The sequence below is a fragment of the Panthera onca genome, chromosome C1, assembly GCF_046562875.1.
Source record: "Panthera onca isolate mPanOnc1 chromosome C1, mPanOnc1 haplotype 2, whole genome shotgun sequence".
NCBI lineage: Eukaryota > Metazoa > Chordata > Mammalia > Carnivora > Felidae > Panthera > Panthera onca.
Genome location: NC_138346.1, coordinates 20,967,471 through 21,028,418, shown reverse-complemented (window position 1 = coordinate 21,028,418; position 60,948 = coordinate 20,967,471). Strand labels below are relative to the sequence as shown.

Below are 60,948 nucleotides of genomic sequence, written 5' to 3'. Positions count from 1 at the left end.
CAGAGGGAGCAAATGTCTGTTGGCTGGCGGGGATGTGGAAGGCCCTAGGCCTGTTTGGGGAACGGCAAGCGGCCTGTTTGGCCCGAGGATAGTGCGTTTTGTACAAGCGTCCTGTACAAGTGATGTCCCTATGACTTCAAGCAGGGGTGGGGAGAGATGGGGCCTGGTGACTGCATTAGACTCTCCTAAATAAGAACCTGCTTGCAACAAAAGAACACATTGTAAAACATCTGCCATGCAACGTATTCAACTCTTCAAACTTGTTTTTTCTTCCATAATTCCCCTCCCAACCTGCAGACATGACTTTCCTGGGGTGAAGACGAGGCCATAGGGTAGAGTGACTACAGGGCTGGCACGGATGCGGGTGTCGCAGCAGACGCCGCGTGACCCTGGGTTGGTCACATCCCTGTTCTTGCCTCAATCCCCTCAAACGTAAAATCAGGGGTCAGGTGATCTCTAGGTCCTGTCCAGGTCTAACCTTCCAAATTACGGCATACTATCCCTGCTGCAGTAAGAGAGGCATCCTGCACTGCGGGGTGAGTGTAGGCCAGGCTTCTGGGAGGCAACGTTCGATGACTGACAGCAGCGTCGTTCCTGGGCAGCTGGGGCCGGGATTAGAACTCCCGGCCCTCAAGCGGTCCGTGTGCTGCTTAGATCGCCTAACCCCTACTGATAACGCGTGTCGCCCCTTCTGCACTTCTGGTGATTTCCGTACCCGTGTTCTCCATCCATCCACCCATCCATCCATCCATCCATCTATCCAACAATATATCACCTTTTTTTTTTTTAATTTTTTTTTTTAACGTTTATTTATTTTTGAGACAGAGAGAGACAGAGCATGAACAGGGGAGGAGCAGAGAGAGAGGGAGACACAGAATCTGAAACAGGCTCCAGGCTCTGAGCTGTCAGCACAGAGCCCGACGTGGGGCTCGAACTCACGGACCGTGAGATCGTGACCTGAGCCGAAGTCGGACGCTTAACCGACCGAGCCACCCAGGCGCCCCACGATATATCAACTTTTTAATTAGTTCATTTATTTATTCACAGCTAGCCTCTGGAGCCAGAGTCAGAATCCCCGATCTACCAGCTCCCAGACCATGGGCTATTTACAGAACCTCCCTGTGCCTCAGTGTCCTCCTCTGTGAGGTGGAGACAATCAGGGAGTTTGCCATACAGGGCTGTGAGGGATTAGATTTGTCCTGTACGTGAAGGGCTTAAAATCATCCTGACATAAGTATTCACCGTTACGATTTTTTAAGTAAACTCTACGCCCAGCTTGGGGCTTGAACTCACAACCCTGAGATTAAGAGCGGCACGCTCTACCCGCCGAGCCAGCCGGCGCCCCCGCTGTTAGTTATCGTTGTTGAAAGCATTTCTTGAGTGGTTATTGTGTGCCAGGCACTGTGTTAGGAGCTCTTCCTGTGTAACACGTTCACCCTCCCCGCAGCCCTACAAGGCCGGCTTTTCATAGGAAGAAGAAACTAAGGTTTGGAAAGTACGCGCCCTGCCCCAGATGGGCTACTGCCCCCAAGGGCTGCAGAGGACACGTCAGCAGGCCCGAGAAGGAGCGGGCAGGGAAGGACGGGCAGGCCCCCTCCTGCCCGTGTCATTGAGCATCGCCTCACGTCGCCTCCCCGCTGCACTGTTCGCTTCTCTCTCAGACCGGGACTGGGGCCGCTGTCTTGTCTTGAACTGCAGAACCTGTCAACACATGAGAATCATTCGCAGCGACCGGGGAAAAATGTGATTTAGGAGAGGGTTAGAGAAGCTCTCGGGGAGCCTGCAGCTCCGTCGTTCATTTTGGAGCCGCCTGTCGGCCAGACCAAACGGGAAACATCCTGTTCGGGAATAATCAGGACGTCAGGACTTAGATAAGTGAAGACACACATGTCTCAGCTGATATCCCAGGCGTATCGGACCGATTAGGCTGCGTAGTGCAATTTCCTCTCCGGTCTGACTTCCTTGGCCCGACATCGTGCAGATGGCGTGCTCTGCTTACTGGAAGTAAGTGTGGAAATGATAAAATAGAAATATGAGACATTTGGACATCACTCAAGCTGAAACTTGACACTATAGGTCTGATTGAAAATCCAGCAGGCCCCTCTCCTGACCCTTCATCCCTGCTCCCCCTTCCCCGCGAAGGCGCCTGAGGAATCCCCCCAGCTCTCTCCAAATCTCGCCGGTGTTAGCTCTGGCTGCATTAGCCCTACTCCGCCCAGGAGATGTTTGACCAGGTAACCCCCCCCCCACCCCACGAAAGTGCCAGGACTCACGTGTACGTGCACACACACACACACACACCACGGGCTGCCCAGGGCTCCCCTCCTGGCATTCAACTCTTCACTGAGGGCTTCCTGCCTGCTGTCCACTGAACCTTCTAGAGTTTCTCTCTCACACTTGCCATGGGAAAAAGCATCTTCCTCTGTCCTCTGAGGTCCATTTCCTTCCTCCCTTGGAGCCCAGCTCCCAGAGTGCCTCCTCCAGAACGCCCTCCTCATCTCAGATCCCCATCTTTGGCTGGCCTTCTCTTTGTCCTAGTAGCCTGTACCTATTTCAAAGTCTGCCCTCAACCCAGAAATCCCACTTTCTTTACGCTTCAGGATGTCTCCCCTGCACCCCCTGTCTCCAGACCCCACAGTCCTATAACCTGGAGCCCTCAGCCCTCTGTACTTCTGGTGATTTCCATATTGACTGCAGATTCGAGGGTGACTTGGGTCACCCTACATAAGGGGCTGACTAGAACCCTCAAAACCCCCTTTCCCACCCCAGTCTCTAACTAGACCAATTCTGATTACCCAAACCTCAAGACCATATTTTTGCCTTTTTCTTTAAAGATTTTGTTTCTTTTAGGTAATTTCGTAAGTAATTTTAAGTAACTTCGTGGGGCTTGAACCCACGACCCCGAGGTCAAGAGCCACATGCTTTACTGACTGTGCCAGCCAGGCGCCCCGTTGCTTTTTTTCCTTAATGATGAACTTGCTTTGAGGAGTCCAAGAGCCCAGACAATAGTGACGACAGACCCAGTTACTGACCCGTCCTGATGACTTCTCTCACGAGTGTGTCCTCGGGGCTCTGGTGCATTTCATGTGAGAACACGACTTCCTTTTGGGCATCAGTTTTCCTTCTCAAACCAGGTAGAAATACCGATCTGCCCCCGTTGACCTCACGTCTCGTAGAGGTCCGTCCAAGAAAGCCTCTAGAGTGGAAAGATTATGATGGCTTTGCTTTGTTCTAGGCCTTGTGTTTTAAGCTCTTTAAACCCCAGTTTGTGATCCACTGACTTCCAGTCCTGACCTTGTGAAGGAAGAAACCACCGTCCCCCTCGGAACGGAGGATGCCGGAGCATCCTTGGGTTCCCCATGGCCAAGGACGAGGCGGAGGTGGTTAGCTCCTCTGTGTGGGCACCACATGCTCCTCACAGACTTGACGCTCCTGGTTTCTCTGAGGCCCTCCTGGGCCACCGACCCCTGAAGTAGTCCCTCCGGGCCACTGTGACAAATATGATACACCGAGGGGCTCAATCAACAGGCTGTACCCACCGGCTGTCAGCTCTGGAGGGCAGAAGTCTAAGATCAAAGTGTCGATAGGGTTGGTTTCTTGTGAGGACCCTTCGGGCTTCTCCCTGTGTCTTCATATGGTCCCCCCTCTGTACCCATGTGCACCCGAATTTTCTCTTATTAGGACCCAGTCACGTTGGATTAGGACCCACCCTAATGACCTCATTTTACCTTAATCACTTCCTGAAAGACTGTCTCCAAATACAGCCACATCCTGAGGTACCAGGGGTTAGGGAGTCGGCATACTAACTTGGGGGGACGTGATTCAGCCCCCAACACTTGCCACTTTTTAAATATACGCTGCCTGGCTGTAGGGCCCCCTGGACCTCTCATTTAGGCTCCCAAGAAGACATCTCCTCCTCTGTGACATGGGATCAGTAAGGATACCACTCTCTTGATGTTCTTGTGAAGGTTAAGTGCCGGTGAGGCTCCATGGGGCCTGGCTTACAGTAGGTGCTTAGTAAATGCTAGAACCATTTAAATAAATAAAGATGATGACGATGCTAATAACACACTGCTATTAGCAGATGTCTTGGTCCTAACAGATTCCTTTTTTTTTTTATAGCGCCTGATAATCATCTTTGCATGTGTCACTTTCGTTTTGCTCATTTCTTTCCCAAGGAGGCTGCCCCGTGGCTGGCCAGCACCCCAAGATTCAGGCCAAAGCCACTCTCCACCCCTACTGTGAGGACTCTGAGGTGCCCTGGCAGGAGGAGGCCCGGGGCCTGCCCGCCTCTCCCATCGCATCCTGGGAACCAGCAGGCTCTGGGGCTCCCGGAGTCATAACTCACTCACTCAGGCATCTGCTTTTGACCTTGGCACCTTCCCCTCAGCTGTGCCAGGTGCCTGGGGGCCTGCCAGCTCTCCCCACCTGCCAAGCTGACTCTCTTCCACCACTCGAGTGACCTGGGAAATCCCATCTCCCCTCCAGCAACCCAGCGAGACCCATCACAGGAAAGGTCCTCCCGTGCGCGTGCTCGCCCCCACCCCCCACCTCCCCTGCACACACGGGGCTCTGCTCACACTCAAAGCCCCTGCTGATAAAGGCTTTCTGCTCCAGACTTTCTGTTTATGTGCATCCAAGTGTCCATCTCTGTCAACAGTTTTTAAAATCTTACATCGTAGGGCTGGGTCTACTCCCACTCTCTGTCCTGTGTATTCCGTGTGCATCAACATGCCCGGGAGAGAAGCTGGGCCCCCACGGTTTACAAAGCAGTTACGCATGAGCACTTTATTCCTCTCTCCACCCTGCTTCTTGCTCCTGTGCTTTAGTATCCGCTGTTTCCCCTTTGCCTGGAAGCACGCCCTCTGCCTCGTCCCCTGGTGAATGCCCGTCCTCAGTCAGGCCCGGGGCCCGGCCTTTGGAGGTGCGCTGCTGACCCTCCCCAGTTGAACTGATGCCCCTCCTTGGTGGCTCCACTGGACCTCTGGTGGCACCTCGGCCATACTTACCGTCCTGTACCGTGATGGTCTGTTTGTACAGCCTCCCCGGCTGGACTGGGAGCTCCTGGAGGGCAGGCGTGACAGTGCATTTAACTCTGCATCCCCAGGGCCCAGCACAGGGCCTGGCTGCAGATGAATGAAGGCTGTGAGGAGGGTTCTGGGCCCTGGCCGTGCTGGGCAGTGCCTTCCATGGCATTTTCCGTTTGCCCTCACCTCTTCCTTTGTCCTGTTTTTAGCCTAATTCCTTTCAAGGAGCTGGCATGGGACTCTGAGCTCATTTTCATGATTGCTTTAAATATTTGGGGCTGTTGGCATGCCAACACGAGGACCCACGCTAAGGAGGAGAGGAATTCTCTAGCTCTCTGGGTCCTGCCCAAACACAAGGAATGTGCCAGAGACAGGGGAGGTTCTGAGAAAGTGCCAGATTGGGTCGAACTAAACCGCTTTTCTACCTGGCTTAGGGAGCCAGGAATTTGCGCAGCAGACAAAAAAGTGAGAGGACACGGAGGCCTGGAGTGGAGGGGGGTGTGGGGGGGGGGATCGCGGAGAGGGGCTGGAGTGGGGGCAGGGCAGGAAGAGCCCCGGATGGAAGTGAAAGGGTTAACCGCGCCCACCTGGAAGTGTTGTGTCCCTGCCCAGAAACGGGAGGGCCCCCCCCCCCCCCCCCCCCGGAGCAAACGCCCCGGACAGGACTGTCCCCCGAGCCAGTTTTGGAAACCAGATAGATGGGAGGAGACTCTGAAAGTCTTGTCACGGGAGAACTTGGAAGCCACGAAAAGAAGCCCGTGAGCATCTGCGCGAGGAGGGGCCTCAGATCACCCCACGCGGCCCCCATCACAGTGTAGATCAGGAAATTGAAGCTCGGAGAGGAAGGAGGTCACCAAGAGCAGTTTGTGGCCGTAGCGCCAGGACCGGATCTCCTTGTTCTCTTGCCAAGGCTCCTGGCTGCTCAAGGGCTGGAGAGGAGCTGGAATTGGGTTCTTCACGTTTTCCCCAATAATTGTTACAAATCAACGAGAAAGCCTAACTTCTGCCTGGTGAGCTCTTGTTCCCTGCCAGGCACAGTGCTAAGCGGTTCACATGTTTTATCAGAGCAGCCTTATAGGCATAGCCCCATAGTCCCGTTTTAAGGATGGGGAAACTGGATTCAGAGGCTAAAGGATTTGCTTAGATCAACCAGCTACTGAGCATTGAAGTCCAGATTCTAACCCGGAGACTGCCTGATTCTGGAGCTCGTGCTTTTATTTTATTTTTTAAATTTCTTTTTAACGTTCATTTATTTTTGAGACAGAGACAGAGCATGAACGGGGGAGGGTCAGAGAGAGAGGGAGACACAGAATCTGAAACAGGCTCCAGGCTCTGAGCTGTCAGCACAGAGCCCGATGCGGGGCTCGAACTCATGGACCGCGACATCGTGACCTGAGCCGAAGTCGGACACTTAACCGACTGAGCCACCCAGGTGCTCCTGGAGCTCATGCTTTTAACAACTACTTTCTAAAATGTTTCCTGTCTGACCTTGACAGATCTCAAGAGACTGGGTCAAAGGAAAGATAGCACAGAGCGCCTGGATGAAAAATGCAACATCTCAGCCCTCTTGGCAGTGAGATTTGCGGTCCATAGGCATAGGCATCCGAAAGAGTCTTTCCTAAAGATTCCCCAGTCCAAATGGAATATTCTGTAGACATAAAAAAAAGGATGGGATCTTGCCCTTTGGGACAACATGGATGGACCTAGAGAGTATTACACTAAGTGCAATGAGTCAGAGAAAGACAAGTACCATATGAGTTCACTTAAATGTGGAACTTACAAAAAAACAAAACGAATAAACAAAAAGCAGAATCATACTTTTCAATACAGAAGACAAACCTATGGTTGCCTGAGAGGAGGTGAGTGAGGGATGGGCAAAATGGATGAAGGGGAGTGGGAGATACAGGCTCCTAGTTACGGAATGAAAGAATCATGGGAATGCATTCATGGGAATAAAAGGTATAGCATAGGGAATACAGTGAACGGTATTATAATAGTGTGGTCTGGTGACAGACAAGCTGTACTTGTGAACATGGCGTAGCATACGGACCTGTTGAATCACTGTGTGGTGGTGCGCCTAAAACTACTGTAACGTTGTGTCAATGGTACTCAAATAAAAACTTGTTTTAAAAAAAGAAAGAAAACTAAAACAAGCAAACAAACCGGTCCGAAAGAGGTCTGGGGCCATGAGGGTAGAGATGGACAGACAACACCCGGTGGGGCTGCGGATCCAAGAGTGGGTTGTGAGATGAGGGAGCCCAAAAGAGCAGATGAGTGGAAGGAGACCGATTCTTGACTCACTTCCGGAGCTGGCTGCCGACTCTAGGGGCTCTCTTGCCCATGAGAGGGAGTTCGTAAAAGAGGACAACAGCCCTCCGGAGTTCACATACTTCACATTTATAGAGCATCTCCAAGCTCACGAGGGGCTCCTTCACACATTCTTGTTGGATTCTTACAAGAAGGCAGGGTGACTATTCCCACTTTCAAGATGAGCACACTGGCCCAGAGAATTTAAGTGACTGGCTGAGAATCACCAGCTAGCTAACAGCAGTGTGCAGATCAGAACCCAGGTCTTTTGAAGCCTACGTGGAAATACTTTATTTTGACATCACTGCCGGTGGACAAAGAGCCCGCAGAGGTGCTGCCGGAAAGTGCACTGTCGTCTTGGAGAATGATGACCTCACTCCCAGCGCTGTGCTTGCCCTGATGGGGCTACAGAAAATCCTATTTCCTTTGCCATCAGTTGGTTCAAGGAAGGCCATGCGACACAGTTCTAGCTAACGAGGCAGGAATGCCGGGCGGCGGATGGGAAAACTTGTCTTGCTCCTGCAGAGACACAGGAAGGGGCAGTCTCTCTACTCCTCTGGTTGCTGCTGGTTGCTGCCAGCGCGTGGAAGAGGGATGAGCAAGGAGACAAGAGAGTCTGGGTCCTTGATGACATTATTTGATCAACACTGAGGTCCGTCTGCCTCCGGCTGTACATCCCAGACAAAGACTTCAGACGTGGCACAGTCGAGAAAATGAGAGTCAAGAAATTTTGTGCCTCCTTCTTAAGAGTTAGAACAATCTCCCCAGGAGGCCCCTGGCAGACTTCCCTCATGACTTTTTCACAAGTGCCCTTGGAATGCCATGATTGTCTTATTAGGTGGGGTAAAAATAGCAAGCCCTCCATAATATAATTTTTATTATGGACCAGGCACTCTCCTAAGTGCTGTATCATAATGCTCTAGAAGAGATACTATTAATATTCTCATTTTATACAGGAGAAATGGAAATAAACAGTTTAAATGATTTACCCAGGGACCACACAGCTAGGAAGTAGCAGAACTACATTTTAAACTCAGACTCCAGCACCTGGGTCCTTAATCACCACTTACTCAAGTGAAGAATGAAGTCAGCCTCCCTGGAGCACATGGCTGTGTGAAGGGGACGTGGGGACTTGAACAACATTGAAGTTTTGTTGGGAAAGAGAGAGAGACAAATATTGGTTAGCAATAGTTGACCTCATTGGCTACTCTACCTATAGATTTCCTTTGACGGAAGCCAGCAAATATCCTTGTGGGTGAAACCAGTCCGAGTGTTTCTGAAACCATTACCTGTAGTGCTAACAGTCCTAACTAAAATGGTTGCAGGCCAGAATGGTCAGAAAAGCCTTCAGGGAAGAGAATGATTTGAGGATGGATAGAATTTAGAGCAAATGAACATTCCAGGCAAAGAGAGCTGCAATAGAAAGCGACACACCTGGAAATCTAGGGTAGAGTCAAGTCTTTGAAGTCCTTGAATGCCAAGTGGAGGAGTGTGGACTTTATTCAGGCAATGAGAGGATCCTTGAGCAGGGGGGTGACTGGGCATCCTGAGATCCGTTGTAAAGTCGAGCAAAGGAAGGCGTGTGCAGGAGGAGAGAGCTGGAAGACAAGAGGATCTGTCTTATGATTAAAGTTCGAATAAGGGAGAAAGTGTTGGAAATGGCAAGGGGGAGACACCCTACAAAGCTATTAAGAAAAAATTGTGGATTGGTCTGATGACCAAGGATGAGGAGGAAGAATCCAAGGTGTCTTTGACATTTCAAGCTTTGGTGACATGAAAATAGAAACAAGGAGCTTGCCTGGCAGAGGTGGAGGAGAGGAAGCAGGATATGGCAGATTTGGCATCAGGCTTGAAGATTTGAGATGATGGACACCCACATGGAGATGTGGGATTGGGACATTCATGACAAGTGAGAACTAGACATGTCAACTAGCAAACCAAGGGCATGGGTGGAAGGGGATGAGACCTCCAAGAAAGAGCATTTGGAAAAAATGGAGAGGAGACCACTGACGCCTGGACCTGAGGTAACATCCAGGATTGCCTGGTCCCAGGAGTGTGCACCCAACAAGAGACATGGAGGAAGATCGGAGACATTGATGGAGAACCCAGAGAACACGGGGACAGAACCCGGGGACTCGAGGGCTTCAGGAAAGAGAGGTCAGTAGTCCTAAATCCCACAGCTACAGAGAAGTCCAGGTTGGCGAAAGCAAACATCTTGGGTATTTTAAAAGAAGAGATTTGGAAGACTGTGGACAACCCAACATCTTTACAAGCTGCTTGTGGGTTTGGCATAATCCTTCAGAAGGGCAGTGGGCAATATGTTTCCAAGACCTGAAAATATATACAAAATTGCTGACCCAGAAAGTCTTCTTCAAGGAATATAACCCCAAAGACATAATAATTAAAGCTTGAATACTTTCTCAACCAACGACACAGTGTCAAGGATGACATTGTTTTAAGTACTTTATATTCAGAAATTATCAGGTCAACCTTGTAAGGTAAGTATTATTAATAATTTTCCCAAGCAAATCATCATTTTACAAATAAAGAAAATGAGGCCAAGAGAGGTTATGTCATTTGAGGTAAGGGATTGAGATCTGGGGACGACAGCTGCAAGGCCCCTGATTTTAACCACCCGGCCATCCTGCTTCTTGACCCAGTTAGAAATGAACACAACGTTGTACCCCTGAGGGTCTTCATTTCAGCGTTATAATAACAGGAAACAATCTAAATGCCTAACAGCTGGAGGTTGGCTAAATAAAGTCTGACTTCCAAATGAGAGCATGATGCTATATAGATGTTAAAAAATCATGTTCTAAAAGAATACTCAATGACATGGGAAAATGTTGATGATACATTTTTAAGTGAGAAAAGCTGTTTTCAAAACAGTAAGATCTCTCAAAATATGAAAAAAGAGAGATATTTGTTATGACTCCCATGTGTGTCCCCTGGCAGACTGATCTGGCTTCTGTACTGGATTGCCTGTGCCAGCACCAGGTACCCGCTTCCATCCACCCTGCCTGGCACAAGGGCCGTCCCCAAGCCCCAGCCAGTGGGTGGTGGTCATCCTACTGACTCTGGACTGAAGTGCTGTGTGTTTTAACAAAGATAAGCAGGACGCGTGGCAGAGTCAGTGCCCAAGATGTCATTGTTTCCCCTCAGGTCACTCCTAGAATACTTTCTTGATGAGGCAGGATTCTCAGGAGCTGTTGACTAATGGAAATCGTTGGGGGGAACTCGCAGGAGGAATATTTCAGATATATGGTACCACTTAAGAATAGGTATAGAGGAGAGGATGCGTCCCTCCAATGTAGGGGATCTTGGAAAGCACCTGAAACTAGGGTGTCCTGATCCTCGGACCAAGGAAGGTAGGCCAGTCTCCCACCCCTGGGGTCGCCAGCTTTACGTTGCAAGCCGCCGAGGTCCAAGATGATTCAGAAGGCCCACTCGCAATCCTCTTGGCTTTCTGTCCTGTGCTTCACCCCAGCTCTGCAGAGCCATGTTCAGGCAAAGCCCAGAACTGACTGCTTAGAAAAATATTTAATTGAGATTCCTCCTCCAGTGCTTATTTCTGTCTCAATAAGGCCTTGGCATGCCATGGGTAGCTAAATATATTGGCTGTTTCCTCTCCAATGCCAACCTAGTTTTTTAAATGTTCCCAAGTACATCTGCCCAGTTTTCCCTTAGAGAGAATTTACAGCATTAGCCCTCTGTAACCCAGAAGGGGGGAAAAACGTGAAGGAGGTTAACTTACTTAGAGAAGAGAAACCAGGGGATTATGTCTGTCTTCATTCAGAAGTGTCTTCATTCATTCAGAAGTATCTTCATTCATTCATTCAGTCATTCAGTCATTCAGGAGCCATCTATCGGGCTTCTCATGAGTTATTGGCATTGTGCTTAATGTGGAGACTACAGAGACTTATGGAATTAGACCCTGTCCCTGCCCTCAGAGTGTTCATAGTCTAGATTGACCAGTGATACAGAGTGTTAATGATGGAGGATGAACAAAGCAGGGCTGAAGGAAGGACCTACAGAGCCCTAGAGTGAGGATGCACAGAGGACATTTCCTAAATAGCACCTCTACCTGTCCTAGAAGTACTTAGGAATCAGAAAGGAGAGGGCTCAGCAAAAATATAAGGCTACACAGGGATTCCTGTGCATGTCATGTTAGTTTGGGCTCAACAGCATGGGCACTTTTCTCAATAGAATTCTCCCCTTGGGTTTGGTATTTGATCCTAAAGGAGTCTTGATTACAATTAATTTTTCCTCCCTAAACTTTGGTTTCTTTATCTATAAAATGTATTATTGCAAGCAGATGGTTTATAAACATAATTTAGAAGGACACGACCCATTTTGTAAATAAAAGCATATATGGAACCCCAGTATATAAGACCAGTAACATAACTTCTGTGGTTGAGGCAGGGGTAGGGGACTGAAAACTAATCCTCAGCTACCCCTGTTCCCCATCGAAACACCTCAGCGAGACTCCAGAGTTCCCTAGGCTGCGGTTCAAACACAGGAGTTAAGATGATGTTTCAGGCTTTTCTGGCTCTAAGCCAGTCCTCAGTGTTCTTTCTTCACCTCCATGTGGGCCCGTGGCTGGTCCCTGCCTCCAGGAGGGGTCTGCGTCTGCCATGTGGGAGCTCTGATGGAGACTGGTGGGAAATGGTCTTGGAGGGCTTGGGATCACCAAGTTCTGGGAGTGGTCCAGTCATGGTTCATTTGGTGAAGGAAGTAAGTTATGATCTGCAAGCAGGAAGAGTGTTGGCAGCTGCAAGGATGAGCACAGTCTGGGAGCTCGTTACAGACGGCGCTGGCCCCACTTACTCATCCAGGGCTTCTGGAAGAGGATCTGGGGGCGAAGCGTCCTTTCGACATGTCAAGGTCTTTAGCATCTAAAACGGGCTTTACCCTTTGTGACATCAATAACGCAAGGTAGAGAGTGGTTTCCCCATATTATGGATGAGGAAACAGAGGCTAGTGTGGTTGTCTTCTCCATGAAAGAACATCGAGACGCCCTTTCGAGAGTATGGTCTGTATGTCATACCCTCTCAGACTCCTGGCTGTTCCTTCTGTTCTCCAGCTTTCATTCATTTCCTCAGTGTGCCTTACTTCCCCTGCATTTATCTGTTTCCTTCTAGTTCAGAACAATCTGAAGTTTGATTTTTTTTTTTCTTAATTCTTCTTGACATTGCATAGAAGGCAATGGAAGTGTTAGGGGGTCTTGAATGAATGACCTACAAGGGTGATGGCGCATTTCCTTCTCGGTTCGTGAAACACTGCTTTGGTGATCTTGGCAGGAGGCTGGAGTGTGGACATGAGAATTTGAGGGTGAGGGTGATTTCAATCCTGGGGAGTCAGTAATGCCTCAGATCTTCCTAACATAGGGGCTGAATACCAGACGTTCCTTTGGGTCTGCGTGCCGATGCTCTCAGCCTTTCCTAGCAGCCTTTCTCCACCGGTCTGGAACCTTTTAGGGCATTCCAAGCCCCCGCACCTCTCCCCCCGCCCCGGGGCTGGCCTGCAGTCAAGCATCTTCACACTCTGCTGCTTCCATCTGGAACTCTCTTCCTCGATTCCTTAATGCTGGCGGCCTCCAGGCCTGCTTGCTGTTCTGGTGCCCGGAATCCCACACAGCAATGCTGGCCCAAGTCATGGTCAACCACAGCAGTAGATAAGGGTGGGCTTCCCTGGAGGCAGAATGCATGGGCAAGAGAATCCATCCAAGGTACCTCTGAGCATTCATCAAAGGGTACCTTACAGAAAGAGACACGACAAACTACCAACAGGGAGGAGATGTCTGGAATACACATGACTGAGGAAGGATATTATCAAGGGCACATAAAAGAACATCTCCAGGTTACCTTAGGATTCTAAGATTCTCTATAGCATTTGGGTCTCCCTAAGACATGAGAATCTCTGATATGGAGTCAAATCCTTTCCAGAAACTCTTATTTTTCGCTGCAAAAAGGTGAGGGAGTCTGAACAGTTTTACGGGACCACTAGCTGACTATTTCAGGGACTCAACTGTGACTTGGGAAACACAGGTGTGAAACACGCCTCTGGCTTCCTCCGGACAGCTTGAATAACTTCCTGCCTCCATCCAGGCAGACCTAGTTATGAATCCCGTTGAGGTTTTAAGGAACACGATGCTGGAGTAAAGGGAGGGGAGGGGATGGAATTAAATAGAAGTGGAACCAGGCCCTGCCTTTCAGGGGCATGCACTCCCCGGAGACATGCACACAGAGGGCCCTTGTTCAGCTACCTCACCATAAACTTGTCCAAAATTGACCAAATGGTTTTCTTCTTCAGTCAACCCCCTTTTCTAACCCCTGAGTCCCTGGGATGGTCCATATACTTCCCTTGTTATTATGACTCAAACCAGAAGTCATCCCGATTCCTCTTCGCCTTTATCCCCCACATCTGAGCCATTGGTGGACCTCCCCCTTCCCTCCTTTGTTCACGATTTTCTCACTCCCTCCTCCTGCCTCTTGTCTGGGGAGGGAGGAGGCCGTTAGCATTTCATTTCATAAAACTCTGATCTCATGATATCAGAACGTGCAATTAACCTCATTTCCGATGAAATCATGCCCACCTGATTCTGCCTGGCTGCTCAATGCCCCCACCCCATGCTCCTGCACCTTCTCTGCCATACCGTTTTGTGTGGCTCCCCTCTGTGGCCTCTCTTGCCTGGTCTGGCTTGTCTTGTCTTCTACTCTCTCATACACATCTTCCACTTGATTCCTCCCTTCACGCCTGGGCCGGAACTGATGCCTCCTCTCTGCTCCAAGCTGCCCGTCCTTCACAACACATCTTTTCTGTGAGGTGTTCCCAGTTGGGCCATCCCCTTTATGACATCACCTGTTATGTGTTGATCATTTCCAATCTCCTACCAATTTGGCAGTTTATTATACGTTACTAAGTGTTGTCTTTTCGACAAGGTTGTAATCTTCCTGGTGGTAAGGATGTGGCCATACGTGTTTGAATGATCTCTCTACTGCATCCAAAGCAAGGATGTGGGAATGAGGGAGATTAACATTTATCCAAGGCTGTATGACATTATCTCATTGAATCCTTTCAACCCTAAGAGTTGGATATTTTTTGTCTCCATTTTGTAGATGAGGAAACTGGAGCTCAGAGAAGGATTTTTACACCTACAGCTGGTAAGTGGCTGAGTCCACATTTGATAACAAAGTCCTTGATGACAAAGCATTTTTTACTATTCCCTGTCTTTATTCTAAGGTGGGGCATAGAGCACTTACAAACGCACTGAGTCAGAAAGACAATTTAACACATAAAGCTGATGTGCATTTAGAGTCATTGTTAGCATTGGACATCATACATGTATTTCTTTTAATCCCAACCTGAAAACCTGAATCCCAGATCGATCTACTCCAAAGCTTTTTTATATTATTATTATTAGTCTTTCAAAGAAGCTAAGAGCAAGTTTTATGAGTGATGTTTTTAAAAATAGCATATTTATTTTTCTGGAAGCATGCTTCTTCTAAGACTTTTGCTTGGTAAGAAATGGCCTGGGGATGTATGATGTGTCCTCTGAACTGAAAAACCAGGGAGGAGGCTCTGATCGCTGGTAGTATGTCTCTCTCCAGGCTATTGTCACAGCAGAAGGTGTTCCTGCACTTGCGTGCGATTAGATTATAATCAAAGGAATGGGGTCGTGAAGCACATTCTTGAGACAGAACTCATATAAATACATACACTTTGGCTGCATTCCCAGATGTCAGAAATGCCCCCATGAGCGCCCCCACCCCAAATATGCCATTGAATTAGATTGTGAAGAAAAGGGAGAGGGGGAGAAAGGGAAGGGGAAGGGGGGAGAGAAAGAGAGAGAGCAATAGGGAGAGAGGGAGAGGGAGAGATGGAGAGAGAGAGAGCGCGCATTCAAACACAGAGGAGGAAGATAAAACAAACAAAGAAAGCTTGATGGAAGGCTTTCTCTATGAAGTGGATAGAACACACATCGTGATGGGTGCCTGGGTGGCTCAGTTGGTTAAGCGTCCAACTTTGGCTCAGGTCACGATCTCACGGTCCGTGGGTTCAAGCCCCGCGTCGGGCTCTGGGCTGATGGCTCAGAGCCTGGAGCCTGCTTCCAATTCTGTGTCTCCCTCTCTCTGACCCTCCCCCGTTCATGCTCTGTCTCTCTCTGTCTCAAAAATAAATAAACATTAAAAAAAATTAAAAAACAAAAACAAAAACACACATCGTGACTCTTCAGAATTGAAAGGGAAACCAATTTTTTTATTAAGTAGCAATCTTCCCCCCAACAGGATGGAGACAAGGCTTGGTGCTTTGGGATTAAGGCCGAGTTAAAGCAACTTGGCTTCAACCTGTGCTTTCTGCCTGTGATGCTGGAACTTTCTGACTAGATAGGTCAAGGCCTGGGCTCCGCCTGGCCATCCTCTGTGCGTCTCTGGCCTGTCCCTTCTTTCTTCCACAGTAGGGGGAAGAGAGAAAGTGTATGATTGACTAATCCCATCTCAGTTACTCTGTGGTTCCCTGACCTTGATTCTCAAGAACCTTCACTACAGAAAGCAAAGGTTTCTGGAGCATTACCATAGAATCGACGTAGAGCTCTCTGCATTTCTAAAAATGGCACCATGCTCTCTGCTTCTCTGATTCTGCCCCTCTGTTCTCTTCATTTACCGTCTCACTCTTCCTTTGTTCCCAAAAAGAAGGGATTCAAAGGCCCAGGGACCTGGAGGAGATGAGGGTATAGGCCCACCAGAGAGTCCTCTTTCTGTTCTGGCTCCTGGGCCTCTCGTGGCTGCACAAACCATAGCCCTTCCAGAGCCTTGGGGACAGGGGTCAGTGCACAGGTAAGAGTGAGTCTCTGCTGTCTGCATTTGTCCAAGCTGATGCCCAAAGGGCAGGTATTTACCACTGTGTGTCCAATGTTCAGTGAGTCAATGTGTCCCATGCCATAACTGCTTAGACAAAAGTGTCTCTGTTCTTGAAAGGGGAAAGCCTATTTCGCAGAAGGCGACATGCCGGAGCAGAAACAGAATGGGCTGTGGAATCATATGTTCCTGGGTTCAAATCCCAATTTCACCGCTGCGTGTTGTGTGATCTGGTAACTTCCGTGAGTCTCCGTGTGCTTGGAGATGCCGGACCCACGGTCAACACTAAACAAGTGCCTGTTACAGCTTCTCCCTTTCAGGCTCTGTTTCGGCGCAGAGAGAGCAGGGGCCCTTCGTCACCTCTCCAGATTCATTTCCCTCTCCTCTTTCCTATACACAGGCCACTCCAGCCTCAACCTCCAGACCCTCCCCGCTCACGGGGTGTGCACTTGACCCCTGCTCGCCTTGGCTCATGCTGCCACCGGATCTCTTTGTGGCTCCTTTCCCCCACTCAGGTCTCTCCCCACACATCACGTCCTCAAAGAGATCTTTCCAGATCAAGGTGTGCAATGCTGCTCTTCCAGCCCTCTCCAGCCCATCTCTACTTTCCTGTCCTCGATAGCACTCACCACCCCCATGCGTTACCTTGTCTCCTCCATGAGATCAGTACCTTCACAGGGGCAGGGATTTCATTTGCCTGGTTTTTCACTCTATTCCCAGTGTCTGTAACAGTTCCAGGCACATACCTGATGTTCGATAGACGTTTGTTAAATGATCGTCCCCCGGAAATGTTGGGAGGGCGGTTCTGCTTCCCGGTGGGGAAGGGTGAGGGGCACGGGGTCCCGGCTGCCTGCAGGGCATGTCTGGGCAAGTTGGCCCCACGCAGAATGTCAGCGCTCGCTTGCCCCTTCATCCGGGTGCCCCAAGGCAGGTTATGACTTGCACAGGCGTGTGGGGTGACCTGACTGCTTGGGGAAGAACTCTAACGCTCCCGGCTCTTGTGCCCAGATACCTGGATGCAGGTGCCAAATCTTCCCTAGCACTGCAGGCCACCATATATGGGTGAGGTGATGGACCCACCCCCCACCCCCGCCCTGGGGCTGTGCTTCTGGCCCTGGGCAAGAGGGGCGCAGGCCGGTGTGTGTGCGAGATGAGCTCCCGTGTGTGTAAGAACCTCACTCACAGCGGAAGCTCCATAGATAGGAAAGAACAAATGCGCCCTAAGAGGTGGCCTGGAACAGGGGCCGCTGGACTTGGAGTCAGGAGAACTGGGCTCGAGGCTCCGCTCTGCCGGGCCGGCCTCTTCCCTGCTCTGAGCCTCAGTGTCCTCTGAGGATGAGGGGCTGGACCCCGTCTGTGAGGTCCTTTCTCAGCGGTTTCGGGAGTCACCATCCCGCGAGCAGGGCAGTCCCACGGAGCTGCACACTGACTGGACAAAGCACAGCTGGCTCCCTCTTCCCTTTCATTATTCGCCGAGAGAGAAGTGGCCTGATTCTTCTGTCACCTGGCTTCTAGAGCTGGTTCTGAGGAGTCACAGAACATTCCCTTTGCTCACACAGGCCTTTGCCCTGAGGACCATCAGGGACGGGAGGTGGTTCAGAATTGTCAGGGACAGAGGGGATGGGAGACGATTGCCCAGAGGCTGGAGGGATCCATTCTGTGGGAGCTGGGGGAGGTGGGCCAGAGAGAGATAGTGGGCTTTCCTTTTCCAGGCCAGAGCTCCCTGCTTCTTGATGGATGTGGTGTGATGTTGTTCATTCGACAAACTTCTCATCCCATCCATCCTTCGTGAGGGCCATGGTGGCTTGGCCAAGAAGAGGTCTTGTCTGTGTCTGTCTGTGGCACTTTGGAACCGTGGCCTCCAAATTCTTTGATCCCCTTCCCCTTGACAGGTGGGATGTCTCCCTTGCCCTTAAATCTGGCCTTGTGACTATTAGACAAATGAACGGAGTACACGAGGTACCGTGCCAATATCTGGGCCCCAGCCTTCAGAAGCTGGCAGCTTCCACTTCCTGTCTCTTGGGATGCTTGCTTGCCCTTGGAACCTGGCCACCACGCTGAGAAGAAGCCAAAGCAGCCCGTGGGGAGGAGAAGCCCGCGTGGAGAGGAACCGAGGCTCCCAGCCCTCGGCCCTGGCGGAGCGCCCGGTGCCAGCGTGCCAGCCCCGTGAGTGAGCCGTCCTGAAGCCCCCAGTCCAGCTGCCCAGCCTACAGCATGTGGAGCAGAGGCACGCGGCCCCCAGCAAACCCTGCCCAGATTATAGGTACGCGATCACCGCAAGTACGTGGTGCTCCTAGAAGCCACTAAGTCACACAGCTGCTTGGCACAGGACAAGAGAGGACGGGGGAGCTGGGGCTGGTGAGCAAGGGCCCTCAAGTCCTTCCAGACAGTTGCTTGTATTGTTCTTAAAACAGCAGCCGGCCCGCCATCCCACAGACTCTAATTTCTCTGGCAGAGACTCTCTCTGAATGAAGACGACGATTAGTAAGAACTGTATTCCCAAAAGGCCATTCCCTCCCTTGTCATTTCACGCCTTCCTCTTCTCTCCAGCAGATACATTCTTCTCAGTCCCCGCAATGCCCCCAGGGGACTGAACCGCACGCCTTGGTGAAATCTCAGGGTGTGCTGTGTGTGCACAGGTGAATGCATGTGTGAGCGTGTGTGTTCGTGCACATGTGTACGTGCATGTGTGTGTGCAGGTGTGTGCAGAGGACAGTGTTGCAGATGTTGGGGGTGGGTATCGGGTAGTAGAGGAACAGACCCTTTTGATTGCCGAGGTTCCCGGTGAGCCCGTTGGAAACCGACCATTCTTTTTCGAAAACATTTTAAAAGTAAAATTAACCTTTTCTGCTTCTACCGTGCCGCATTTTCCAAATTTTCTACAATGGACATGGATTGCTTTTGTAATGAAGAAAAGAAAACTCACGTCCAATTCCAATGCTCAGGATTGACCAGAATTCCCATTCTGGTGAGCTTCCTTCCAGCCATTCCTCTGTACTCAAACATCTATTGGATATATGGAGATCATGCCATAAATATGGTTCTGTGTCTTGACTTTGTCACCGTATTTTCTATTTTAAGACTCTTTCTATTATCCCAAGCCCAATTTTTAAATTTTTTTAATGTTTATTTATTTTTGAGAGAGAGAGAGAGAGAGTGGAGAAGGGGCAGAGAGAGAGGGAGACAGAGGACCCAAAGGGGGCTCCACACTGAGAGCTGAGAGCCTGACACGGGGCTCGAGCTCACAAACCGTGAGATCATGACTTGAGTCTAAGTTGGGCGCTCAACTGACTGAGCCACCCAGGTGCTTCTAAACCTAATTTTTTAATGGCCTGATAGTGGTCTAGCATAAATAAATAAATATGTATTTAATTATTTCATTATTTGTTAAACTTGTTCAGCATTGTTTATTTGACATTCAGGTTGTGATATGTATGTTATTATATAATAGTATATATGATTATATTTTAATATATAATTGTATATAAAAATATATAATATCACAACCTATATCATTATAACATGTACTATGTATGATTATGTACATCAAATATATGTATGTGTATCTCATATCCTTGTACTTTTTTTTAAAAGTAGGCTCCACCCCCAGCACAGAGCCCAACAAGAGGCTTGAACTCACGACACTGAGATCAAGAGTCTGACACCCAGTCAGTTGAACCACCCAGATATACCTTATCCTTGTATCTTTAATCTTCCTAGAGGCGGACTTTTCATGTTAAACACAGAACGTTGGGAGGCTCCTAATATGAAGGAGGTACAAAATGGCAGAAAACCCCTTCTGGAATATCTGTGTGGCTTCAGGAACCATCTCCTGACTGTCTAGGCATCGCTCACTCTTTCATTCCTGGGGGAGAATCGGAGATAGGGAAGCCAAGGGAAGAAAACCCAGGTGAAGATGTGTGAGAAAGTCTGTAGCTAGCAGAAAACACTCCTGAACTAATCTTATGCAAATCTGAACGGCTTGGGAGATCGTTTTTGTTTCCTTGTCCAGCTTAATATGATGAAGGAAGAGAAGGCCACTAACGATGGTCACATGGGTCTATGCCTTGCATTCATTACCTCATCTAATCCCTGTAAGGACTCTGTGTTGCCATTATTCTTATCTTACAGATGGGGAAATGGCTCTGAGAGGTTCCATTACCCATCCAGAGTCGGACAGCTGGTAAGAGGAAGCACCCGGACGTGAACCCCGCCCGGGCTGTCCAGCTCCAGAGCCAGCGGGATGAACTGCCATCTACATTTCCATAGCAACACAGGAGAAGGTGAATGAGCTCTGGCCCTCCCCGGCCCTCCCTCTCTCCCTGTCCCAATTTGCTCTTTCTCCCTTTGAATAGGAGGGCCTGTGGGGAAGACTTAAGGAACACTTTTCCAACCGTCATAAGATATGGGACACCATCCCCCGCAAGTTATTGAACCTCTTTCCCTGCAAAATGTCTCCACGTTGCTTTCACGGCCTCCTACCTCGGACCCTGACTGGGTGACCTCTGGAGGACCGTGCCGGGCTGAGGATTTGGTGGGTTGCTGGGGAGCCCTCTGTGGCTGTTCTGACCTGCATTCTTCCAGCATGAGTTGTCTAGGAGCATAAGCCCCAAGCATGTGCAATGAGGGGAGGGAGGGCATCGCTGGCAGGGAAACCACAGGGAGTCCGGCAGATCAAGAAGTATTAATAATGCGGCCGCTGGCTACTGGGCCGGCCCTCTGAGTCTGTCGCAGGGGAGGGGCCAGGGGGCAGCAGAGGGCAGAGGGATGCGAAAGGCGCCTGAACCCTGTGTTTAAATCTCGGCATGCACCGAGAGGACTGCCCCTTAATCAGAGCTTTTGTCCAAACCCCCACTCTCCTAGCCACTAAATTGCATCTCTTACCCCTTCAGAGTTCCTTTGCGGGATCTGTCCTCTGGGGAGCCACCCAGATGGACCCCATGTGGCTCTGTTTAGATGCTTCATTCCATTTGGGTAGCTTCATCTGGAGGTGACATTCAAACGTTAAAAACAGTAAGAGTGAATTTAGTGCTAGATTATTTGTAACGGCCAACTCTGAGGGCGGGAGCAAGCTTCCAGAAGGCATCTGCTAAGGCCTGTGTTAGCTGTTCAGCTGCTGGACTTGGGGGAGGTGTAAAGGCGTCAGTAGAGAGACCGGGGTGGCAAGGGCACTCCTCGGGCTCAGGGTAGTGGCTATTTTCCAAGTGGTATGGATGTTTTCAGTGTCTGAAGAGTTGCTGGGCTATACCTGTACGTGCAGGTGTGGCTGGGCTCTCCCTGCATCAGAAAAAAATGGAGCCCTGCCCTTGGTTTCTTAGGAGCATTGCAAATAGGTCTTTCTTGACCCCTCAAGAGATGTACCACAGGTCCCTCTCCTTCTAGATCTCCACACAGAACCCAACATTGGTTTCTTGCTCAGTGTTCCTGAAGCTGCCTCGTTCCAGCTCAGGAGAGATGAGTTTAACATGACCCAAAGCCTATTCCTAGTTCCACACAGAAGGGGTTCTCTGTCTTCAGTCTCTCTCATGGCAAATGCACCCTCTGATGCCTCCCTCATGGCAGACGCCCGATCAAAAGTGATTGAAAAAAGTTTGGTTTGTGGGCCAAATCTGAGAATTTAAGTTAAGACCTGTGGTTCTCGAGGGCAGGTGGCCAACCAGCAGTCTCTCTCCCCAGCAAATCTGACCATTCCTCTCTTCTCAGTGACAGGACAACTGGCCTGAGATTCCAGATGCTGGGCTTCTAGTCCTGGCTCTCCCACTATATGGGAGAAATCCCCTTGGGTGAGAATTTCCCTTCTCTGGGCTTAATTTCCCTCCTCTGCCAAACAGATCTGGAAAAGCTGATCTCTCAAGCCCATCTGGTTTCTAGAGTGATTTTATTCCATGGTTCCCTTTACATCGCCACAGGGACAGAGCATTCATTATGATTAACAAAGCACATTGGAGAACCAGATGGTCTGGGTTCAAATGCTGGTTTAGCCACTCTACCACAACTTTGTAATAACGGAAGGCTTGTAGTGTGGGCTAAATAATACTGATAGAGTGTTTAGGTCCTTAGTGAACTCTCAATAAACATCATCTGTTTTTGCTGCCTCTGGTTAACTGTAGGTTTCATATGAACCGATACCCGTAGCTGCCATACTCTGATTCTTAGTGGAGTAACTGTGTGGAGCAGGTTAGCACAGGCTCTCTGTCCTCTATCGGAAGTAACAGAGTGAGCATCCACTGAGGTTTTACTCCGGGCCGATCGCCATACCAGACACATACCAGACATTTAACATACACTTTCTCATTGCAGCCTCATAGCAATGGCAAGCGGCAAGGATCACACCCCCTCCTTTCTCTCCTAAGGAAACGGAGGCGCAAAAAGGTGAAAGCCACACCAGTAATAAGTGGCAGATCATGGAGTCAAACCTAAGTGTGTGGGGTCTCAAGCCTACACCAGGGTGAACAGAACAGAACAGAAAGACAATTCCATATCGGTCCAGGCTCTTTCTGGGGCGGAAGGCTGACACCTGCATGTAGAGAAGGAAGCTGTCCTGAGGACCAAATTTTTCCTCTAAAGCCATCTCCCTCTTCTTTCAGGTCAGGCCTAGGGATCCAAACCACAGAGGAAGATGAAAGAACCTTGTTGATGAAGTCCTCCACCCGGGGAAGAAGATAAAAGAGAAAGAGAGAGAGAGAGAGGGAGAGAAAGGAATAAAAGGAAGAAAAGAACAGAGGGAGGGGAAAGGAACAATCCTTGACAAATATTTTCTGTTAATAAATTCCATTTTGCCTCTAAAATGTTTGCCAACTATCTAAGCAGGAAAAATTTTTCACATACCAGGGCAAACCGTCGCCGAAACGCCTCTCCAGTTGGCCTGGCCACAGCCTCTGTTTCCATAACCTCCCAGGAGGCAGCCTGTCATGGACCTCTGTGGTCTTCCTCTAGGAAGACCTGCCTTTTCCATGAAAGAGATCAGGGGGATTCAGGCATAGTCTCCACCAAGCGTGGGGAGAAGCAGCCCTCCTAAGCCCTGCACGTCTCCCTGTGTCCCCAGCTCTCCTCTCCCCTCCCTCTGTTTTTCTCTCCTCTCCTGCTCTCTCTCTCTCTCTCTCTCTCTCTCTCTCTCTGTCTTGCTGAACCACTGCCCTCCTGCTTCCCTCCCAGAGTCACCCAACTCCCTCCAGTCATGACCAAATCTCTCCTACCCCATTTTCTCTTTGTCCTTCTTCTTCTCCTTCCTCCTCTCAAGCTTGGATGGTGTTACTGGGTTGGGAGGGAAGGAGATCTCAAATCCTTGGTGTAATCTCCTTACACTTCTGTCTTCAGGCACTCATACGTTCCAAAAATACCGAGGGCCTACTGGTAGCTTCCACTTTTGGAAAGTACATCAGGCCTCAATATTGGGTTTGCAGAAAATTCTAGTTAGTGCCAAGGACTTGTTCACTTTGTTTTATTGAATTTGCTTAGGAGTAAGACCTCTTAAAGATCCTCTGGGTATATTTTGTGCCAAAACATACCATTCAGGGACTCCTGAAGCCATCTGGGAAATATCTGGATGAAAAGGAAAGGCATCTATCAACATCATTCTGTCAAGCTGGAGAGCAAATGTGGATCTAGTTAAAATTAAAAGAACAGAGGGTTGGTTATCTTTTCCCCTGGTGGACCATCTTTCTACCTCCAACCCAACTTTTCCCTTCCTGGAATAGAGAGAGATTGGTTTCCACAATATTGTTCTTACTCAAGCCAAGTAGGAGAATGGCATCTAATACAGCTCCTTGTCTTAGAAGGAGGCATGTTCACTCTACTACGGCCAGACCTTAGGGTTGAGTTACTTTTATTTTTCCCTCTGGTGTACTTTGGAGACTTTTTGGAGGGCCTGATGATTTCTTATTCTATTAGCTCATGGAATCAGGGCCTTTGGGTGAGCACAGCTTCCTAAGAACCAGCCTTTATTTAAAATAATCCTTTCTGGATCACCTGGGTGGCTCAGTCGGTTGAATGTCTGACTCTTGATTCTGGCTCAGGTCATGATCTCACTGTTAGTGGGTTTGAGCCCTACGTTGGGCTCCTCACTGTCAATGTGGGTTGGGATTCTCTCTCTCTCATCCCCTGCTCTCTCTCTCTCTCTCTCTCTCTCAAAATGTATTTATTAATACATTTAAAAATAAACAAACTCTTTTCAAAAATAATGCTTTCTTTCTCCCTCCCTCTAGCTCCTATTTGTTGACACTCTGTTCCGGGCATGGTGCTGGAGGGTGAGGATGTGATGATAAGTAAGACAAATGAGCTTCTTGTCTTGCTGGAACTTAGTGCCTGGTGGGAGAGATAGAGTCGAGACATCAGTATGGGTGGGTGGGTGATGTAGCAAGAGCCATCTTTAATTTTTGGATATCATGTTTTGTCCCCTGCAATTAAAAGCTTCATTGCAGCATATCCTCTTTGACCCTGCAATTCTACTTCTGGAGTGTATTCTTATTTACCTGTGAAATAGCACTTGTGTGTGATTATTCATTCTAGTGGTGTTGGTAATAGCGAATGATTTGGAATGTCCCAAAAGTCCATCGATAGGTGATTGGTTAAATACATTATGGTATAGCTATATAATGGAATTCTATCTGGCTGTAAAAACCCCCAAAACGAGGAAGCTCTTTTTGTACAGACATAACATAATCTCCAAGAGACATTGTTAAGAGAAAACAGCAAGGTAACTGGTAGGGAGTTTGGCATGTTGTTGTGTTCGTAAAGATCAGGAAAAAGGTGTGTGTGTGTGTGTGTGTGTGTGTGTGTGTGTGTACTTGGTTGTTTATGTACAGAATACCTCTGGAAAGCTACAAGGGAGGCATAAGAGTTGCAAGACTGTTCACTGTATCCCCCGCTTGTAACTTCCATCTTCCAAATCAGTGGATATGGTACTTTTTCAAATATTTTAATTTCGTTTTAAAAAAGAAGAACAAGAACGTGGGAACACTGGCAAACCAAAGCACAGATGCACTTTTAAAGGCAGGCGATAGCTATGCAGTTTTATCCATTATTGGCGTGGGGATGGGGCGGCGGGGGGGAACTGTAGGCTTAATATTGCCAGATCTTCCATTTTTTTCAAAATAAGTTGGAAAAAATAATACGCTTGAGGAAAATTCTAATTTGAAATTGTTGGCTCGATTTTTTTTAAAAAAATCAGGCTAACTAAGGCATGTCTCTGAGTTATGTCCAGTCTCAGCCCATCACTGGGGGATCCTGTGGTAGGGACTCCAGGATCCCTCAGGAAGCTACTGTCTACATTTAGGAGAGAGGTAATGGAGGCCACGTAGGTCAGGGGAACCTGAAATTCAGGGTAGAAAGAGCAGGATCCGGTGACCATTAGATGCGGGGAGTGAGGGAGAAAAAGTGGAGGAAGAACGAATTTTCAAGCTTGACTGGTTTGTCAGATGGAGTGATTTGTAGGCAAAATGGTTTAAGAATGGCTCTGAAATCGGGGGGGCCTGGGGTCTTACCCCTTCTCCACCATTTGAGGTAATATTTGGGTTTTCTTATCATTCAGTGGAAATAGGAGTACCTCCCTCACAAGGTTGGCACTGAATAAAAGAATGCACTTCCAGTGTAGACTAACTAGTTAACTAGTTAACTAGACTAACTAACACTCAAAGTGTTAGTTCTTCCAGACCTTTGCCATTCTGGATCACTCTCATTCGTTCTCTCCGTTTCCTGCTTGGTGGCCCATTTTCCTTCCCGCCCACGTGGTCCTTGAGGAGCTGACTCCACCCCCAAGAGGGAGTAGCAGGAAGCTCAGATCTGGCCAGTGGGTGAATCACGTCTCCCTGGCCTGGGAAACAGGGTGATCAGACACCCCAGTCCAGACCGGTTAGAGCCAGGGAGGCCAGTCCGGCGCTTCCGTTGGAAGGGGATGGAGGCCAGCGGGGAGCCTGGGCCGCTGTGGCTGTCTTGCCACCATGCAGGGGTGGGGGGGTGGGGGGGGCACATGCGTGGGATGGAGCCACCAGAGTTGGCGGAGCTGAGAGATGCGGCGAGGGGAACCAAGGCCCAGGCGGAGAATCAGTTTCCCCACATCATGCCTCAGCTCCACGCCCAGAGGCTCAGAGTATACCCGAGCCAGTACGTTCCCTTTTGTCTGAAACATATACGTTTGAACAAACAAACGAGCGAACAAAGTGTGTCCACGGACAGACCACGGGAAACTGCTAAGCAGGCCACTTGGTGTTTGGGGGCCTTGTGGCCAGGGACTCACCCGTTTCCTGAATCCGGGGTGGGAGGCAGCAGGATGGGGAATTGCTGAGAATTCACCGTTCCTGCCGGCAAGCGCCCCGGAACAGTGTCACGGAGGCTTCTGGACCGGTGAGAACTTAGACATAAGGTCAGGTGGGAGCCAGAGGTGAAACATGGGAGCCGGAGCCAGGAGTGAGGGGAGGGGGTAGGGGAGCCCTGAAGCTGCTTCTAGGCCCCCCGCGTGGGGGAGCTCCATGGAGAGGTGGGGGATTCCAGGGCACAGAAGTGCACAGGCCACGAGCCCCGGGAGCGCTGAAACATCACCCCTCAAGATGTGGCACCTGCAGAGCAGCATCGCAGGGTTGAAGAGTTCAGGCAGGAGGAGGGGAGGCCTCCCCGCGAGCCGGAAAGCACCCCCCACCACCCCCAGCCGGAGGATGATCTGGCAAGGGTCGCGTTAAGTGTGCGTGGGAAGGTCTGTCTTCCTGTCTACGGTAGGGTGGCGGGGGGCAAGGCCTATTCTCAGTAATCTGCAGAGGACCCCACGGGGCCAGGCACATAGAAAGACCTAGAAGAAAATATTTTATTTATTTATTTTTAAAGTTTTATTTGTTTATTTTGAGAGAGAGAGACAGAGAGAGAGAGAGAGAGAGAGAGAGAAAGAGAGAGAAAGCATGAGCAGGGGAGGGGCAGAGAGAAAGGGAGAGATCGAATGCCAAGCAGGCTCACAAACTGTGAGATCATGACCTGAGCCCAAACCAAGTGTCAGACACTTAACCGGTCGAGCCACCCAGGCATCTCTAGAGCAAAACATTTTACACAGAAACGAGCTAGAAGACTTTAACGTATGGCTTCCAGGAAGGGCAACCCCAAGTGAGTGGGCTAACCTGGTGTGAGGAAGGGAGTGTGGGTGGAGAGTCTGCTGGAACATTCTGTCTGCTGCGAGTGTTGACAGAGAATTGGGGCTAGTTCCCTTCACCCAGAGTCTCCTTGCCAAGCTTTGCTGGAACTGCAGGGACGAGGGGGCAGGCCTGCAAGTTTCAGGGTCATGTTTGCTGGAGGAAGGCAGGTGGGAGCCCACCGGCATCTCAGCCCAGCTTCCCTGCCTTCGAGGACCAACAGTGAGGAACTCTTTGGAGATGGCCGAGCCCTTTGGGTCACTGCCAGACAGCACTTTCCAATGATTCCCACACCGCAGCTTCTAAATGGTCTGACCCCGTCTGCTTACACCCCCTCCCGGTGAGGTAGCTGGATGGCAATCCCTGTGTCTCAGCCCGATGAAGCGGGTGAGAAGGAATGAGTTGTTGTCCAGACCTCAGACGTCCTTTTGGCAAAGAAAAAAATTCTATCGGCCTCTGGAGGAATGGGAGGAAAGTGCCTGCTGGATCGGCAGGGTTGGAAGTCTGAGAGGCTCCTTGGGGTAATTCAGACCTCAGCTCTGGCCCTCATAGCATCATTGATTCGCAGGAGGCTCTTCGGCAAATCAACGTATCCATTCAGTCAACAAACACTGAGCAATCGCTACACGTCAGGTACCGTGCTGCGCGCTGGGGCGACAAAGCAGAACATCTTCCATCTTCCCAGACGACACGGGGAGAGAAACAAGCAGTCAAGGCTATTGCGTATATCGTAGAGTGGAACTTGGTGTGCCAAGAGGAACCCGGGTGCAGTGGGACCCCAGCAGAGGGCCCCCTCCTGTGGGCTTGCTTCCGTGTCTGTGCTTTAAGTGGTGGGACCAGGTCACAAAAGGAAGAGAAGGTGCCTTTCACGTGCCTGCCATGGTCATACATCGAGGAGGAGCTCGAGCCCAGCGTGGGCTCCAAAGCAAGTGCTGAGTGGTGGTTCTCAAACTCCAACGTACATTAAAATTAGAACCCGATGGAGAGCTTATCTTAATAAGTAGTTTCCTGGGCCCAACCCGAGGAGATCTGATTCAGTGGGTTTGGCATAGGGTCTCGTAATCTGCATTTTTAGGAAGTACCTTGGGTTGATTCTGGTGCAGGTGGCCCACAGACCACCCCTTGAGAAAGGCTGCGTCTAATGTCCCTGACAAGTCTGACATACCCAAGTTTCTGTAACCGTAAGTATTTACTTGGAGCGAGTACGCGTGCCTGTTGATGGAGCCTGGGGTTTGGGCTTCTCCTCTGAGGTACAGGCTTGCACTTTTCTCCACGAGACGAGCTAGTCAAAATTGCCGGGATGTCTGTCTATTGTCAGAAAGCATGTCTATTCACACAGTTATTCTTGATTTGGATGTTTTGGGAGAAACAGCATGAAACTGCAGCGTGGAGTCTAGTTTCTTTTACAAAAACACCGAAGTATCTAAATAAGAAACCAGTGAAGAGTAGTGAGAGCACAGGCCTCCAGTGTGCCTACACTTGGGATCTAAACTTCTTTACTTACCAGCTGCGAGACCTTGGGCAAGTTACGTTACTCTCTGGGCCTCAATTTCCTTATATGAAATGAGCCTGATAATAATATCTCAATCTCTGAAGGGGGGTTACAGGAGTTAAACGAGTTAGTATGGATAAGCACTTAGCATGATGCCAGGTGCTTACACACTAGAAACGCTACCTGTTATTGACAAAGCTAAGTATACAAAAACTCTCCAGGAGTCAGAAACCAACAGGGAACTGAGAACTGGGAAAGTAATTGCATGGGCTGCCCTTTGCAGTTACCACGGGGGTGGACAAGTGGTGCTGATGTTAGAGCTGGTCTTATTCACACAGGGGTTTGAGTTTTTAATACCGTTCAGGGATAAGAAACAAGATGTTCAGTCCCTGGGAGGTGGAGTATTGGCACTGAGGCATCCACAGAAAGCCACGACCCTAGAAGGACAACATCGTTTAAAAAATTGTAGACCAGAAATAGTCAATCTCCAGCTTAGAAAAGCGGGAAGAGATCTTGTTTATCTTGAGCTGAGCTCTAGGTCAGGAGGGGAAAATGTCTCCCTTGAGAATTCAAAACCACTGGCATGAGCCTTTAGTGGCTTTGGGGTTTGAATAAATAGTTCCCGAACAGCCTAGAAACCCCTAGGCTAAGAAATAACATAAAATTTGGTCTGGACCAGTGGTCATCTGTTAGAAGCAAACGCTTTGATTATACTGGTTTCACCAGGTTAAGACCCTGTTGCAGATGAGCTCACAATCTGAAATCACACAAGACACTCATAGAAAAACATGAGCAAGAGTCCACAGATCCAACAAACAATAGCACTAGATGTCCCAGAACCTTGGATTATAGAAGCATCCTAAGAGACTGTAAACAGTGTGTTAAAATGACTAGTAGCATAAAATAAAGCTTCAAAAACATAAGTATCTAGAACGTCAACAAAATCAGGCAGATTAAAGAAAAAGATTTCCCTTGACTTACGCTTGGGTTACGTCCCAATAAACCCATTGTAAGTTGAAAATAGAAGTCAAAAATGCATTTAATACACCTAACCTACCGAGCATCCTATAGCCTAGCCCACCTTGAGCATGCTCAGAACACTTACATGAGCCAGCAATGTGGGGGGAAACATGAACACAAAGCCTATTTTATAAGGAAGTGTTGACTATCTCATGTAATTTGTTGAATCCTGAAAGCAAAAACCAGACTGGCTGTCTGGGTGCAGAATGGTTGTCATTGTGTAGGCTGTTCACCCTTGTGACCGTTCACCTTGTTCACCTTGTGACCGTTCACCTTGTCAGCTGCACTTCCGGCTGCTGCTCAGCATCAGGAGAGAGCATCGCGGCACATATTGCTGGGGGGCAGATCCCAAACCCAAATTAGAAGCATGGTTTCTACTGAATGTGTATTGCTTTTGCACCATTGTAAAGTCAAAAAATCGTAAGTCGAACCATTGTAAGTCAGGGACCATCTGTAGTACTTTTTCTTAGAAATAAAAAAAAAAAAAAGTACTCATTAAAATTTAAAACTCCAGGAACAGACTACAGAGTAGATGAGACAGAGCTGAAAAAAGAATTTGTGAACTTGGAGGTAAATCGAGGAAATTATCCAGAAAGAGCCCAGAGATGGAAACTGTGAAAGAGATTCCAGAAGACACAGAGGATAAAATGAAAAATCTCACATTGAGCTAATAGACGTTCCAGAAGAGAAAAGAGAATGAGGTGAGGTGATGTTTGAAGGCAAGTTCCCTGAGACTTGATGATGAGAACGTTTAGATTCAGGAATTACAATGAACCCCAAACTAGGGAAATAAAACCAAATGTTCTTTTAGAATCGCCATCGTGAAACTGCAGAACGCCAAAGGCAGACAGACTCTGTAAAAGAAAGCAGAAAGACCAAAACCCATTACGGTTGAGAATGCCCTGGCCGAAGCCACGACGACCATGCAATTGGGAGTGTTCCCAGGACCCACATCTTAGCACACACTCCATGACATGCCGAATTGGAAAAGGGGGGGGGGGGGTGGGTCAAGGCAGGGGCTGGGATCAAGGATGACTTCATTTTTTTTTTTTTTTGAAGAATGCCTGTTCTTTTTTTTTTTTTTTTCAATATATGAAGTTTATTGTCAAATTGGTTTCCATACAACACCCAGTGCTCATCCCAAAAGGTGCCCTTCTCAATACCCCTCACCCACCCTCCCCTCCCCCCCACCAAGGATGACTTCAAAAGCAGGAAAAGGATTTGCTCTTGGTGTCAAAAGATGCAGGAAGTTCTTGCACTGTTGCAAGGACCCAATAAGACATGTAAATAGGCTTATTAACTAAAGAGCATTTTCCAAAGGCTTGTTTTGCAGTGACTGTGGTGTGGAAATGAAACTGTCCTGGGACTCTTTGTTCCCAAATCCAAACGGCTGTTTGTTTCGTTTTTGTCTTTTTCTTTCTTTTTCTTTCTTTCTTTTTTTTTTTAATTTTTTTAACGTTTATTTATTTTTGAGACAGAGGGAGACCGAGCATGAACGGGGGAGGGTCAGAGAGAGGGAGACACAGAATCTGAAACAGGCTCCAGGCTCTGAGCTGTCAGCACAGAGCCCGACACGGGGCTCGAACTCACAGACCGTGAGATCATGACCTGAGCCGAAGTCGGACGCTTAACCAACTGAGCCACCCAGGCGCCCCTCTTTCTCTTTCTTTCTACCTTCCTTCCTCCCTCCTTCCCCCTTCTCTCTTTCTTTCATTCCTCCCTTCCTTCCTCCCTCCCTTCCTCCTCCCTCACTTCCTCCTTTCTTCCTTCCTTCCTTCCTTCCTTCCTTCCTTCCTCCCTCCCTTCTTCCCTTCCTTCCTTCCCTCTGTTCTTTCTTTCTTTCTTTCTTTCTTTCTTTCTTTCTTTCTCCTTTTTCTTTCTTCTTTATAGCACAGAGAGGTTTGCAACAATGTGAAGTGTCTTAAGAAAACGTTAAATCAGCTTTGAACAAATGCTTGTTATTTCACTCTGGATTAACCATTCTGTGTGCAGTGTCGACATTTTCTGATGGAAAATGACATACATTACCTTATTTCCTCTCCCTTCTTTATAGTTTGATCAGATTAGATGGACCCTACTAGGAAAAATTCTGGCTTGGGCCAAACTAGGGTATGCTCTGGGCAGAGGAGATGTCCCTGAAAACCCTGACTTCACATACAAGTTGGTGCTTCTCTGTGGCCTCCAGCCTCCCAGGTTGTTGTTGATAAATGCAAAATTGCTAGGCATTTGCCCAGGAAACCCCCTTCAGGAATCTTGCACAACCTGCCGAGAAATGTGAATGGGTTAGGAAAGGCCGAGCCCAGGGAAATGAGGAGATAGGTGGGGTACCACTCAGCTCACCCCATCACCCACTCAGGAGCTTTTATTTCACTGGCCCGGTGACGTGAAGACACGGCTGGCCTAAGGAGAACTTGTTCTGTCGACACATTCTTACGGAGTGATGATTATGTGACAAGTCACTGCACTCAGTGGCCAGGGACACTACAGTGATCCAGACAAACCGCCTTCCCTCTCAGAGCTTAGAGTCTAGTGAGAGATGCCGATGAGTAACTATGATGTAGCTTGGGGAGTAATATGATGGAGGGGGTAGTCACGCCAGTGAGGATACTTAACCGAGACTTGAGAGGAATAAGTAAGAGTAGCTGAGAGAAGGAAAGAGCGAGATATAGTCAGAGAAGTCCACGTTGTTCGGCTTTTCTGAAGAATCAAAAATGAGAGGTGAGCAGTGAGAAATATTGCTAGAAAGGCAGGCGGGAGTCCGCAGGAGTCTGTAAGCCCTGGTCAGAATAAGCCTTGACTTTGAGGACCCTGGGGGCCGTCACAGGACTTATGCAGGAAAGTAACCTGATTAGATTTTGTTCTTAGAGAGTTCAGTCCGGCTGCGGTCTGGGGATTCCAGTGGAAGGGAGACAGGGGAGCGGGGAACCCGTCAGGCAGCTATGGCAGTGGCTGCGGGCTGAACCGGGTGGCCACAGGGGAGATGGGAAGGATGAGGATTCAAGAGATGCTTCGCAGGAGAACTGACAGAGGCTGGGATTGAACGTGGACTTTGAGGGGCAGCAAAGATGCAGAGTCCTGGTTTGAATGTCAGGCAGAAGAAAGGAGGGGAGAGGGGCTAGGGAGCCAGAGGGTGGAGAAGGTGACCATCACTCTAGAGATGCCTCGGAAGGACCAGTGGGCCTCTTTGCCTTGGCTTGGGTCCCCTATGGTGACCCAAGGGGGGGAGTCATCAAGGACCCAGGCTCGTGGCAGCGTCTCCATCGGATGTTGCTGGGACTTCGGGTGGACTTTGTCAGAGCCGCTGCTGAAATGTGATTTGCTCATGGGTGCTCAGCCCCTACCCTTTGCCCTGCTTTCAGGGTGCCCCTTTCAGAATTTAGGAGGCATACCTGTTCCAAATCTGCGGGAGAACAACCACATAATTGTCATCATCACAAAAGGGACTCTAAGGGCACCTGGGGTGGCTCAGTTGGTCAAGCATCCGCCTTCAGCTCAGGTCATGATCTTGTAGTTCATGAATTCCAGCCCTGCATCGGGTTCTCTGCTGTCAGCATGGAGCTCGCTTCGGATCCTCTGTCCCCCCCCCTCGCCCCTCCCCAACTGACACTCTCTCCCCCTCACTCTCTCTCAAAAATAAATAAATATTCAAAAGAGAGAAGAGGGGCAGCTGGGTGGCTCAGTCAGTTGAGCGTCAGACTTTGGCTCAGGTCGTGATCTCATCGTTTGTGAGTTTGTGGAGCCTGCCTGGGATTCTCTCTCTGCCTAGCTCTCTGCCCCTCCCCCACTCGTGTGTGTGAACTGTTTCTCTCTCTCTCTCTCTCTCAAAATAATAAATTAACTTTAAAAATAAATAAATAAAAATAAAAAGAGAGGAGACTTTAATACCATTCCTGCCACTCACTGTATGACTTTGACCAAGTTACTTCACCTCTCTGAGACTCAGCTGACCTTTGTGTAAGAGGAACATGGTGGAGAGAAACAAGTTAGGTGACTTTCCAAGAAAGCTACCATAGAATCTCCGTATGTAAAAAGATATAAGTGGAGTTGCTCTGTTCGAAGGTACAGAAAGGTAGGAGAGGGGTAGCCTATGGTCTCAAACTACCACTCACCTTTCCCCTTGACCCACTAGCTTCCTCCAAGCTCCAGAATTTCTAGAAACCTTAGGGTACCATGAAACACAATTCAAGGGGTGGCTGGGTGGCTTAGTCAATTGAACGTCTGACTTCGGCTCAGGTCATGATCTCACGGTTCGTGAGTTGGAGCCCCGAATCGTGCTCTGTGCTGACAGCTCAGAGCCCGGAGCCTGCTTCGGTTTCTGTCTCCCTGTCTCGCTGCCCCTCCCCCATTCACACTCTCTCTCTCTCTCTCTCTCCCTCTCAAAAGTAAATACACATTAAAAGAAATTAAAAAATAAAAGAAACACAATTCAAAAATTTCTATCTGATGTGCCTTCTTCATTTCATAAACAAAAGGGCAAGAGACTTGTTCAAGGTCATACAAGGAGTCAATGGTCATGATGGAATTAGGACCCAGGTCCCCTGACCTCTAGTTCAGTGCTCTTTGTCCTCAGCATTTTGCCCCAATCCAGTTGTGGCCACTTTTTGTTTATTGAGTGGGAAACACCCTACCAGCCCAAACATGAGCTCTGCCCTCTGGAAATGGAAAAAACAGCCCACACACAAATCATTGCCACTGCCCGTGCCAGCAATATGATTCTGACTCTTGCAGGCTATTTGTACTTATAACTAAGTATGAGGTTCCTAGGGTCCCCAGAGCCTCTGATAATGATCTGTCAGGGATTTGGATGAGCCATTAGTTGAGTCTTAACCAACTTTAGCATTTGCTGTCCCAGCAAAACACTGAGTTATGCACAGTCTTGTATTCTTTTTTTTTTAAATGTTTTATTTATTTTTGAGACAGAGAGAGACAGAGAATGAGCGGGGGAGGGACAGAGAGAGAGGGAGACACAGAATCCGAAGCAGGCTCCAGGCTCTGAGCTGTCAGCACAGAGCCCGACGCGGGGCTCGAACTCACAAACCGCGAGATCGTGACCTGAGCCGAAGTCAGACGCTTAACCGACTGAGCCACCCAGGCGCCCCAGTCTTGTATTCTTAAAGCCTACTTCTTTCATGAGTATTGGTCTTATTTCTCCAACTAGATGCTCTACTCCATAAGAAGATAGTTCCTCCATGCCCAGTTTAGTGTTCTGTATACAGTTGGTGCTTAGATAACAGTGCTTAGTCAATCATGCGTCTTCTCAAAGCCGTGGGACTTGTTTCACCAAACATGAGGCTGGAACTCACAATCCTGAGATCAACAGTCACACGCTTCACCAACTGAGCCAGCCAGGTGCCTCACTGGACCTGTTTCTGTTCACAAACTGGGAAGGGGAACAGCATCAGAAGGGAGTTTCAGAGGCAGGCAAGCCTTTGAACCTCCCAGAAAGGACATGAGCCGCTTGGCACTACACGGCATACGCGAGAAGGAGCTGAGCTGACAGCCAATGAGAGCTTACCACCCATAGCAACTACCAGTCTGGAGCATTTACCACGTGACCGACAGGTGCTGTGCTGAAAACTGCAGAGGCATGACCTCCAGGAGTGGAAAAAACAACCTCTCACGGACTTCTTCCTACTTCATTAGAGAGCTGAGGCTCGGAGAGAGGAGGTAACTTAACTTCCAAACTACCCCTAGAACCCAGCTCTAGCTGACTCCAAAGCTCAAGTTCATAAACTCTAGATCAAGGTGACCAAGGGCAGCATACTTGAACTTTGAAAGATCCCGTAGGTGACATGGAGAGCTTTTGTATCACATACTCTGATATCCCTCTGCTTGTTTGGCCCCTCTGCTCACCTTGCTATCTTCCTTTCCTGCGGCCTCCCAGAGAATTTAGACAGGACAGCAGATGGAAACAGCTAGAGAATGTGGAGCCAGAGAGTTTGTAAACCAGACAGATTAACATGGTCCAGAGACCTCTGGGGACAGGGGAGGAGGGGCGCTGGCTGAGACATTAGCGTGGTCAGAGATGGGGTAATGAATACAGAAAATCTGCAAAGTTTATCCCAAAGGTCTTTAAATCGGGAACATTGTGATCCTACCGAGCAGTCCCTCAGAAGCAGACATAATGAACTAAAGTTTTTCCAAAGTCCGCTGGAGCTCTGAGAGCGTAACGGGTAGTTAGTCAGTGATCTCAGAGTCAGACAGACCTGGGTTTCAATCCCAGATCTGATCCAGATCCTTCACTTAATAGCTGAGGGATTTAGGGCAAGTTACTTACGCCTTTAAACTTCAGTTTTGCCTGCTGTATCTTGGGAATGATAATACGTACCTTAGAGTGCTGCGAAAATGGAGTTAGATTCCTATCGAGTACTTAGCATGGCCTCTGACATAGTGTAAGCATTCAGTAAAGAGTTATCATTATGGTGATTATGTATTAATAGTCTCCACATTCAGCTTCGCATCAAGTTTGATATAATTCTTTTGATAGCTGAAGTGACTAAACCTTCAAGTTCAGTCACACCCCTTAGGGTCACACACCCAAGCCGGTCCTTGGCTCAGACTCCAGGGCACCAATTAGCTCTTGTCCTCTGATTCACACTCTCTTTGCATTGTTTGCATATCTGGAGGCCAGCTTGAGGCCCCCTGGTAGAAAAATCATTCTGTAGGCTCTTTTCAAGAATAGTTTGGGTGGTAGCTCGGAAGGAAACTTGTCCAGATCCCAGAGTCTTTAACCTTGAAATGATTGAAGCTGCCAGAACATCCAAAACCATAAAATCAGTTCTAAAGCTCCCATAGCCTTCCCGTGATTATAGACTCAAAATATTAGAGCTAGACTATTCTGTGGCAACTAAGAATTCATCTGCTCCAACCTCTTCATGTTACAGATCACAACCCTGAGCCTTAGAAGGTGACACTTCGTCTGGAAGCACAGATGATTAGAATTGCAAGGCAATAAGCAGAACATGAAAGGCTGAGAATGAGACCACGTCCAGAGTTTCTCTGGACGTGGTCCTCTCTGGACACCCTCCTGCCTCCAAGCCTGTGGCAATCTGACGACAGACGGTTCAGAAAGCCTCTGGGCCCTCTCCGTGTCTTTCCACCTCTGACTCTCTTGGTGGACCCTTTTCACTTGCATGCGTGGTTGTGTAACTGATCCTGGCAGGGACTCATGGTCAAAATAAAGCCAACCACTTTTCTGCCTTCTGTTCGTTGGGCTCAGCATCCCCGGAAAAGTTAAGTAACTTCCTCAGGTAAAAACAAGGGCTCTTTCTTCCTACCGCCGTCCTCACGATTTTGTCAGAGGTAGGCACTAGGTACACGTTGAAGAAATAAAAGCAATGAGAGTCGGGAATGAGGAACCAGGGGCCCCGATCAAAGAGATGGGGACGGGTCTGTGAGGAAAGAAGGGACAGAGGCAAGGACCACAGACATCTGCACTGTCCACTCTGGTACGTGCAGTGGTCATATCTGATGCTCAGGGAATGTATACTTATTGAATAAACGAATGGGTGAATGAACTGAGAAGGGGAAAGAGGCACAGAGGTCACTTGGAGCACCAGACCAGGAAAAGTAATCCGGTCCAGGGCCATTTAGGTGCAGGAAAGGTGAAAGCAACTGACATACATGGAGCCTCCAGAATGTACCAGGCCCTGTGCTTGGTCCCTCCGTACGGCATATCGTAGAATCCTCATTACCACTTCATGACACAGGCATTGCCCATTTCACAGTCAGGAATACTGAGACTCAGAGAAATTTTTGTGTTTGGACTCTTTCTTGGAAAGAGTTCAGACTGACGGACTCTTCTCTGAACATACCTTGTGTGGCTGATGATTCTCCATTTGCCCCTAGAACTCACTAGATGCATCATCTGCGCTTCTCCAAGACTTTGGGGGGCTGACCTCTATGCACGACATCATCCGGGCTCCTTTGCCCTGGCCTTCTGTTTGGGTTTCACCAATGGAGGTACTGATTAGATATTAGAAAGCAGGAAAAGAGAAAGACACACGGGGAGTTTATTGCCCTGCCCCATCCCTGCCTTGCAGTCCTCTCATCAGACAGCCCTTCCTCCAGTACGTAAGCCTTTGTCTGGCCTCCGGCTGGGCTTTGGCAACAACATTCTCTCCCCTAACAGTGTGTCACTGCTTCCCCATCGTTGCTAAGCCCAGGGTTCTTCACTATTGGTCTTTTTGTGCTTCCTTTTGGTTCTTCTCCATTTCATCTCTAATTTCTGTTCAAAGAAATTCAGAATATAATTGTTCTAACACAACCTACTTCCTAAGGACCAACAAAAGGAAACAGATAAAGACCATGAAGACTTTCTGAGATGTTCATCAACTGATGGCCCATCTTCAGTCCAAGAGACAGAAGGATAGGGCGCTGACATGTACAATCGTGGCGTAGTTTGTGATTGTATTACTATTCCTTCATAGTGCCTAGTGCATTTTGTATATTCGAAGGATGTATTTTCTTCCCTGCTCACGCAACTCCTACCCTTACATTTAATTCATCAGTGTTGTCGAAAGCACTTCTATAGAGAACTTAAATTCAGGTGGGGCAGGGCAAAGAGAGTCTTACAGGCCTCGTCTCTTTCTCTAGGACAGTGGTTCTTAACAGGGGATGATTTTGCATCTCCCCCCTTCCTTCCCCCCGCCCAGGGGATGCTTGTCAATGTTTGGAGCGTTTTGCATTGTCATGATGGAAGAGAGGTGCTATTGGCTTCTACTGGGTAGAAGCCAGGGATGCTTCTAAATACCCGATGCCGCGCGGGATGGCCTCACAACAAAGAATTATCTGGTCCAAAATGTCAATAGCGGGGCTGTTGAGAAACCCTGCTCTAGGAGTTTACAATGATGACATCAGGGCTGGCCTCTTTTATGTTCAATGAAAACATTATTGCAGATTTCTATTTAAGAAAAATAGAACATCGTTGCGTGTGTGTGTGTGTGTGTGTGTGTGTGTGTGTGTGTGTGTGTGTTTACATTCAAATGTGTTTTAAAATATTTGGAAGAAAAGAGACGTGGGAACACATTTCTGGTATGGGTTATGTTATGAAATACATAGTTTAGAAGAGATTATTTTCCATAGTGATTCGGCATTCATTACGAAGGAGGGACAACTGAATAAGTTAGAATGTCATTGCCAGGTAAATATTTTCCTGACTCCAAAGAGATGTTATGAGGTTACTCAGGGATGGGATTATTCAGGCGAGCTACCATTTTTCCCTCCTTTTTCCTGATCCTGGTCTGGAGACAGATGGGGCTGCCAGTGATAGAGAATCAAGGTTTTCTGAGTCCCTTCCCCGTTATTAATAGGAAAGCAGCCTGCTCCCCAAAAGGGCCTTGACTGGCAGGTGGAATGAGACAGGTCAAGGTCTGGACTGGTCAGTTCCTGAAGTATGTAGTTCAGGATTCTGTCTGCGATCTGCGTGCAGGAGAGTCTGGCCAGGTGACTTCTGTGGCCAGCACTAGTTCTAATGGCAGTGGGCAAATAGCCTTGTCTTCACTGTGTGGGCCAAGGGACCCAAGCTTAGGGAATTTACATAACATACCTAACCACACATGGTTGGTAAGAATTGAAACCAGGCTCTGAGCCCAATCTTCTTCTCTCTGCTAGACTGGGTCACTTTTGTACTGACTTGGTATATTGGAAAGAGGCCCGAGTGGAAGTCAAACATGACACCCAGTCTTCTGTGGCTTTGGGCAAGGATTTAATACCTCTGGACCTCAGTTTTCTCTTCTGTAAGTTGGAAGAGCAAACATGTGGGGCGTTACCATGGCCCTGTGCAGTTTCCAGATTCTTGTGGAATCTAGACCTCTCTCACTAGACTTCTGAGAATTCCAGTCTCTCCCATCCACACGGATGAGTAGTGGCCATGGGAGGAGACAAGGCCACTGCTGAGTGGATGGAGTGGATGGAGAGGGCAGCGGGGGCTGCTGCGTCCACTCACAATGTCTCGGCTCCGTGGTCAAAAAGGCTGAGGGCAGAGAGTGTGACAGGCATGTGATGGACGTGGGCCGTGTAGGACTGTCCGTGGCCGGACCGCTGTAGCAGTAACAGCAGCAGAGTCAAGATAAAGAGATGCTGGACCGAGCAGAGTTCTGGAGAACATCTTCTTGACTTTTCTTTGGCATGTGGAAAGTGTCATTCACTTGTTCATCCAGCCGGCCTTTGTTGAGTCCAAACTCTGTGCCAAGCACATGGTAGAGAATAAAGGTTGACTAAGGCAGGGTGGATTCCTGCCCTCAGGAGATTTAAGAGGAGGTGAGGGTGTGGGCCTGGGCACCAGCTACCTGGGCTTGCCTCCCAGCTGTGCTGCTTCCTCGGTCAAACTCTGTCTGTCTATCTGTCGAGTTGGAATAATAATTGTACCCACATTGAAGGGATACTCAGAGCATTAAATGACACAATTTAGAAAAAGCACAATTCCTGACTACATATAAAATGAGTATCCCGTAAATGTTTGCAATCCTTACGACTAGTAAGTGGTGATGGGACAGATCTATAAACAGGAAATTGATGCTGTTCATGGAGTCCCAATAGATGATGCAGTTCACTGGAGGAAGATGGAATATTAAGGTGGGAAATAGGTGTGCATGTGCACACCCACACCCACACACACACCCACACACACACACACACACACACACACACACACACAGGAAGGGTGGTCAGGGAGTAGAGAAGACCAAAGGAAAAAAGTCACTATGGCTGGTGTATCATTTTTTGTGATTGTTGTAGTTGTTATTTTACTTTTGCTTGGGTGTAGAAAAGTCTCCACGAAAGGAGAATTCAGACACCACTAAAATGTAGAAAGTACTCACCCACAGCCCAGCAGGCACCCTCGTGATCATCTCGATCTTAGAACGAGCCTGGGTTAGGTATCACCACCCACATTAATTCCCGGGGCCTGCCATGATAAGGTACCACATGCTAAGTGGCTTAACCAACAGCAATGTACTTTCTCACAGTTTGGAAGCTGGAAGTTCAAGAACAATATGCCGGCCAGGTTGGTTTCTGCTGAGGCCTCTCTTCTTGACTTGCAGATGGCCGCCTTCTCACTGTGTCTTCGGCGGTCCTCCCTCTGGGCACACATGTGTACCTCATATGGACAGCAGTCCTATTGGGGCCCCATCCTAATAGCCTCATTTTAACTCAACCACCTCTTTACAAGCCTTATTTCTAAATGTGGCTATATCCTGAGGTACTGGGGGTTAAGACTTCAGCATATGGGTTTTGAGAGGGCACAGGTCAGGCCATAACAGCAGAGATGTGCTCCCTCAGAGGCCCAAAGGGAGAATCTGCTCCTTGTCTCTCCCAGACTCTGGTGGCAGCCAGTATTCCTGGGCTTGTGGCAGCATCACTAATCTTCACCTCCTTGGTCACACTGCTCCCTCCTCTTTCGTCCCTGTAGTTTCCCTCTACCTCCATCTTTTAAGGGCATCTGTCATAGCATTTAGGGGCCACTCAACTAATCCAGGATAATCTCCCCATTTGAAGGTCCTTAATCACATCTGCAAAGACTCTTTTTTTCCAAATAAGGTAACATTTGTAAATTCCAGGAATTAGGATAATGATATGTTTCCGGGGCCATTTTTCAGCCTACCATACCATTCCATTATACAGGTGGGGAAACTGAGGCTCTGCAAGGTGAGGCCACTTGCCCGACACGATAGGGAGAACAGAGGCAGAGGCATGTTTCCAAACACAGAGGCTTGAGCTCATTCTACTGCTCCAATCCAGCAAGCTGTGCCCCAGATGAAAGCAGGATGACAGAAGGAACGTGCTGATGGGTACAACCTCGCCAAGAGGCTACCTTCGGAGAGGAGGAAAACAGCGATTGAGCAAGGACTGTGTGGTGGGAGAACCCCATTGTCTCTTGTCGTCTACCTGGATGAGACAAGAGACCTGCGTTTGTGGGCAGGCAGATTCCTAGAAGCAGGGAATGTGACACGCGCCTCAGATCCAGAGAAATTGCATTTATCTTGGAAAATATCTCGGGTGCAGAGGGCCAGGGCTGCTGGAGGAACTCTGTGGTGATTCTGTTCGGCAGGTCGAGGCTGGAGATGGTGTTTATTCTCGTCGGGAATGAAGCAGGGGTCACGGAAGAACCCGCCATGTCTCGTTCAAAGAGGCACCGGGAGGCAACCAGACTCACCAAGAATGGCTGTGGTCTGACCCTGGACCCAGGAAGAGAGGTTGGGGTTGAGACTCTGGCAGGTGATTTTCTGTCTGAGGAAGTAGATGCTTACTACAAGCACAAGAAGGGAGGGTGACAGGCCCATCCTGGTTTGCCAGGGACTCTCCCCATTTAAGCAATGCAAATTCTACATGCACGAAGCCTCTTGTTCCTGGGCAAACAGAGACAGCTGGTCACCCAGGCTGCAGCATTTGTATCACAAGCACCCTTAAGGCCTTTAAAGGCATTTCAGGTGGCAAGAACAAGGCCACAGCTCTGTCTCCCCGGGGAAGGGAGAGAGCCTGTCTCTGCAGATTTCCCTCAAACAGGCAACGTAAAAAGAGATGCATTTCCTGGGTCTGAGCTAAGCAGCTCTAACAGAGACTTCAAGCAAGCAACAGGAGTTATTTCTTTCCACTTAACAGGCTGGGTTCACACGGTGCAGAGCTAGAGAGCAGCTCCGGGGAATGGTGGGACCAGGTTCTTTCTGTCCTGCTATCTTTCCACCGTCACTAGCGTGTCGCCCTTGTTCACATGGGCTGCCATGTTCCTGTCCTTCACCACGCCCCGCCTGGCTTCTCCTCTCTCGTCCCTCATGTGAACAATTCCCTGTAGTATGTTCCTAATCTGGCTAAGTGTCTAGAGATGTTCCTGCTCCCTTGACTGGATGCTGACTGATACAGTCTGTGAACTCAAAACGGTAAGAACCACAGGGAGAAAGGGCAGGTGAATGCCACCAACAGCCCCATTGGAGGCATCTCAAGAAAGGAGACAAGATAGATGACGTAGGCATTTTGTGTGCAGATGGGAGGCGGGAGAAATGTGTCGCATGTGCAGTCAATGAGCAGGTAGTTTGGGCTCATGAAGCTGCAGAGATTCAACCCGGGGGGAGGCTGTGCCATTGGGCTCCTGAGTGGAGAATCCAAAGACAGGAGTGAACTCAAAGAGATGGGCAGGGCTAGAGGCGCCCACGTGGTGCAGTTAAGCCAACTTCGGCTCAGGTCATGATCTTGTGGTCCGTGGGTTCGAGCCCCGTGTCATGCTCTGTGCTGAAAGCTCAGAGCCCTGGAGCCTGCTTCAGATTCTGTGTCTCCCTCTCTCTCTGCCTCTCCACCGCTCTCTCTCTCTCAAACAATAAATAAACGTTAAAAAAAGAGAGAGAGAGAGAGAGATGGGCTAAGCTGGGGTAAGGAGGACAGATGGAACTCTGTAGGCTGGCTGGAGGAAGCAGGAATTGATTCCAGGAAGGATCAAAAAGCAGCAAGCAGTGGGGCAATCAGGAAACCCTGCCTGGATGTCCAGGACATTGGGAAGAAGAGGGAAGGTCGATAGAATCAGTAAAGGGAGGTGACAAGAAACTCCTGTATAATGAAGTAGGTCAGCAGGGGTCATTAATTAAAGAGTTATGGGCTGAACTGTGCCCCCCAAATTCATATGTTGAAGTGCTAACCCCCAATACTTCAGGATATGACTACATTTAAAGATAGGGTCTTTGGAGAAGTAGTTATGGGAAAATGAGATCATTTGGGTGGGCTCGAATCCAGTCTGACTGGTGTCCTTATAAGAGGAAATTAAGACACAGGCACGCACAGAGGGAAGACCGTGCGAGGACACAGGGAGGCAGCGGCAACCTGCAAACCAAGGAGCGTGGCCTCAGAGGAAACCAGACCTTTTGGCACCTTGATCTTGGACTTCCAGCCTCCACAACTGTGAGACAATAACTTTCTATTGGTTAAGCCACCCAGTCAATGGTATTTATTACAGCAGCTGTAGCAAACTGATACAGTCCCTGATTTACCAAAGCATTTTGATCCTTCCCTGCATCCGTATCTGGGAGCATTTTGCCTGATTGAGCTTCTTTTCTTCCTTTTCCCTTTTATTGTCTTTTACATTTAAGAAAATTCAAAAACACGTAAAAGTCTGAAGAACGCTACATAATCACACCCTCATGATGCAGAATTAACAACTGTAAAAGTATTTCCCTATTTCAAGCATTTTTTGGGAAAACAATTAAAATGTTAGGATTCTGGTGCAAGTCCCTTTGCCAACAACGCTTTCCTCTTCCCTTCCTCAGAGGTGATCACTATTAAGGAGCCAATGTGAATTCTTTCAGTCCATGTGTCCTTGAAAAACATTTGGAGCTGCTTTGTGTGGGTTTCTAGTTTTTTGCAGTCATGCTACACGTTTTGTGAAACTTAGTTCCACTGCGTCCTAACCTCGTGTCTAGGCTCTCCCGAAGCGTGGCAGGCGAAGAAACGCACAAGAGTTCGTGGTCATGGTACAGGCACCAGCTGGACACAGGGTAACATTGAATGGGATAGTGACAAAATGATTTCCTGCCGATGAAGTCAAAGAGAAATCTCAGGGCGAGGCTGAGTCTTTAATCCTTGCTAATTTCCCTCTTTAACAAAGAATGGGTACAAGCTCAGAGTGTTCAGCAAGCAAAAGTATCTGGCCAGATTTGCATACCATTGTTGTTTTCCACGAATTTACTTTACCTTTCTATTTAAGATGAGTGATGCTGGTCTTTCATTCTCGACAGTAAAGTGAAGTTACCCTATAAAACAAAATGGGAGGGGCGTCTGGGTGGCTCAGTCAGTTGAGCGTCCGACTTCGGCTCGGGTCGTGATCTCACGGTTCGTGAATTCAAGCCCCACATCTGCTGTCAGCACAGAGCCCCCTTCAGATCCTCTGTCCCCCTCTCTCTCCGCTCCTGCCCCACTTGCGCTCTCTCAAAAATAAATGTAAAAAACCACTTGAAATAAAATTAAATTAAATAACATTGGAAGTGTAAAAGAAGTAGATAGATTTAAATTTAAAAAATATTAAGCCAATAATGGTACAGATAAGATGTAAAAACTGAAAACTGGTGACAGTGTTCATGAACAGAATTTTGGGAAAAGCCAGATACATCCGCTGGGCACACTAACATCTCCATTTATGGAGCATTCTGACTGCATCTGGCACCAGGGAACGTGTTCCATACATTATTTGTTGTGATCCCATAACAACCCTGAAGAAGAACCTTCACCCCTCTGAGGCCCAGCCCATATTTGAGCTGTCTGACTCCAGAACTCACGTATGTAAGCTATGCCTGGTGGAGTCTTGTCTTTGCCTGTAAAATAAGGCTTAAGACACCCAATCGGTTTGAGTCAAAGGGCTATCTAGAGGTCAGAACAAAGGCAAGGATGTGAATGTGCTTTGAAAACTGTCCCAGGCTGTCAGGACACTTCATGGGTCCACACTCGGTTTGATGTTCAGTTGTTGCCATCTGGAGCTTCCTAACACTTCCATCTTTGGTCGTGTAAGTCAAGTCCAGTGGGACCATGGAGCATGTGCAGGAGGCCTGGAGCCTCTGTTCACGTGGAGTCTACCCCCCATTGCCTCTCTGGGCTGGGGTGGCCACAGCCTGCAGTCTGAATCCTGTTTCCCAGGCCCCGGATGGCCTCTTCTCTCCTCCCCCACCCCCTCCACCACGGCGGCCGCCCTTTGCCTGGCGCCGTGGTGGGCCATGTTCCGCTGCTAACCTGCCCTGGCCTGGGTTCAGGTGCAGGGAGGGTTAGGGTCCGCGTGTGCCCCACAGTGTGTCATGTGGGGTGAGGTATGGCGGCCTCCCGGGTTTGCAGCTCCACGGCTGATTCAATGCACACTTGAACATGGACCTCCCACGCATCCCCCATGCAGGGACCCAGGCAGGTGCCCTGCACCAAACTCACAATCGCGTTCCCACCCTCTGCTGGGACCCACTTTTTCGATTTTGCCGTGGGCCCCACCAGTTATGCAGCGAGCCCCCAGTCCTGTGGAAGCGTAAGGGAGTATGCGATGTGTGTGCCCATGTGGGAAAGCAAGAATCCAAAGGGAAAACCCGGGACGGAGGAGGAGTGTTGAGGGAAGCCTCGAGGGGCAGAAAGATCCACGCAGATACGGCAGAGCACAAATAAGAGAGACCCCAAGTGGAGCTCCCAGCTCGCACCCATTAGCTCCACAGGACTGCATTTGCGGATCTGTGAAACGAGGGGGCTGGGCCAGGGGAGCCTCCTGGGAACAAAATGGGAATCTGTGGGGTCTCTCGCCCGTTACCCTGTTAGTGGCCAGACCCTTGACCCTTTGCATGAGACTTTGGAGCATCCCAGCTTCCCCAGAAGTGCATGGATGGACCACAAGGAAAACACACAAAGGATTGGAATTCCCGGACTGAAAGTTCTCTTAAACTCCTCCAGCACCTAAACCGGGCAGTACAGGGCATGCCGCCCCAGGAAGGCTAAGGGCGTGGGAGGCTGGCTGAAATCGGTGCTGAAAAGGGAAACTTTAAAAATGGACAAGAGAGAGCTGCGGAGAGGGCAGAGTGGGCGAAGCCTATTGACAGCCTCCTGGGAGACCAGGCAGCCCGTTTTAAAAAAGAAAAAAGACACAGGAGAAAGGGAAGGAACACAAAGAGAGTCCACGCTCCTCCAGTAGAAACTCGATGGCTTAGCAGATAAAGACATCCTTGAGGCGTCAGGAGCAGGAGCCGTCAGGAAATGGGAGGATTCCGTGAGGCAGAGCCGACTCTGGACACGTTTGCACTAAAGGGCCTCCGGGGAACTTACCTAAATTCCACGGCGGGAGTGACAGCGGCTAGCCCGGTCTCTGATGGGCCCCTGATTGATTTCGGGGGCCAGCTGGCCCCCGCGCTGGAAAGAAAGAGTGGGTAGAGGCTGTCTCCAAAGAAAGCAACTCCAGGGCCTTGGGGAAAAGTAAAGAGGGAGGAGGAGAGCACACATTTGAAGCGAGCACAGCAGCAAGTGGGAAGGCAAAAACGCTTCTCAAGTTCCGAAAGGAAGACCAGCCTGGGGAAAACGAGCAAAGAAATGGGGGCAGACAGCGGGGAGGTGGGGAAATCGCCGGAAGGGCAGAAACGAAAATGGGCATTTCTGACGTTCGTTCGTGAGATGTGAGAAATGGATGGTTTTGTTGGCAGGAGGAGATGTGACTCTTTTGAGTCACACATTTCATAATTTAATTGCACAATTTGTAAAAAAAAAAAAAAAAAAAATTGTAAAAATTTGTAAAAAAAAAAAATGAACAACCTGCACAAAACCAGACCCAATGTTATTCCTGGACACCTGGGTCAAAAAAAAAAAAAAAAAAAAAAAAGGCTCTGCGTGGCGTTGACGGGGCTGAACACATGGGTGGGATTTTTTTGTTCCAGAGCGTGGGCCCCCTGAAAGCCAGAACCACAGGTCAAAAATGTGTGCTCTGCCACTTTTAGCTCTGTGATTTCAGTTATTTCAGGCCTTCAAATTGCAGTTTGATTATTCATCAAAGGAGAAAGTACTATTTGTCATGCCTGTGCATGGGGTGGTTTACAGACTCTATGGAAAAAATGTGCACGTGATAGCTTTGTAAACTGTAAATGGCTGCAAATGGAAGACACCACTTCTCTGCTCACTTACTTGTTTATTACCCGTCCAGGGACTCCCATTATCCCAGCCGAACACGAAGTGTTTGCACAAAGTCAGACAAAATCGAAGTGCTATCATAACTCAGTCCACTTTGTCCTTCATTTTATCACCGTTATCAGTGACATGTGGGCTGGAATGGGGCCTTATCCGCTCGTCTTTCACTTCCTCCTTCCTTTGTTGGGTCTGGCATTCAGTCATTCATTCTGCCCGCGGTGGGTGAGACCCTGCTGAGGGCCAGACATCTTGTAAGTCACCAAGGGGTCAAATGTGATGATTTCTACCTCGGGCAGCTCACAGGCTGGTGGGGGTTTTATGTCCCCACGGTGGAAGGGGAAGGAACGCCCCCCACCTTCCTTTACCTCCATTCCCTTTGGAACTCACCTGTGTTTACTTTTCGACAAGCCAACGCAGGTTCTAGAGATTAATTTGGCTTTTGCCCGGGCCACTGCTGGCTTTCCTGATTTTCATTTTCCTGAGACCCGGCTCAGTTTTCTGCATACTGTGTAAATTAACCCCATCCTTGGAAAGACCGTTTTTTTCTCTCTTCAATTTGTCACAGCTATAGAATGTGACACCCTCTTCTTGAGCTTTAAATTCCTTAAGGACAAAAGCTCCTTTCTCCCAAATTAACTTAGACTCTAATTCTCTGGCTCAAAATATGTCCAAGTGCTGGCCATCCTGGCTCTGGGGGAAACAATACACAGGAAGGATGCGTTCACATTTCTCCTTAATCCTGCTCCTTCCTCTGGGCGACTTCCAAAGCCAGAGCTGGGAACATGAAAAGCCGAGTTAGAACCGTGGTCATGCCCTTTGGAGACTGGTCACGGCCAGATGGGGAAGTTCACAGGGGCTGTAGGAAGTACAGCAAAGAAGAGAGGGGAGGGACAGCATCTGTCCTTGCGAGACAGGCGTAGTGTCCCACGGGAGGGCCCCGAGGACTTCGTACAAACACACACCGTGGAGCACATAGGAGACAGCACTTCGTTATCCAGCCTTGACACCCGTTCCAAGCTTGGAACTATTGGCTTAAAAAACAATCCGTGGGCAACATCTCCCACGCCAGCTACCCTCCCTACCCACCACCCCTCTCCTCCCCCACCAGCAACACCCCCACTCCTACCGCTTATCTCATCCCACTTAGCCCCCCACCCCCACCCCACACTGATCCCTAGCTGGCTCTTCCCCCTCTCTAATCCCTAAACCACAGGGACGTTTGGCTTTTTCTTTTTTCAAAGCAAAAACCCTTCTGCATCAGGTACCTTTTCCAAGCATGCTCAGACCCATCTACACATCTGCTGACCCCAAACGCTCTCAGGTGCTTTTCTTCCCCTGATGACACCACTTTCCTCCCCTGAGACAGGGTGGCTGGCGGGGGGGGGGCAGCTGGCTTCTGGCTTCTGGTTCCTCCGTGGTCTCAGTTCTGTACGATTATTCTGCTCCCACAAACTGCATGTCTTTTCTCTGTTGTTGTTTATTGTGGTAAAATACACATAATGTAAACTTTACCATTTTGCCTATTCTTTTTTATGGAGGTATAAGCAACACGCAACATTTCACTAGTTTCGGGTGTACAACACGATGATCTGATATTTGTGTATATTGAGAAACGATTGCCACGATCAGCCTAGTTAACATCTGTCACCACGCAGTTACAGAAAGACTTCTTTTGTCTGATGAGAGCTTTGAAGATCTTTGCCTATTTTTAACTGAGGTGTTTTTGTTGCATTATCATCCTTTATATAAACTAGATATTGGTCCCTTATTAATAATTCCTAATTATTCCTGATAATAATTCCTAACAATTGCTTTTAATTTTGATGAAATCTGATTTTGGTAGATTTTCTTTTGTTTCCTGTGCTTTTTTTAAAAAGTTTATTTATTTATTAACTTGATAGAGAGTGAGAGTGAGCAGGGGAGAAGGGGAGAGGGTGGGGGGAGAGAGAGTCTTAAGCAGGCTCTGCACTCAGCACAGAGCCCAAAGCGGGGCTCGAACTCACAACCATGAGATTGTGACCTGAGCCGACATCAAGAGTCGGGCGCTTAACCGACTGAGCCACCCAGGTGCCCTGGTCTTGGATTTATTTTGAGTTCACGTTTGTATAGGGTGTAAAGTCAGGGTGCGACTTTATTCTTTCACATGTGCCTGACCGGTTTTCCCAGCACCATTTGTTGAAAAGACCGTGCTTTCCCCATGAAATGGTCTTTGAGTGCTTGTTAAAAACCAACCGTTCACACTAAATACCTCTTCTCTTGAAGTCTTGTCTCATCCACCTCTCCTGCCTCGGCCCTCTCATCACAGTACTAGCGTCAACCCGTTGTGGCAGCCTGGGGCCACTTCTGTTAGGAGCCTTCTCGCGGTTTGCTGCTGCTCACTTAGGGTGCCTTTGCCAATGCAGACGACTCCCAGTCACCTCAGACAGTGCCTTCCCATATAACTGAAAGGTGGCCCCCAAAGATCCCGGACATTACGTCGCAGTAGCCTTTAAACTTGGGTTAGTGGCTTGCTTACGCCACTAAATGTCACAGAGACCAGAGGCAGGAGGCCAACGGGGTGCCTCCGGGACCGAAGGTCTCCTCACTCAGCAGGCAGACCGAGCTGATGCACCGTTTCCAAGCACGACTGTCATGTGATCCTCCATGGCTAACTCCTCGCTCTGTCCCCATCCCTAAGCGTCCCCCAACCCTGGGCAAGGGGCAGACCTACTAGACAGGAAGACTTGTATCTTCCTGTCATGCCTCCACAGTGCAGGAGGCTGTAGAAAAGACACGTGGGCTCCATGCTTGTTCTCAAAAGCCTGACCTTCATCTTCACGGTGTCTGACCAAACCCCTCATTCCTTAGGGCTGCATTACCTTAGGGCGAACATTTCCTCCACACTCCATCTCTGTGACGTGCGCATGGATCATCTATCTGCTGTTTTGATCCAGGACGGGACCAGAGGGTGGTTTGTTGAAAGCGGGGAGTGGGCTTTAGCTCGCTCTCTGTAATCTCCGTCAAGAACTCCTCCTAATCTAAGAGAAAACATCGTTTACTTTGCAAAGGCAGCTGCGAGCCACATTCACAAGACCCCTTCCTACCAGACTGCCCCCACCTTCCTCCGTGAGAGCTCCAGAAGCACGGCTCCCCTGATGGCAAAGCCACACTGTCTCCTTCTACTTAAGGCGGAAACTTTGCTCCATTGTCACTTCCAGGCAGATGCCCCAGCTCTAACTATGCTCTGATTACATTTTCTTTACTCTCTTGCTTCCCTCCATCTGCTGAGTCGACCTTTCATAATCATTGGAATCTGTCCCAGGGGAAAACAGCCCAAGGCAGCAGTGGAACATGTGGGTTGTAATTCTGGCACTGAAATTCACTAGCCACGCCACGGCCTCCAGATTCCCCCCTCTGCCCCTTTCAGCTCCTTTATCAGCTGAACGAGGGCAGTGGAACCGATAATCTATTTCCAGCCCTTTAGGTTCTCGGTGGTGTTCACTTTTATATCCTCATATCATGTCTGGAGGAAGCAACAACCAGCCCATTGGTGGGTCTCCGGAGCTTGGAATGTTTTCCATCCCCTGACTTTCCGCTATGACCTTTTTTCTTGCCTATGCCTGGCCATAGCTCATCCTGACCATCTGTAGTCCCTGCTCTCACCTCTGTGTGTCTGCAATCTTTTTGGGTCCCAAGTTTTGCTTCGTTAGATCATTACAGATTCACACCCTTTACTCTGAGCTGACTCTCCAGTTGTTAAAACTTCCTTTATACGGGGGCGCCTGGGTGGCTCAGTCGGTCAAACGTCTGACTGGGCTCAGGTCATGATCTCACCATTCATGAGTTCGAACCCCGTGTCGGCCGGCCTCTGTGCTGACAGTTCAGAGCCTGGAGCATGCTTCGGATTGTGTCTCCCTCTCTCTCTGCCTCTGCCCCACTCGCACTCTGTCTCTCTCTCAAAAATACATAAAAATTAAAAAAAAAAAAAAAAAAAAGAACTCCCTTTACGTATCCCCAAAGAACCATTATTACACACCTCACCTGATTCTATTTCAAACATTTTTTATCCACCGAAGATCTTGTCTCTAGCAGATGCTTTTGGTGCTGGATCCGTATCTTCTCAGCTAGTATCCTTTCCAGGAATGCTTCCAACTGCCTGCACCTGGCTGCCAGAGCCCGCTATGCCCTCTCTTGCAATGTGCATGGCACTGTCCATCAGTGCGTCTGCAGGATGTACCCGTTGGAAGCAGCCCTAAATCAATGACTGATGAGAGCTGGTGGATAAATTCTCTGGCTCCCTCACGTCTCTTGCAGGATAATTCCGAGGAGCGTGTTGCATGTGGGTTCCCAGAGTTCCCCACCAGATGAAGCCCCCATAGTGGTCCCTGGGCTGAGAGGGCATCCTTACTGCCTACCATCCCCCTCCCTTTCCCACCCACTTGCTCCTATACTGTGCTTCCGGGAACCAGCTCCCAAGCAAACTACTTGTCTCAGTCTGCTTCTGGGGACACCCAAACCCAAACATCCCCTTCTCTCCTCCATCTATCTTCCTCACAGCTGACAACCTAATACCGCTTTTATGGAAAACACTGAGGCCAGTTGAGTTTATGGGGACGTCTATATAAACTCATCCAACTGCCTCTATATCTAACCCATAAAACTTTCAAATATGTCCATATATCTGAGCTTTGGAAGTGAAGGGTGGAGGAAGGACCAGGCAAGCCCAGTCTACCTTTCCTTGGGAGCTCTTTGCGCCCTGTAGTCTTGCCCACTATTGTTCTTCTTGTCACGCCTTCCTTCCTTCTCTCTGCGGGCTTTTTCCTTTTTGTCTTTAACCTGGTCAGTGATAGATGAAACTTTCCTTGAACCTGTCCCTTAACCTATGGACCTTCCATTCACTCTGAAGCTTCTCGTGAGATTTGTAACGCTCTTCGTTTCCATCTCGGCACTGCCGACCCCTTCCTCCCTGCTTGGTGACCTGGTTTGACCCTGGGGAGCGCCATTGCAAGGTCATCAACGGTGCCTTGTTTTCCAAATCACCTTTGCTCATCCTTATCATACTTTTCTTGACTGTTCCGTCTTTTCCCAACTTTAACCTGTTTGTCATACTTGGCTCCGCGTAATGCCGCAAAGGCCTGTTATGATCACATTACTCTCGTGCTCAAAATTCTTTAAGGATAAAAAGATAAAAACATGTCTCTCGATCTTGTATTTCAAGTACCACATGCCTGGACTCTACCTTTCCAGAAGATCTTGCGAGCCCCCCGCTGCAGACACCTGATCTATCAATTAGCCTCAAAACACGTCCTTTCCTGTCCATCCTCACCTTCCAGAACTCTCTCAGTCCAGGATGCCCTTATTCCCTTTTCTTCCGGGACCTGTTCCCTGAGTCCCCATCCAGGGCCATTCCCTTTTTGTTTGGAAAGTCTTTCCCATTTTCTCCCAGCCCTGCCCCCAAACCTAAGCTCCCGTGGGCCTCGGTCTGTGCTTCCACACTGGGCTGTTTCTTTCAGGAGTGCGCCTTGTCTCTCCAATGAGGCAGGGACCGTGTCTAACCTAAAAGCCTGATAACACGGCATTGCAGGTACGTTTGCCGAAGTTTGCAAAGGTGAGACGGAATGTCCCAGTCTTGAAGAAATCATATGCTTGCCATCCTGCCCCTCCCTGTCCGGCAGGTAGAAGACTGAGGACCCCTCTCGCATATAGGTGGTGGCACACAGCGGCAAGACTGTTCGTCCTTGGAGCCTCCTCCCTCTTCGCTCCTTGGGCGTCTCTGCGGGCTCCTAGCCCGGGTTTATGCCAGCGGAGTCTGCTCTCAGCCTGTTTTCTCTGTCGTTCCTCTGGAGACCTGTGGCAGGTGTGAGCCCTGTGTTATCTCTGGACAGATAAGGGCACAAAGGCCCCAAGAGGCAAAGCGATTTATCCAAGGCTGCTGTGCTGATAAGTGACAGAGTTAGGAGGAGAATCCACGTCTCTCCGACATCCCCATCCAGGGTGGTTTCTTGCAGGCCCGGATGGAAATTCGACTTTATCTCAAACAGGAGGCGATGGGAGAGGCCGCACGGACTCTAGAAAAAGACCACAGTTTCGAAGGCACTTGGTCTGTCACTTACTAACTCTTTGACCTTGGGCAAATAATTTAATTTTGTGAGCATCAGTTGCCTCATGTGTAACAATGAGCAGAATAATGTCTCCCTCAAAGAGTTGCTCTGAGAATTAAACTAGATGACACATAGAATGTTACAGTGGGAGCAGATACGGCGTAGTGCTGAGAGCACAGGCTTGATTTTGAGCCCCGACTTGGGGAAACGATGGGTGGTATAGCCTAGGGGGTTACCTGCCCTCTGAGCTAAAGACCTCTGTCTCCCCATATGTCAAATTAAGACAATATGGTACTTTTTCCGTGGAATTAAAGGAGAATATGCCTATAAGGCACTCAGCATGTCGTCTGGCACGCACCAGACACCCAGGAACATTAGTTTCCTTCTTTCCTTCACAAGCAAACACTGTAAACACAATAATGGGAACCACGTTTTAACTATTAGAGGGAGAGAAACGTTTTCTGGAACTTCAGAACATTTTAGGCAACCGCTGTTCCTAATTACCAGCCCTGTTCCGTTCATTGCGTTTGCGCGTTTCTCTCCTGCGCTAACCTGGGAGCAGCCCCAGGGTGGGATCATTTCAGTCTGTCTTTGTTTTCCCAGCGGGGAGGATAGTACTTACTGGGTACTTAGTAGGTGATTAGAGATGTTTGCTGAGTCATTGTCATAAATGGGCTCTTTAGGAAGAAAAAAAGCTGAAGGAGAACGTAATACAAAGTAGTGTGAATATTTACTTGATGGAACATAATGTAAGCGATAAAATCCTGGCGTGTTTCCTGTGTGTCAGGAACTGTTCCCAGTACACGATGTGCTTAGTGCTTGCTACAAATCCTACGAAGCCTGTACTGTTATCATGCCCGTTTTATGGAGGAAGAAGTCGAGGCATGGAGAAGTTAAAAAGCTTACTGGAGGTCAGGGGCGCCTGGGTGGCTCAGCTGGTTAAGTGTCCAACTCTTGGTTTCGTCTCAGGTCATGATCTCACGGTTTGGGAGTTTGAGCCCCTCATTGGACTCCACGCTGACAGCATGGAGCCTGCTGGGAATTCTCTCTCTCCGTCCCTTTCTCTCTCTGCCCCTCCCTCGCTCTAAGTAAGTAAGTAAGTAAGTAAATAAATAAGAGAAATTTACTGGAGGTCATATAACTGTCGAGTAGTAAACACCAGGATTGGAATCCAGGCAGTTTAGCTATAGAGGCTGGTTTTCTATCCACCGTACTATTCTCCCTTTCCCTCAGTTTATGCCTCCTGCAGGGGTGAAGATTAAGTGAAAGCACAATGCCCCCCACATAGCACACGACGAAAGTATCAGCTTCTTACAAAAAGTTTCACCGACTCCCGGAGCTCAGTCCCTCAGAGATCTGCCCTTGGCAAGCCTGTAAGGCAAGAAAGATTACTTTTGTCAGAAGTGTTTGCAATAATAATAGAATTTCTTCTATTTATTTTTTAAATAATTTTTTAAATGTGTATTTATTTTTGACAGAGAGAGAGGGAGAGAGAGACAGAGCGTGAGCAGGAAGGGGCAGAGACACATACACACACACACACACACACACACACACACACACACACAGAATCCGAAGCAGGCTCCAGGCTCTGAGCGGTCAGCACAGAGCCCCACACGGAGCTCGAACTCACAAACCGTGAGATCACGACCTGAAATGAAGTCGGACCCTTCACCGACTGAGCCACCCAGGCGCCCCGAGAGTTTCCTTTAAAAAAGGGCATTTTGGGGGCGCCTGGGTGGCTCCGTCGGTTGAACGTCTGAATTCAGCTCAGGTCATGAACTCAGGGTTTGTGAGTTCGACCCCCGCGTGGGGCTCTGTGCTGACCGCTCAGAGCCTGCAGCCTGCTTCGGATTCTGTGTCTCCCTCTCTCTCTGCCCCTCCCTGCTCACGCTCTGTCTCTCTCTCTCTCAAAAAGAAATACACATTTAAAAAAAAATTTTAAAGAGCAATTTTGCTGACTAATTAACCGAACTCCCCTCACACCTAATACTTCCATCTTTAGCCTGTGACTCACACCGTTGGGGGGGGGGGGGCTGGGGGGGGTGAGTCCTGTTCTTTGCAAGAGTCTGCCTTTCCGAGGACGGTCAGATGAGCTGCTGGAGAAGAGACCTGATCGTGCCTCAGTAATCTTTCCATTTCCTGCCGTGCCTAGGACAGTGCTTGGCACAGGGTAAGCGTTCCATAAATAGTTGTGGAGTTTTTGAACTAAATTAAATATTCACAGTGGAAAAACAAGAATGAAATAGTCCATGAAAAGCGGAAAGTAATCTGTAACATCACAGTGCCAATGATTTATGAGATGTTATGCCTCCTTCCCACTAGGCAAATAATACATGTTCACAGTGGAAAAATGAAAAAATATAGATAAGCCAAGAGAAAAATGTTGAATTCGCCTATGGTTCCATGATTAACATTTTAATTTATTTCCTTCTGCTTCTCCTGTTTGCTTTGTCTCTGCCCAGTGCTGATCCTACAGACAATTTGCGTGCGATGATAAATGCACATGACCTATTTCCTGGCTGTTTTTCCCTTAACTCGATTTTGTATAGCTTCACTTTGCACTCACCTGTTTAATGGGGCATTTTTACTATTAATATTCATTGTAGAAAAAAATTTGGGAATAAAAATACAGAAATAAAACTTAATCCCCAGTACTCAGTTAATGTCTGGACCTCTCTGTCTCTCTCTCTCCTTCTTTGTCTCTCTCTCTTTCTCTCTCTCTCTCTCTCTCTCTCACACACACACACACACACACCAACGTTGAAATTATATACTGGTTTTGGGGCACCTGGGTGGTGCAGTTGGTTAAGCGTCTGACTTCGGCTCAGGTCATGATTTTGCATTTCATGAGTTCAAGTCCTGGGTCGGGCTCTGTGCTGACAGCTCAGAGCCTGGATCCTGCTTCAGATTCCGTGTCTCCTCTCTCTCTGCCCCTCCCCTCCTCGCACTCTGTCTCCCTCTCTCAAAAGTAAATAAACATTTAAAAAAAGTTAAAATAAAGAAATTATATACTGTTTTTTTTTACCCTGCTTGTTTAGAAAAAACAACCTCTTACATTGATTCAGCGAATATTTATTTTCATATGTTTTCAAGTGTTATGCAAAAGCAGGACTCTCCATGGTTGCTTTTTCATTCGTTGGATGTTACATGTATTTTTTAAGTGCTATAGGCTCGTTAGTGATAGGGAAACTCTTCAAAGCTCAAGGCTCAAAGGATGATTCCCTGTGAGCAAAAGTTTTTTTTCCTTCGTTAAACAATGTTATTGAAGTAGGGTTTACACACCATTCTGTTCACCCCTTAGTGCTTTGGGGGACTTTATAAATATATGCAGTTGCGCAACCATCACCACAATATAGTTTTCAAATAACTCCAGGTCCCCTACTGGGAAATATTAAGCACTTTAGTTTCAGACGGGCTTAATAGGAGAGAGGTCTGGGGACCAGAACCATCTTTCTGCAGTCCAAACCCCACAGACAGTTACCTCTTATCCCCAGCAGGGCAGGGTACGGGTGTGAAGACTGGGAGGCAGGAAACCTGGGTGGTCGGGTGTCCTTAGAAGTGACTCCATCACCTCTCTTCCTTCGTCTTCCTGGGTCCCCATCAGGGAGGAGCACTTCCCTGCCCTGCTTTATCAGTTACTTCTAAAGTTTGCATCTGGCATTCAATTTTTTTTCACCTCTCCTGTTGCTTGTCCTTCACCACTTCCCTCCCCGATCCCCCAAGGCAGCTCATCTCTCTGGCATCTCTGCACATCTTGTCACTTAGGCACCAGCTCCATTTTTTTCCACTCTTGCCTCCTTGCAGTCTGGTCTTTACTCTGCAACCAGAGGGATCCTGGTCCAAGCCTGATCAGAGCTGGTCTCTCCCCTGCTCAGCACCCTCCATGGCTCCCCCTCACACGTGGAATAAAATGCAGACTCATCGGCTGGCCTTTAGGATACCTGCCCAGTTATCCAACCTCATCTAGCACGTTCTTCTCTGATTATGCTTCTCAGCCACATTGGTCTTACTGGCCCTAGAACACATCATACTTGTTTCTACCCCACGGCCTTTGCATTCGCTGCTCCCTCTTCCTCATTTCCTTACTTTCTCATTTCATCTCCCTGTTCAAATGCCACCTCCTTTGAGAGGCCTTCTCTGACTGCTTTATCCTAAAATGGCCTTGCCCGCCTCCCGGCATCACTCCCTACCCTTTTTGCTTATTGTGTTAGTCTTTGCAGTAGCGTGACCTACGAGTGCACACACCCGTTGCGTGAACCAACGATGAGATGAGCTGGCACACAATTTGCTATGATTTGTGAAGACGTACTCATGAAGAGTATGATCTCGGGGATCTGGACGTGTGATGGAGTATGTATGGAGTATTCTGCGAATCCTCGTGGGCAGAAGGTAGTCTCTGGTGTCTTACAGTCCGGCTCCAAATCTACCACCTATTAGCTTTTTTCATCTGTAAGGGGCTATTTTTTTTTTGTTTTTACTTAGAAAACATTTTTAGTTTATTTATTTATTTTGAGAGAGAGAGAGAGAGAGAGAGGGGAGGGGAGGAAAAGAGGGGGGGGGAGAGAGAGAGAGAGAGAGAGAGAGAGAGAGAGAATCCCAAGCAGGCTCTCCACCGTCACACAGAGCCCAAAGCGGAGCTCAAAACCACGAACTGCGAGATCATGACCTGAGCCGAAACCAAGAGTCAAACACTCAACTGACTGAGCCACCCAGGTGCCCCCAGGGGCTATTTATAATTCCTACCTCAGGGGCCCCAGCGCTGGTAAAATACCACATGCAGGACACTTTTTAAGAAGTTAGCTAATATGTTTAGTAACTTAACTTTCCTTCCTTCCTTCCTTCCTTCCTTCCTTCCTTCCTTCCTTCCTCCCTTATTTTTAAGTAGGCTCTAGGCCCAACATGGGCTTGAACTCACGACCTTCAGATCAAGAGCCATCTGCTCTGCCTCCTGAGCCAGCCAGGCACCCCAGCTGTTAGCTTCTTCTTTATCATCATCATGATCATTGAACTTGCCAAATGAAGGACCTAGAATCTTGAAGATGCCTCATGAGAAGCTGCTGTGGCGTCATGCAAAGCATCACTTGGGATGGTGATGCTATTCGTATAGTGTAGAGCAGTGGTTCTCAAAGTATGTTCCCTGCATTGGCTGCATCAGCATCACCCAGGAGCTTGTTAGAAATGCAGCTTCTCAGGGGCGCCTGGCTGACTCAGTCTGTGGAGAGTACCACTCTCCATCTCGGGGTGCTATTTCAAGCCCCAGGTTAGGCCTAGAGCTTACAAAGGAAGAAAGAAAGAAAGAAAGAAAGAAAGAAAGAAAGAAAGAAAGAGGAAAGGAAAAGAAAGAAAGAAAGAAAGAAAGAGGAAAGAAAGAAAGAAAGAAAGAGGAAAGGAAAGGAAAAGAAAGAAAGAAAGAAAGAAAGAGGAAAGAAAGAAAGAAAGAAAGAAAGAAAGAAAGAAAGAAAGAAAAAGAAAGAAAGAAAAGACAAAGAAATGCAGTTCCTCAGTCCACAGTCCAGACGTCCGGACTCAGTAACTCTGGGGGGGAGCCCAGCAATCTGTGTTTCCACAAACCGTCTGGGCGACTTGGAAGCATGCTTAAGTTTGACAGCTGCTTGAATGAGGCAGAGAACCGGTACCTGCAGGCTGAGTCAGGCTTGCAGATGGTTTTGCTTGGCCTGCATGATGGTAGAATATTTTGGAATTAGGTGTCAGTATTTAAAAGTTTTTCACACAAACTCTCAGCTTTCCATCTCTTCCGCGGGCAGGCGTGGCGTGGCGGCCGCCTTCTGGGACACCGCCAGGGTTCTCCCGCTTGCCCACCCCGTCCTACTCCTGGTCCGGTCACACCCGACAAGCTTTGCTCATTGCCTTCACCTGTCTGGACTCTGGAACGCCGGTACCAGAACCGCCGTCCATAAAGGCTGTTAGACGGCATTCAGTAGCAGCCCCACGGAGGGGAGGTAGCGTGGGTGCCTACCATGACCGAGGCCAGAGCGCAAGGTGACTCTCAGATGGGTTTTCAGGGGTGGCTGATGGCATTAGCGCCTGGGAGCCCCCTCATCCCGCCAACCGGTCCCGGACTCCAACGCTGAGCCACCAAGATGCTTTCAAGGGTCAGACTCTGGTACACACAGCTTCCCTTTGCCTTGGGGCTGGGGTGTGAGGAGAGGGTCGGAGAGCGCTGGCGAAGGCCGGTGTGTCCGCTGCGGGACGGGGCGGGGGTGGCAGGGACGCGCGCCCAGAGGAACGTCGGGCTTTGTCATGCAAAGCGCGCTTCCCGGGGCGCTGGCGGGGCTGCAGCCGGAGGAACAAAGCCGCCGGGGCCGGGGGCTCCAGGAACGCCGGCTGCAGCCCCTCGGCAGAGTTCTGAGCCAGCCGGGTTACCTTCCCAAGCAGGAGAGAAGGAGGCGGGCGGGAGGTGTTGCAAGGCCAAAGGTGGCTCCCGGGCCCTCCAGGACGCCCTCCTTCTGCAGATCTGGGCAAGCCTGGAGGCGCCAGGCCGAGGTTTCCAGCCTTTCCGGCCCTTCTTTCACCCGCCCCACGGTCCCTTCTCTTCTTGAGCTTGCCTCGGCCCAGCACCCCTTTGACTCCCGACGGTTTCGGGGACCCCGCCCCCCGGTTTTCTTTACAGTTCTTTCTCTCTTTTCATCCTGCCTCGGGTTGAACCCCACTCGCCCGCGGAAGTGTCCCTGGACCCCTCCCTTCACTCCGCTGGGCTTCCATCAGTGTCCTTTCCAGGCCCCGGATTATACCCAGCCAAACCTCCCTCACCGCCCCTCCTCTCCTCAGGCCCCAGGGGCTGCCAATATTTGCGGACGACCTGGCTGTCTTCCACCCATCCCGGCTCAAAGCACCCTTCCGGTGTCCTATGGCGTTGGGGACCTGGGAGAAGAGGTCGGGGGCCACTGAGGGATCAGGGAGGGAGAGGATGGTCTCAGGGATTCCGAGCAGGCAAGGAAGGGAAAGGAGGGGTGAATGCCTGCGAGCGGAAGAGAGCGAGTGGTGTTTGCGGGTTGGGAGGAGCAAGGGTGTTGAAAAGCATGAAGGGTAGAATTATATGAGCAATGATGATTTAACCTAAGACAGTGGTTTCGGATATTTTGCCCATGACCCACAGTACGAAACACATTTTCACACCACAACACAGTGCACACACGCATTCACGCCCCGCCCCCCACAACTGAGACTCCACTTGCACAGAATACTTAACCCTCAGCACATGTGATGCCCTGATATTTTCTATCATTTTCCTTCTTTTTCCCAACATGCTTGTCTTTTCTTATGTAATTATCATAAATATTTATTTTAAATGTATAATAATATACTTGTTCAAGTGATTTCACTACCCACTAGTGCGTTTTTTTTTTTTTTTAATGTTTACTTATTTTTGAGAGAGACACAGAGCGCAAGCAGGGGAGGGGCAGAGAGAGCAAGGGA

The 60,948-nt window shown here is 48.9% G+C and overlaps 1 long non-coding RNA gene across 2 annotated transcripts; it reads right to left on the bottom strand.

The window, feature by feature from the left end:
• Positions 1-1,014: 1,014 nt before the first annotated feature.
• LOC132671976 (uncharacterized) lies at positions 1,015-14,141 on the bottom strand. 2 transcript variants are annotated; one of them, XR_009607328.3, is made up of 3 exons: positions 5,010-5,230; positions 3,033-3,196; positions 1,015-1,701 (listed from the first exon to the last, which is right to left on the bottom strand). It is a non-coding gene; the product is annotated as an uncharacterized LOC132671976 (long non-coding RNA). The 2 variants fall into 2 exon arrangements; XR_009607329.3 differs by lacking the exons at positions 3,033-3,196; positions 5,010-5,230 and adding an exon at positions 13,990-14,141.
• Positions 14,142-60,948: the final 46,807 nt, after the last annotated feature.